The sequence below is a fragment of the Corvus moneduloides genome, chromosome 3 (genome assembly GCF_009650955.1).
Source record: "Corvus moneduloides isolate bCorMon1 chromosome 3, bCorMon1.pri, whole genome shotgun sequence".
In the NCBI taxonomy this organism is placed as follows: domain Eukaryota; kingdom Metazoa; phylum Chordata; class Aves; order Passeriformes; family Corvidae; genus Corvus; species Corvus moneduloides.
The window spans coordinates 91,346,467-91,412,854 of NC_045478.1; the positions used below are offsets into that span (position 1 = coordinate 91,346,467).

Here is a 66,388-nt window from a genome sequence, read left to right on the forward strand (position 1 = left end):
GAAATAAACACTCAGGAAGTACAGTCGTTCATATCAACTGCATCAGCAGTAAGAGGTTTGGGGTGCATAGGTACTCAGTTGGAGTACAGAAACTAAAAGGCTAAGATAAGCCTGTGCAGACATAATTGAAATGGGAAGACGGGGAATGGAGGATAATGGGAAAGACAAAGGAAAGAAGTATGCAAGACAGGATGAAAAATCAAAAAGGAGAGCATATGGAAGGCAGAGGAACATGCCTTGGTTAGAAGGTGTATGGAGATACCTATGTAAAACTTTGAATCATGCCCAACGGATGCTTGTGTGAGATTGCCCCCAGGAAATCACATGGCCCTTAAGCAGTCCTTCTACTAATGTACATAGTGCTCAATAAAAATACATCTGCAAGAGGTTCCTGGCAGCCTAAAAGCAGGACTGGAGAAACCACAAAATCCACAAGCACATTAAGTGATCACTTTTTGCATGGGATTTCCCAGATATTTAAAGGAAACATTAAGAAGGAAAAAGGATTTTCAAACTGCAGTAGTTAAAAAAATTATATGTGCTAGAGGAAATAGCAGGAAAAAAGCATCATAATAAACATTTTTTAAATGAGTGTCATAAAGAAACTCCACTAATCTTTTTTATTAAGTTAAAAATGGGGGATGCTTCATGAAGTTGAAAGGCTGTAATTTTTTTAATTAAAAGGAAAAGAAGAATTTCATGATGCACAATTACCACATGAAAATTATTCCCAGGTGTTATCACTTGGCCCAAGACCTTTGCAAAACTTGAAAAGCCATTGGCCACATAAATTAATTTGAGCATCTGTCACTGTCTCACTCACTGATTTAAAAGTAAAGCTAAAAATTGTAAGGTATATAAATACTTACGGCAAGTGACTGAAAGTATTAAAGAACTTTCAGTAGGCAAATCATGATACAATTTTCTTTTCGGTGCTCTTGCACCTTCTTCTGAGTCACCTGCAAGTGGTTAGGTTATTCTGACAGCAGCACCAGTAGCCTGACACGTTACAGCAATGCTGCACTTGTGTGTTCCTGACCCTGAACATCTGTGCTTTGTAACTGGAAGGTATTTGATTAAATTTTGAAACTGTACTCTGCTCCATCTGTCTTTAAGTCTCTAAAGGCCCATTTATACATTGAAACAGTATCTTAAAGGCATGAGGAATGACACGAATGACCCTGAACCCACTGCAGTTACAGAGCACAGAGGAGCAAAAACACTTCCAGGCATTTTACAGAAAGTTTGTGATTTTGATTCAACATTTCTGCTTTCCACTCTAAACTCCCAGTCACAGATTGCATAATTAGTACTCTCAGTAACTGAGTCAGTCGGTGTTTAAAAACAAACAAACCTGTGTATCACATACCATTTTTCCCTGTGTTGAAATGCTATTGCGCTTGTTAGACTGTCTCCTTGTGTTTCTCTGAGTTTAAAAGAGGTGAGCCTGGTAAGGAGCAACATCCAGAAGAATAGTTTATTCCCCAAGGAACCATAACCAGCTACTCCTACAAGAAGAGGTGATCCACTGAGTATCAACAAACTTCGAGCACTTAGATATTTCACTTTGATTCCATTGTCTTTTGCAGAACAAATTGCAAGGTATACTTTCATGCTGCTGGCCAAGTGAGTGCAGCAAGAAGGAATGTTTTGTGTAGCTGGCCTCTCTTTGCGCCTCCAATCTAAAATGCTTCTCCTGACCTCAGAAAAGATCCCATATCCTTTTATTCATGGGCCTTTTCTCCTCTTTGTTTCCCTTGGATTAAACAGTACCCCTATTGTCAACCCACAGCACCTGCCACATAGGCCCCACAGCTTTTCTTGCTAGCTAAGTTAATGAAAAGGCTGGAGTTATTCACTCACAGGCTTTTAAATCTCATTAAAAATCAAGGGAGAAACAGCAGAAAGCACTGTGGTGAGCAATACCACAAGTATCAATCATTTGTATTATTTGCGTAGGACATTATTTCAGGCTGTCCAGTCCAAAAGGAAATCTCTTTCATCCAAACTGTATGTCTAAGACACATTTGCTGTACAGATGTTTCCTAGAGCAGCCTGAAATGAATGAATAAATGTCAGAAAATGTTTTAGATGGAGCAAGTAAAAGACATTATTTGGGCTAAAGAAACCTGTCATGTAGTGGCAAAGACGGCATGTTATACTGAGTATGAGCTATGAGCCTCTCTTCAAGCCTCTGCCATTTTTCACTTAGAAGTCTGTTTTGGGCTGGTTGATGACTGTTGTCAATGCCTGTCAGCTCTGCATGTTTCATTTTTTTTAACTTGAAATTTAGACACCTCCAACGTTATCTTCAAGTGCTTTGCATCTAGCCACGTATGGTTTGACTAAGTTGAGGGGTGCGCTGTTGTGACTATCATGAGCAGTTTGGCTTCTTTGATGCAGTCCAGTGCACACAGAGAGGGTAAGAATGGTCTGCAGATGATGCAGAATTTTATATGAGGCATTTGTGGAAAGTTCAAAAATTCTCCATGGGATTGTTCATACCTTTTGGCTTATGTATTTACACAAAGCACATTTTATGCCCTGAATGTAAAGTAACACATAGTAAATCATAATAAAAATAATAAAAACCTTTACCAAAACAACCTGCATACCACTGCAACAGACTTCTTCACCCATGGACAGATAATGAGTGAACAAACACCACATGACAGATGTTAGTCATGCTGCTTAATGAATAACTGGTGATGAGTACAATACCTGTGTGGAATGGCTGTAATATGTTCAAGGAAAAATATGCATTTGGATCATCTGTTTTTCACTGAGGTACCTGCAGTGCTCGAGAGAAATATCTTCATCAGGAAGAAGCCTAGGTATTTTAACAGTTTTTCTGCATCTATTTCCTTGACTTGTTCCTCAGCCATCCATAGCAGTCACTGGATGATGAAACACATCTTCCTTCAAAATATTTTAAAAAGAAATACTCTGGCCTTCTCTTTCTGTTCCACCATGACCTCACTGGTAGTGCCAAAAGCTTTACGGCAGTCCTTCATGCTGACATTCATGTCAGTGATCTAAGCATTTCAGAATACAGCTCTACAAAAAAAGACCAGCTCATACAATGTCAGTCCTGGACTGGCTTTTACCACCATGATACCCGGAGGACATTACTCTTCTAGATAATATGTTCAAGGATAGCTGAGCACCATGGTAACAGAGTCAGTGAATATGCAACAATCTGTTATTTTGTTATGTAAAACATCACTTTCAAGTCTTATTTTTGTGTCATTAAGAAGGAATTAAATTTTATTTGTGTACAGTAATATGGATGAATGTTTGCACATCACCCTGAAACTTGTTTCCCAAACCAGTTTAATTTAACTTGTATCAATCTGGTGTCATGCAGTGCGTGCAGTGCATACCTTCTCCAGTGTTACTGCCTGAACGTGACAGTGCTGGATTACAGGGGAGAATTCAAGGAGCTGTTAGCCTCCCCTGTCTCCCAGCTGGGTTGCACAGCTGTGTGTTTGTGTGCCAGGTTGTGCAATGAAGGGCCTTGTATGTGACTGGGCAGCTCCCGAATCCACACTGGGCTCCCTTCCATGCACGGTGTGTAGCACTCACGTTTTGTTAGTCAACATGCCGGAAGAGCTGTTCTGTTCCCACCTATCTCTTCCCTTTATAGAGAAAAAGTCAGCACATAATTTTGGCAGAGGAAAAGCAGAGGGAAGGTTGATAGTTTTTTTTCCCCCCTCTTGGGTGAGTAGAGCCTCGTAGATAACAAATGAAGACAGCTATACACCAAAAAAAACATTGAAAAGGATCATATTTTTATCATCTGTTCTCCTGTTCCAAACCCTGCAGCAACAGCTTGTGAGGCTAGATTGGGTTCCTTATCTAGGGAAAGAAAAGATGGAGTAAGTAAGTGAGAGAGTTGGCTACATGCAGTTAAAGGAGTATGGATTTTTAAGATTTTTGTTTCCTATGGACACTAGTTGCTTTTGTGCTTGATGTCCTGGAATGAAAGAAGGGTCATAGCCCATGCGGTCTCTATGCATGTGCCTCTCTCTTATGTGTTTAAAGGAGTTTTGAAAGAAGACAAGAGTTCCTGGCATAGTCAACCTCCACAGCCCCTTAGCCTGGCACCTGGTTCTTTGTGATCCCTCCACGTCACGTGTGGTATTGGGAAATACCAGCAGCAAAGGCTGAGCACTAACACCCACAGCTGTCCTGCAAGTGAAGGGCCTGCAAAGCTGTTAGTGGCTTTTAACTTATGCCTTGAACCCTCCTAGACCATCACCAGGAGAGGTGTTATAAGAGAGTTTGGAGGAACTTAGATGTCAGTGTTACTGACTTCCAGTGGTTCCTCCCACATGCCAAAACTCAGCAAGCAAATCCAGGTGACTTGCAGATATGACTGTTGGGAGTTAACTTGGCACAAAAGTGACTGGGTTAGAGCATCAGAAAAAAATCCACCTGGTCTAGTGCTTCAGTCAACAGCAGGACTGTTGTCATTGCTCTAAGCATAGAAGCTGCCTGCAGGTTCTAACTTCCAGGTCTCATGGTGAGCACCATGCTCTTGGCTCTCAGTGACTTTGTAGGGATGTGTGTGTGCATGGTCACAGTCAATTGCAGGATAACCCATGACTGAGGTGGAAAAGCAAGTCAGATGCTGGATATTTTCCTCCTGTTGTGTAGCACCTCAGCAGTGCTCTGTTCATCATTCTGTCTCACAACTGGAACAAAGTCCAGGGAAAGTGAAGAAGCAGTGAGTGAATGGAAGCAAACTCAAACTGCCCATGTTGCTGCTCTCCTTTGGGAGCTCTGGGGAAGTCCTGGTAACTCAGGTCAGACTCACAACGGTGCCAACAATGAGGTGTGGGGGAGGTCTGTCAGGAAGCAGAGTTGAGGGAAGGCAGAGAGCATAAGAATAGACAATTCCTAACTGTACCTGTACATCTGCAAAAATCTCTGAAGCCGCTGAGAGAGAGAGAGAGAAGAATATGTGGGTCTCTCTAAGGGCATCCAAACAGAGGTGAACATCCCAAGCTTCTTTGTTCATTCAAGAGGACCATCTGAGGCTGAACATCCCCAGGGAATACTGCATTGCCAGCATGGGTTATAGAAACTAATGGTTAGCAGCCTGTTAGAGGTTTCACAATTCATTTCCTTTGAATATTAGTTATTTCTTTTGCCAAAGAGAGGCGAAAAAGGGAGGAGGAGGAGGAAATAAAAACTAAATGGGCTATTTCATTTATTTTATAAGATAAAGTCAATAAGCAGATGGGCGAACTCTGCAGATGGCATTGCTTCAGTCAAGACAGAAAATTCAGTGCTTTCCCTGCATGTGTTTTTTGCAAGATTTCTTTGGAACAAGGAAGTGTATGCAAATAATGGAACCAATCTGCAAAAGCTCATTCAGCTCAGCAGCCATGAACTCTCACTGACTGTGGATACTTGTAACAATAAAGATTCTCCGGCTGGGGAGCCTGGCTCTTAGGTCTGCTTCATATTCTACCCTTGCTTCACTACTCCCTACTCTCACCCCCAAGCTTTTGCAATTCAGTGACAATCAGAGTTAATAAAGGTGTGTCTGTGATCCTATAAAGCAATTTGCATCATCTTCTTTTGTCATGAAATTTTCACAGGGGAAGGAGGAGCAGCAGCATTTTGTCCAAGTAGAGGTTGCCCTGGCAGTGTACCAAGAAGGCTGAAGCCCTTAATTTTCGTAAGAGAGATTTGATTACCGCAGCCCATATCTGAGTGCAGAAATGTGTCCTGCAGAAACTACACTCCCCCACCCCCTCACTCCCCCTCTTCCAAGATAAATCTAAAAGTAGTCTGGAGCTTACAGTCTTGCATTACTGCCGCTGTGTCACAAGCTTGGACTACCTTGCTGAAATTATTGTACTAGGTATACAACAGATTACACGACATCTGCCTCTGCCCTACCAAAATCATAATTTTCCATAGCCAGGTTGAAGAAACTGCGCTACTTTCACTAGCCAGAAGTGTCCAGAACATGCCAGTTGACATTAACTGTGTTGTATGTTATTTCAGTGTGTGTCTATTATAAACAGATGACAATGCAACTTCCATTTTGAGTAAAGGAACTGATAATCGACACAGAGCTATTAAAACATGACAAATAAGTAATGCCTAAGCCAGATAAATAAATGAGCTGTTGGAGAAGTCTTTCTTCTGCTGTACTGTCTAGTGCAAATACAGCAGCCTTGCTCAATAAAGAAGACCTTGTTTAGTTCTGGGCTTGTCTCAACACTAGTCTTTTACAAGCACTTTGGACAAGATCATTAAACCATGCATGTATCAACTGAAGACATGCCTCCCAAATTTCCTGCTAGTGCTGGGAAAAGCTCTAGTTGCACAATTATATCTTGACTAACAAATATCTATTCTCAGCAGTGGGAAGTGAGTTATTTTGCAGCTCTCTATCAGAGTCTACAGATGCCTTGTATGACATTTAGAGAGATTAAATTCCTTTGCCTCTCTTTATACCTGGACTGCTTGTGGGGCATGCTGCTTGGAAAACGTGGAAATATTACAATTGGAATATCTATTATCATGATAATGTGTGGAAATCTGACAGAGCAGTTTGGTCAGGACGTTACTGGGGTTCGTAGGTAAAGCAGAGAGGGGATTTTGATATCTGTCATTAGTACAGAACAGTGGGAAAAGCTGCTGTGGTTCCTCACTGGCAAGACACAGTGGGGAGACTGCTACTGCCATAAGCTGGGCACTGGACAAAAGGGTGGGATGGAGCCCTACAGGAAGAGTTGTGCAGGCTGGCTGCCATGAGGGGGGGGCCTTTGCTGGCCATGTTGTGGGCAACAGAGCCACACAATGAACAGATACTCCAGCTATCATTTTTATTTTCCAGAAAAAAGTTGGCTTTCCTATCTGGGGTGACTAAACTAAAATGTCTTTTCTCCATTCACCTTGATGCAAACTCATCTGTTTTTGAACAGAGATCCCAAGTTTTAAGATCCAATTCAAATCTGAAGCTTTCCTTATGGTCTCCACTCTGTGGAGAATTCCTCTGAGTCTGGCAGTTTTCCATATTAGAAATCTAATATTATTTACATTGATTGTGGTTTAGACATAAAGCTTGAATTCGGTCCTATGTGGATAGAAGGACTGAATATCTTCAAACAGTGGTGCAGAGAGAGAAAGAAAGGAAAAGCAAAAAGGCCTTGAATAATATAAAAGATGGGATCTAGCACTACTAAGGAAGCAGACCAAATAACATTGTGGTCTTTTCATTTGTGACTTGTGCAGCACAGGCTTTTCAGGATGGTTGAGTACCCACTTCAGGACCAGGGGGCAGGGGTAAGGAAGAGCTAGCTCACAGCAGCACCTTGACAGCTTGCCAATGCACACACAAGCAATATGCACCTTTTGGTTAGTCCCTGCAGTGAATTATGTTTTCAGTTGTACCTTGCAGAGTGAATAGCAAATAACTTCAGACTGTAACACTGTCCTATCTGTTCCCCCATATGCACTCCTTTTCCAAAGAATACACTGTACCATGTAGTAATGAGGGCATTCAAATAACAATGGAAAGACTGACTCTGATATTCTCCTGTGCTAATTTCAAAGCTGCCTATCCAGTTCTCTGCCTTTTTTGGCAAGTCTCTTTACACCATTTATGCTTGGTTTTAAACAGACTTGGTAGGAGAAAGATTCCAGTACACCTGATTCAACTTTTAAACTCAGCTCCACAGAAAGGCAGATATTACATAGGCATAGAGTTAGAAAGTCAGTAGAACTTTCCCTGCTTCCTAGCACATTTTTATTTCTTAAAATTATGTAAATTCTGTGTTGGTAAGGTAGGTAAAACTGACTGTGGGACATTACACATGAACTGGAATGCATGGCACAAGAAGTCACATCTTTCTGTAACACTAAATATTGTCTCACATATGGGAGGCAATATATCAGAACTCACAAATCCTCTTTTAAGCACCTGTAAAAAACCACTGAAACCAACACAGGCCACCTGCGACGTGCAAAGCCCTCAGCCGAAACAGTCACATTCACGAAGCTGAGTTATGAAGTCCTCTATAATAGAAAGTCCTCCAAACTTGAAAGATTTATTGTTCTTCTGGGGGCAGTTTTAGGCATATAACTTATTCCCACTGAGCTCTGGCAGTTTCTCATATCCTGGTTGTTCTCACAGTATCTTCTCTATGGCTAGTCCTGCAGCCAGCTTGTTTTCCAGCTGGATAAGCTGCCTCTGCTGTAATATCAACACTTGTCGGGCCAACAGGGAAGACAGTGGAATCAGATACATATATAGGATAGCAATAGTAATACTGTATATTCTTTATTCCTCGTATTGACTTTCTCCCTGAAGGACTGCGCACAGCACAATACTGAGGGAATTTCAGCCCTTTTACAGGGCCAAGACATGGTTTCTACAAAACCTGTGTTCTAGTTAATGCTCAGGTTGGCTATAAGTGGAAAATAACTTGTTACACTTCTGCACATAGGCAAATTTTGATTAAAGACAACAAAAGATTATTTGGGAGGAGTGAGGGTATTTTTTTCTTCTTCTCATTCTGGAAAAGACTACCAAAGCCCTTCTACCTACTGAACTATAAAGACAAAGAATAAAGGTTGCAACTAATGTGGGGGAAAGGGAAAGGTTTTACACCACCACTCTGTCCTGTTTGAGTGGTCCATCTCCATACATTCTTCATGCTTGGACAGTGCAGTTTCTATTAAGAAATGTTCCTTCTTGAGTGTCTGCTTCATGCAGTGATAGCTAATAGAGTGTTGTGTCATAGGTCGTGCCTGGCACAGGGCACTGCTCTGCTGTGAATGGGCTCAGCTGAGCACAGTGGCTGTGAGGACATGGGTGAAGGCTCCCAAGTGCACTTGTTGGACCAAATACACTTCTGAAAAAATAGCGTCTTGGAATAAGACGACAAGTAAAAAGCAGCAAGCCTCTGACTGGAAAACAGACAGCCCATTTATTCTTTCAGAAATTCCATTTATGTAGGAGATGGATACAAGCCCACCATACTGCTAAAATCCTCCGACTCTTGCAGACAGACAGGTCTCCTTTTAACCATTGTCCCAGGTGTATTTCATCTGCAATATAAAACAAGTCTGGCTCACCCCTTTGCAGACCTCTGAACTGTCAGAAGCCTGGGACAGCAAGATTCTCAAGTGATTGCATCACGTGAGAGGGGAGGAGGTCAGAGGGAATCATCGCTTGAGAATGCATGCCCACATCTCAGCTCCTAATCCTGGGCATGTTGGATCATGCATGGAGGAGATGCACAGGGCATGCCACTGCTGGCAGGTGCGTGCTGCTTAACAAGGTTGCTCTGAATGCTGGCCCCTGCAGGTTCTCCTCCACCTGCTCCAGCCCCAGGCTGGAGTGCTTCCTCTCCGCAGCCGCAGTGCTGGCAGCAGCTCCTACCTTGGGGGATGCTACTGCAAGGATGGGCGCAGGAGGATGGTGCAACTGCAGGGATGGGTGCAGGAGGATGGTACTACTGCAGGGATGGGTGCAGGAGGATGGTGCAACTGCAGGGATGGGTGCAGGAGGATGGTGCTACTGCAAGAATGGGCACAGGAAGATACTACTGGCAGTGGAGGAGTGGCAGCAGAGGGAATACCACTCAAACTGCCTCAGGCTCAGCAGGACTTCTATTGGCATCACCAAAGGATCATGCCACTGCCTTCGTAACTGCAGAAATACTTCCCAAGGCTGACTTTTCCTTTTAGAAATAGAGAAATTTCATCCAGTGAACTATGCATTTCTTGGATGTTATTTGGCTTGCCAAATGGCTGTAACCTGTCAGCTGTACCAGATCAGCCCAAGGCCTAAAAATGCTGTGTCTTGTATCTTATGGCTGAAAGATTAGTTTGTGCATGCTTGGCTAGAGAGGTTCTGTTAAGAGAATCTGTTACATAGAGGTTACTGTGCTCCTTGTGTCTTCCTCATAAGGCACATGTGTCCTTTCCCCTAGAAAAACATTGAAATTGTCAAGGGCTTTGCATATGTTAAGGAACTAAAAAAAAAAAAAAAAAAAAGCAAGAAGGTCAGAGACTACACAAGTTCTTTGGGTTCCTGTGTTTTGCAGCCAAAGTTCTGATAAGCACTTCTGTTCAAGCACAGAAACTGTGGCTCTCTGTACTGTTGGAAGGGTGTCAGCAATTGCAGAAGTGTGGAAGAGGAGAGGAAGTCTCATGGTGCCAGCTGAAGGAAGGAGAAGTAGTGACATGAACAGTGCCCCTTCAACCAGCAAGGAAAAGAGGAATCACCTGCTCTGTCTCTAAACCACCAAGTCTCTTTTCTGTGCTAGCAGGATGCTCCTCCCAGCTCCTACTTCAATTTAAAATTGTCTTTCAGAGAAGTAAATGCAAATGCCCCAGGTGAGAACTCATCAGTATCACAGAAAATAAATGGAACCCATGGAGTCAGGAAAAAAAAACATTTTAAAAATGGCTGAGTTTCATTGCACTTACTTCTCTTTGAACTTGCTGAAGTTCAGATACGTTCAGAACTGGAGTTTTGGAGCAGATCCACCTCTGTTGTCAACTCACCTATCCTCTGTTGTTGTGGATTGTTTATTTAAAAATAGTGTGCACAAGATATCACTCTAGGTGAAAATGTAGAAAAATTAGTTCTGAGTGCAGTGGCTGTATTTTTTAAAATGCTTTAAATAATATGCTTAAGAAAGCTGAGGACAAGTACGTGTGAAGATATACTGCTTAAAAAAACCTGAACTTTAACCTTGTAGGTCTGCACATTTGTGCAGATATCCACATCATAAACTCAAGCACTCTTAGATTCAAACTGCTGGATTCATCAGGAACTCTTCAGCTGTGGACAGAATATATTTCAGGAAATTGGAAGTAGTACAGAATAATCATGGACTGAAAAGGCTTTTGCCCTGTTCTGAGTTGCAGAGCAGGATTTGGCCCAAAAATACACTATCAGAAGCTCTTTGAATTAATGTAATAATAGAATATGGTGTTTTTATTTCTTTTACGTAATGGTCTCCAATTCATTCATAAGTATTGTTTAGCACTAGCTACAGCTCCGTTGTGGAAATGTGTTTTCACAGGCAGCTATGATATGGTTGTATGATTTACCCTGGTTCACAAAATTTAAAAACAACAAAAAACAAAGAGTAAACAAAATGAGGCAGGGAAAGGGAAGCAAGAAAAGGGCCAGGGAATCAATCAAGATTGGAATGAAAGTTTTGCCTCCTATTCCTGCTGGACAATATTCTCTGTCACCATCACTCTCACTAATTTACCTGACCAAAAGGATGTTAAGTTATACACTGTCATGATTCTACACAAGGTTATTTTTGACATTTTTTATTTACTTCCTTTTTGACTGCTTCCTAGGTTTCCTCAGGGAGGGATAATAATGTCTACCCTCAGAGAATCCCAAACTGTATTATTGTACTCCCGGAACACTTCCTAAACCCAGTTGCTTCTCAGACATTAAAATACACTGTATCTGTCAACCCATCCCTTTTAACTTTCCCAAGCATTGGATGTTTGTGCAGTGCTTTATGTGCATATAGTTGCAATGACACAATTGAAATATGCTTAAAAAGATAGTTTTATAATAAGTCTCTGTGTTGTTACTCAAGTGAGGTTACTTCAGTTTCTGGCTTGTCACAAGAACCAGCCATAGAGGAAATATATGGGCCTTTTCACATGAGAGAAAATTAATACTGGGAACTTTGTAACTAAGAAGATGTTGAGAGATGTGCACCCATTAAAGTCTCTGACTAACAAACCAGGGAAATGATGGCAGACCACTGGTTACTGTGAGAAAGATGCTCTTGCAGTTTCCCCACCCGGTAAAGGCTGGGTCCAAATGTTTGTTGTCAGTTGCTAGAGAGCCTGTAACTTGACATAACCAGGCGCTGATGTCAGGGCTTCTGGACTAATACTGAGCTAAGCTCTTGTCAGCATTTATAGTTAACCTTTTTATTATGGATTGATGGCACAAAGCAAACTTAAGTCAATGTTTACCTCTACTGTTAAAAGCAAGGAGAAGGGACGAGAACAGTTAGTGGCTTCAGGATGGCTTGATAGTCAAAGACTAGTGTCCTTGTAAATCTGATAAATAACAGACAGTCCAAATTTTTGTAAGAGCTCCAAGGTTTCCTGTGGGATTCCTTTAGATAAGGATTTGAAGGGCGCTGGTTACTTCCGAAGGTACGTTCCTCTCTCAAGGTCCAGCATATGGGGAGAAACAACTTCAAAACACAGAGAAGGAACATATGGGGAGAAACAGCTTTAAAAAAAAACCCCAAACCCAACAAACTGACTAGTACTTCTTTGCATATAGACTGTCTACACTCTCTTAGAAGAAGCAGGAAGTCAGTGGATGTGTAAAGCAAGAGGAACAATTAGATAAGACAATGGTGAGCAGAAACACAAAATGCAATGGAACCAAAAAACACATTGTCATATGTAACCTCCTGAGTCAGGGTCATGCCCTAAATACACAGGACTGTCTGAAAGTAGTGCATGTTGTATTTAAGTACCTAAATACAGACTTAATGCATACCTGTAAAATATTTTTCAGATCCAGCATAATATCTTTTTATGTACAATATGTTCCTTTAATAAGGAAGAGACAGCAATCCTGAACCTGTAGTCAGAGGTGCTTGTCTTAAAGAAGGTTCCTGGAACCATCTTGGCTCAGGTTCAAAGGCTGCTCAAATGTTTAAGCTCAAACTAATCAAATTAAGTGTGTTCTTGACAGATTATGTTCCCCCTTTCGTAGGTCTCCCGTGGGGGATATTAGTCACAAACTCAGAAGAACGCCTACACTGCATCCACACAATTTGAGGTAAATGTTAAAATCATCCCCCACCTGAGCACACAAATCTGGTAACTGTTCAACCATTTATGCAATTTGCATGTGTAAATGAATTTAGCATTCACAGATGGATTCCTATGCGTATTATGGATAGTTAAGAGTAGAATCTGAAAGCTTCTCTGTAGTTATTTCCCACGAGGGGATTTTATCACATCAAATTATAAATCTATATGTTGAGATATGTCTATATATAAAGATGCACAGAACATACCTGCCTGTGTTCACTTCTGGAGCTGTACCAGTGCTTAGCCAATTGAGAATGTGATGGTGGAGCTCCGTACAAGGTTGTCTTTGCTTGTCACATTTTGGGAAGTGAGCAGGACAGCAAGACTGGCAATTTTTTCAAACTGTAGTGGCCTCTGAGAATAGCTGATTTCATGCCCTCTGAGTGTTTGGATTTCAGTTTTTAGATCGTTTCAACTATTGCTCTATTTTTTGGAATGCAAATCTTCAGGTTATGCAATGTACTATTCAAATTCTTTATTGTCAGTACTCAGAAAGGAAGTGTGTCACCAGTCCCACTGGCCACTTATTGGCACCAAGTTGTTAGCAAAGTGTTGTATGAGTGCTGAGTTTCTGGCACTGCCCTTTTTTAATATTTTTTTCCTTTAGAGAACAGATAAACACAGTTCTGATCTACGCAGATGAATGTAGAAAAATAAGGTGGTTTAAGGTTTGAGTCTGCCAGCTCTGTCAGTATTATCAGGTTCTGTAGTGTAATACAAAATGAAAGTATTTTTGCATGATCAGTCCAGGGAAGAATTGGGTGGTTTAAATGATCAATACTTCACCTAGCCTTAGAGAATTCAATTTTCATCAACTTCTCATGAAAACAGAAACATCTTCCAGATATTCACATGTTAAAAATACAACATCTCTCACTCACAGGTTTGCAAAACTGTTTCCCGATATGATTTTTAGTTTCTAAACGGGTGAGAATTCCAGGAAAGGTAATTTTAAGAGTTATCCTATACTTCATGTTTAGGGATCAGATTAAAGTTTGGGTAACAGTAATGGCACATTTAGACTTTTGAAATTCCTCATGGGAACCACAGAGCTACTAGTAAGAGCCATGAATGTGACTTTGCCTGTATGCCTGTAGGCATAGATTTATATTACAGTATTATAGGTTTATATATTTGAATATTCCCTGTCAGATAAAAGAACATTAATCAGTGTAAGATGTTAGGAATTGATGAATCTCTTGACTAATTCTCTGGGGCATCTCCCTCATACTGATGTGCTTTTGGATTAAATGAACTATATTTACCTTAAATTCTATTCCATAACACCTTGAAAGTCTTAATCTCAAAGACTGCCAGGAAATTTTGGGAAAACAAGAAAAAAAAAAAAAAAAAAAGCAAACAAATCAAAACCTGCAATACTCTTCTTAAGTCATAACACAAAAAAGATTTCAGCACTTCTTCCTCTTAGAAAAAAAAAGAGCAAAAGGATACCTCTGAATACCCGGATTCTCTACCTTGTTGGTTTATTTTTTAGGAATAAAATACTAATAGAAATTTAAGAATGATAAGAAATTTAGAAAAAGTATCATACCAGTAAGCAGACAGTGGTATAGGACGTTAACAAACTAGAAAAATGAAGCTGATCATCTGAAGTGATGGGGACTCTTTTCTGCCTACTTAAAACTCAGTTTCTGGTTTGCAAATTTACAATGCTAATGCCCCATAAAGACTTCTTAGGTGAAAAAAGTCTTTGCTAAAGACTTCATGTTTCCTTCTTTCCTATTCTCTCATATTATTTCATCAGACATTGATGACAGTAATTCGAACAGAAATAAAAAGGTTTCTATAAAACATCCAGAGAGTCCTTTAGGTAAACCGGTGTTAAAAAAATAGCACTGACAATTCCTCTCAGTTTCAGAACCTCACAAGAATTAGAAAAACTGTTATTTTCTCTTTGTAAACCACTTTAACATCAGGGTATGTTACTTGAAAATTTCAACCCTAAAAAAGAAATGGTCAAAAATAATACTAATCCTGTGCACTAATTTTTGCAGCAGATGTGCTGTTACAGGCATTCTCTGCCCTTTGCTGGGTTTTAGCTGCTGCTCTTGTTTTTACCTGCTGCTGGAATATAGCTTTATCAGACGAGGCTGCTGTGTTACACTGCTGCTTCCTACCAGTGTGTTCCTGTTTCATTTCTTTAATTACATCTCTACTGTTTATGCCATTTGCAATATGTGAATGAAAACAGAAACCAAGGCATGAAAGAAATTGACAATATAGATTAAGTTATAAATCTGTAATCTCTCTTAGTCTGCTACTTCAGACTTTACTATCCTCATATGCATTTTATCTTGTTACAGTGATATACTGGATTTGTGTGTACCCTCTAAAAAGCCTAATCATTTGGGAACCCTTTGTTTAACTATGTAGTAGGATCACTTTTTCAGGCACAGCAAGTATTTTTCCATCCAGCTCTATCTTCACAAACTCAAGATGTCTTTGATAGATAAGGTTATTCATTTCTTTGTCATTTTCAGCATGGACTTTTTAGCATTTTGGTCTGAGGTATGACTGTTGCCAGTATAGCTGTATAGCTAAAACCTGTAGGAAAAATGCAGCTGAAAAGAGCAGATACAGTGTTCTGCTTCTCATAAGGTAGTGAACTGCTCTCCTATAAACACTTCACTGTCAATATATCTTCATCCTCAATTTAGAATATAGTTGGAACAGTACAGTTTCTGGGTAGAAACATGGCCCGAATGACTTTCATGGTTCATTTTAAACCCAGTTGGCTGTCCTGGTTAATGTGGAGTTCTAATGCAGTTTGATAACAGATAGATTTAGTTTAAATGTTTTCTTGAAAAAAAAAGTATTTAAAACATTAATTAATCTAAGATTAAATGCTTTACTTCACAGGAATTTAGAGTTCTGATGAATCAGAACCCAGTGAGTAAATGAATAGCTACATGGTTTTTAGAAGTTCTCCTTTTAGATTATACACTCTCAAGCTCAAAAACTACTGATATTTCAGCACAATGATTATTATACTAATTACTTTTTGCCGGAAAATACGTTAAATGTTAGCACATGAATATAAAATAGAAACTGTTTTAAAATGTTTATTATATTGAAAATATACTATGCTATTATTATGGTATCCCATATATGGGATATGCTAGATGAACAGAATCCATAAAAAGAGTATGCTTGTTCTGGGAAAGCAATTGTCTAAAGACAGAAAGAAAACAAGAATTATGAGGAGAGAAATAGTATATTTTAATCATAAAATCACTGTGAGGTGATGTGATACTGAAGCAAAGAGTGTCATTAACATACATAATTTCATCTACTCAGACCTCAGAAGAAGAATATTTGTGAAGGTTACTTCTAAGTTTTTCTGGTCATTTTTCCTTGCAAATGAATTTTTAGACAGTCTCCAAACACTATCAGTCAAATGAATCAAGTATGTTGGGACAAACTGTATGAATACAACAAAAGGTGATTGTGGAAATTTAACAGTTGAGACTAGTGAGAAAATTGCAATGTAAAATGGTTTTATTAGAAAATATATACTCATAAACCCCGAAATGTTCCACCAGAACATTTTCAGTGCACTTCTGACAAAACGCAGACTGGATCCACTGGGGATCTGCAGCTTGTTCTGAGTCCTGCCGTTAGATCCAGAACGTAACCAAGACCTTGAGCTTCCAAGTCCATAGCTCTGTGTCAGTGCCACACTGCTGGCTTGGTGGCTCACATTTATCCCCCAAGGCACCCAGGTCCTCTGCTATCAGCCCTGCCTTGCCATATGGGTTATTTCAAAACCAGTGGTCCAAATGTTTCCTTGCTTCCTATCTCTGAGTGCCGGGAATGTGGGAATCTGCGTGAAATGAGGTCTCTCTCTGCTGGGAACAACTTCAGGATACCTGAAGTGATGGATGACTACCTTGTACCACATCAGTATTTTTATCTAAATGAATGACACCAAATCATTTATTTAATTTAGGGCATAGTATGGCATTATAGCAATGATGTCACTGAAAGACATGTTCATGCTTTTCAGAGCAGCTCCTTGTGTAAAGTTGCACTCACACAGCTATAAAGGTATTAGGCAAGTAAGACTTATATTTGTATAGAAACTGATGTTAGCCTGATATAATCTGAGTGGACATAGCATTCTCTATGTTGATTTAGCTTTAGTTAATTGCCTACTGACTTAAGCTAAATCCTTAAACCTACTCATAACTTCCCATATATCAGGGTGTGCTCTAATCATTATAGTTTTCTTTTCTGTAAAGTGACTTAGAAGTTCAAGACTCCTTTTAGAAATTACTTCAATCTCCAAGAACCTCAGACTTTTTGTAAGACATTAAAACTTAAGCTTATCTTGAAAATTATATCAGTGGTCTTGAAATGGCAAGAGTCTCCACCTGCGTCGTGCAGCATAAAGCCCTAGACTGGAAAACAAGTCCAAAGTAAATATTTAATTGAGGATAAACAACAGTTCAGAGAGATCAAAGAGAGAACTTACACTTCTGACCACGACTGTTTAAACTTGCCCAGCTGCAGGTTAGGAGCAGTGATCACTTTGAGGTCACCTTCACACTCAGAAATGACCGGAACTTCATTATTTAAGCCATCTCAGATCTGCAGGCATAAGTTCTCTGGAGAGCTCTGAACTCTAAGCTAGCTACACTTTTTCCATGCCTGAGGATTTCTCATGTCTCATTAAATAATGATCTCCAATCATGAAAGCCAGTGGTGATCACAAGCTCTTAAACTGTCAGTTATCTGGTATTTGCATCTCTTACTGAGGAGAAAGAGCAGGGCGTGGAAGGGAGAAAGATGGCATGCAAAGTGAAACTGAAGTCAGAGAGAACTGCAAACATGCAGGCTGAAAAACCCTGCTGTTAAACTATCCTATAATATATAGACTCATAAAAAGTTAGGAATGAGGATGTAGCTTCTGGCAGTGTCAATACACTAAGTAAGCAAAATGTTAGCATGGCTTAAGACAGCTTCATGATCTTAATTTTCCTTCCCTGCCTCAATCATCAATCTGATTATTTAATATAACCAAGGAGATTTAATACTTTAATCTTCTACCTTTGTTGGACATGGTGGCATTGGTTCCAAATATGAGACTCAAACATACATCATCATCATCATCATCATCATATATTCTGGCTAAACTTGAAGACCTTGCCTTGTAATGTAACAACAGTTTTAGCATTAATCCTAGCTTTCAAGAGGCAAGTATTTTCCATGAGGAGGGAAGATGATTTGAACAGAAAAACATCTAAATATCTACATAAGAAACTCATAGAATAGCCCCTTTCTCTGTCTTGCTCAGGGAATCTAGCCAAATGTTTCAGGGCTTGCAGATGGAGCTAGTGGCCTGACCACACCAGCCCTTTATATCTGCCCATGAAGTTTTGGGATTCTGTTCCAGGCTCTGGGACAGCTGGACAACACTTCTCCAGTCAATGTTCCTCTCCAGTGCACTGCCTTGAAAATATTAACAACAACAAGCTACTTCCCTGTCAATAAAAAAGGGCTATCATGCAATAAAATGACCAAGATGAAGGTACAGGAGGACCTTAATGTAGTTGAAAACAAAGAATAACTGGTGTGTGAAACTGTGAAAAGTAGAGAACTGAATTTTTTGATAGATCAAAGAGGAAGAGTCAGGCCTCCAAAATCATAATTAAAAAAAAAATGTCTGTGTTTCTTGTGCACATTGCACAGTCTTATCCCCAAACTCAGTTGCCCAGCAGGTGTGCCAGCAGGAATGAGATGACAGGGTAGAGAGCTCCCAGGTGTCCCTAAGATTAAAGTACTAAGGTTCCAACCCACAGCCAGCATCTCTCTCCTGTCCCAGTGCAACTGTTCTTGTGGCTGCAGGTAATCTTTACCTGTCCTTTTATCTTCAGAAAGCTGATGTACATCAGCTACCCCAAGGTTAAAAAAAAACAAAGATAGAAAAAGCAGAGTTCAGCACTGAAGACAAGCCCTAAGGAGATACTGACAAGCAGTCTGTCTTGAGGGGGTAATTTCCAGATGGGTCTGGTACAGAAACCACATTCCTGAAACTAATAGATGAAAGCATGGCAGCTGATACAGCTTAAATTTGTGACTCGGGCAAATCTGTGCTTACAAGATAGGATTAATGCCGATGCCAGCTAGAACTGCAGTCCCTTAGTGCCAGCAGTAAGGGTTTGGGGATTGTCCATCTACAATAACTGCTTGCTCTACTGACTGCCATGAATACACCATTGATTTCTTCATGTATTTGAAAAATGGCAAAACAAACATTCCCAATACAATCTGGGCTTTCATTTGCAGGAGGGCTGAGCTGGCTCAGGCAGGTTATAGCAATTTGTCTGTTGACATTCTTCTGATGGACAAAATGCTTATTATAAATAGGTTTGTTGCTTCTCCCGCTCTGGTGGCCTCTAGCCAAAAATATGGTCGGATCCTGGCTATAAGAGTTGGCTCTGCAGATACAGTGCCCCATATTCAGTGCAGCTCCAAACTTTAAGGGAAAATTAATTAGATATACCATTAAGGGAATTTTAGAAGGTTAAATCTTCCCACAGCTGAGTGGAAGAGATGAGAGGCACGTGTCTGTCTGTGGCTGGTGAATTCAAAGCCTATGAAGCTTTTACATTCAGTTTACATGGGGAAAGGGTATAAATGGTCCACAGGCTTGCAAGTGGCCCTGGCAATATAAAAAAAACCTTCATAAAGTGATCCTCTGTAAACCAAATCAGCTTGAAGGGAGCTTCTGAGAGAGATGGGAACAAATGTTCTACCAGGGCCTGTTGTAACAGGACAAGGGGTCCTGGTTTTAAACTGAAGGAGGATCAATTTAGATTAGATATGTGGAAGAAGTTATTTACAATGATGGTGGTGAAACATTGGAACGGGTTGCCTGGGGATGTGGTAGATGCCCCATTCCTGGAAACATTTAAGAGCTGGAGCTCTGAGCAACCTGACCTCACTGAAGATGTCCGTGCTTGTTGCAGGGGGTTTGGACTAGATGACTTTTAAAGGTCTCTTCCAACCCAAACCATTCTATGATCTAACAAACCAGATCATATTGCAGACATCCAAATATTAGATTTAGCACAAGGAAGAAGGAAGGAATATGAGGCTGGGAAGGAGAAAAAGGAAGTTAAGATTAAGGCTGCCCAATTTAAATCAGCTGAAGGTGCCTGGAACCCTACCTAGAATTTCAGCATATGCCTTTCAAGACATGTAATTGCTTTGAGACCAATGCAAAATGAACTGCAATTGTACATGCTTGTTGAGCTGATCTGTCTGCAATTCTAGTAACTGTATTAGTCAAACCTCATTCATTTCCCAGGGTCCCAGCACCCTTCAGTGAGCACTCAAATTAGTGATCCATCAGTAATGCACACCTTACTCAAAAACCCATTACCTGTTTAACTACAAACAGTTTTCAGGTTCAAAGCTTGCAGCAACAAGATGACACATGGTGACAAAAAGGGGCTGAGAAATTCCATATCTCTCCCTGACCCCTCTGCTTACCAGCGGGAATCAAGAATGGAGACTTCCATTTTTGATGGACAGATGAATTTCCATCTGTCTGGCCACAGTCTCAGGTGGGCTTGGACTAGCTGGATATTCAGCTAGTGATTTCTCATGGAAGTTCCTGTATTCTTCTAATTGAACAAGGTTCTTAATTCAAGGTTCAAGTCTGATTGCTGTGATGATATTTAAACAGGTTTAAATGCTTTGCTAAATCAGAGTTTATGCCGGTACCTTTTCTGGGCACTGCAGGAGTTGCACCACTCAGAAGAACCGACTTCTGATCACTCTGAATGGGTAAAGATGCAGGCACATGACTGGTTGCTCTGCTGGGGTGATAAGCACACGTTAACCGCTTGGGTGCATGTTTACTTAAAACCATCTGCTCAGCTAATCTGTGTAACTATCTGAAACAATTCCTGAGGTCAGTCTTTTAAACAAGGACATTGCACAGATGGTCTCCTTTACAATGCGGGTGGAGCAACCACAGGTTTGAGGAAGCAGATATCATTCCAATAGAAGCTTGAACTACCCACTTTTCTTGCAGTTGTCGATTGATAAAGCTGTTGCATCAGTTCCCAGCCAGTGCCCCTGGTAACGTGACCATATTAACTCCTGCTGCTAGTACAGTGTAGAATCTGAGACCAAACATTAGGGTACATGCATTTGTACAACAGTTTCACTGCCCAGCTTCCAACTACCACCCCACAAATAGCAGCTGCTGCCCATTCAGGTGAAAACGTACAACTATTTGAATGTGGGCAGCTTTAGACACCTTCTAGAGAACATCTAGACTTTTCTCCTTAGTTTGCAGTGCTGCGACCATGATCAGTTACTGTACCTTATCTGTTAGCTCCTTCAATTCACTAAAGATAAGAGAACCTATGACCCCAAATCCTTCTGGGTGCTTTGCCTGGGTAAAGTCAAGCTAACAATCTACCTACCCGTGTCTCGTTTTCTGTACTTACAAAAGAAAAGGATAGCACATATCTGGCTCCTCAGTGGTATGTGCAACACAATGAGAAAATACATACATTTTTGAAAACATCCATAAAAACAGATTGTTCTCCTCTCAAGTCTTGCAAGGGTACCACTTATTGAGCATGGAAATCCTCACAGAAAAGAACAAGCTTTGTTTGGACATTTTGGTTGTCCTTGAAAACTTTACCAAAACAGGGGAGCCAAGGGGAAGGTAAATGGTTAAAATATTTGCTTGGCAATGAGGTTATCATAAACACAGAAAACTAAGTTTACATAAACAGAAGATTTTCAGTAAAATTAGTTCTGAGCAATTTTATCAGACACATCTACCAAATGGCTGTAAAATAATTGATTTTGTGGCTTGGCAGACAAAAGAAAACTGGAGTGGGGGGGGATTCAGAATTTTAATCTTCTTGCCAAAAAAATTATTAGAAATTGATTTAATTTCATATGTCATGGTCTGACTAATACAAAATATTTCATTTGAAGAATTTCACAGAAACTAAATATAAACATGTAGAGTTGCAGTAATTCTCAGGACTGCTCCTGGGAGACAGTTGCCCCTTTATTCATTACCTCAAGAGCTCTGGCCCTTGCAAAGGACATGAACTATCCAGGTTTGACTCCATCCTCTCTCTCCATTGCTCACCTTTCAGAAAACTGACATAATCATCATGTGTGGTCAAAGAGCCACTCTCCAGTTATCTGCTGATGCACTTTCACTTTGGACAAACATTTGTAGCCCTAGCCTTCCAGGGAGTTTCTCACACAACAGGTGGAGGCTCATTCCTGGACGCTTTTCTGTGGTCTTTCTTTTGTAATACTGTACTGTGGAGTTGTGGTGCTAACCCAGGCTTTCTCACAGCCCAGGAAAGCACTCGACTCCCAGACTGTCAGATAAATCCAGTATCTGTCACATCCTCCTTTATCTTTGTGGTAAAAGAAGAGAAAGACCAGGGTCTAGACAAAGGTATCTACTGAATTCAAACTGGATTTATAAATAACACTGGGATAAATAATTCAAACACACTTTGCTCAAAGTTTGTCTAGCTCCAGTAATTTCTTTGCAAACTCTTGAGAAAGGAGTGCCTGTTTTATATACTTTGTGTGACATGGGAAAACTCAGAGGATCTGAGAAGATGGATTGTGGTCCAAAGGTTTAACTGTAATTGCACTGAATGTGTGCAGTATGCAATAGTCTGCATGAATTTATGAGAGTTACATTAATGAGATATAAAAGACATTCCTGGGCTGGGCTGGACAAGACAAATTGAATGTAAAATTTGTGTTAAACTGACTGCCATTAAACATTTTTACACTTTAGATATACAAAGTTATACCTCCTGAAAAAAATATTCATACAAATTCATTGGAAACATAGTGATCTCAGTCTCTAAAAACATGATGTCTGTATTTTTTGTCAGATTGGTTGTCTGTTAGTTACACTCAAATTCAAAAAAACGTGTACAGAAGTCAAATTAAAAAGAACTTTGATGAGGTCCCTTGAAAATTATATAAGAAGGTATTCTGTCTCATGTGTTGATGCTGATGCACAAAAAGACTGCCTGGAGAAAGGTAAGACAGTGCCAAGAATGATGGCATCAGTAGATGAATGACCAGTGCCTTTGGGGCACTGATGCTTCATTACATAAACAAAAATCACATGTACATCACATGCACTCACATGTAGCAGGAATGAGGAAAAAATGCCAATTCTTTCTTAATGTCAAGGATCTAAGACAGGAGACTTTTTGATATATGTTGATAGATCACAAGATGAGTAGGAAAGAGGAGGGCATGCAATGCCTTTTATCTTCTTTTCTACTCTTGGAAAAAATGAATCAACTAATGAAAACAAGTCATAGTTTAGACCACACCAGAAATCACTGCAGTCTTCTGCCACCAACATTAGACAGGGGTTGAAATACAAACTCTGATCAAAAGTGATATCAAGACCTTTCTACTTGGATGCAACAACTTATAAAAGGGCATCACTTAGTGCTGTATATTCCTGATGACTAGTGGTGGCAGGAAGGAAAAGCCTGACCATACCAGCTTCTGCTTTCTGTAAAATTCCCAGCTGCTAACATTGTACTTAGGACAAAACACCAGCGGCCAAATTTCCAGTAAATGGGAACAACCCACTCCACCGGCTAGCCAAAATACCTGCTCAGCTATAAGTGGGGAAGCCAAGGAAGTTGGCTGATTACCCAAGAAGCTTAGCCAGATTCTGAGTCCATCAGAGTCACACCTTTAGCCAGGCAGCCAACTTGACAGACTTCTGCCAAAAGCTTTCAAAGTACCAGCATGTCTCCAGAGGGAAAATACTAAAAAATAGTTATAGAGGTGCCAGTGAAAAAGTGTTATTTTCTGGAAAATGTGTTTTGGTGGAAAAAGTTGTAACCAAGTTAAGAAGCAATTCTGTTTGTGGTGCTTAAAGAGTCTCCATTGCCTGAGGTCTGGAATCATTACAAAATATTGCTGATGCCAAAAAGGAGGTCCACACTGGAAATACGGTGTGTGATGATGAAGGACTGAATGGTGAGGTAGACAGTAGAAGGCCTCAAAAGGCTGGCCAAGACCATGCTCAGAATCCTTACCCTGCCCCTGCTAACAGCACTTCACTGAATAAGGAACTACTGTTCTTCATATTCTTGTTACTAGTTATTTTACCCATGGGACCAGACCATTTGAGAAATTTTGCCTCTAAATTTGCATTCTTGCAATCAAGAAGAGCATTTGCTTATATTTACAAATTTATACAGGGTATGTTTAGTAGGTTAGTTTAGTATGCCAAGAATCATGTATGTCTGAGGTATAGCTGACTCCAGGCACTGTCCAGAAGTTGGATGTTCTATTTCTGTAAAACAGTCCCTTTATTATTACTTACATTTGGCTTGTGCACTTGTGTGTCCTACTTGTGTTGACCCTCATTTGAGGTGAATACTGAATAGAAATCTCCTCATTTGCTTCACTCAGTCTCTTCCTAAATGTTCCTTTTATGTTGCTTCCATAACATATCATAAAGACTTAATGGCTGTCACTAGAACCTTATGGGACTTGATAGTAAGAAATAAAAGGGGCCATTGAACTGTGATGGACCACTTACAGGTTCTTGAGTACCTTGATGTACCCGGCTGACAGAAGCCAGCAGGAATATAGAGCAGAGATGAGGCACATTCTTTGCAACACAAATCACACAGCCATGACAAGCTGGACAGTGAAGGGCTCTGTGTTACCAAGAAACAGCTACTTTACCTTTAAAGAAAATCTTTGCTAGTGCTAAATATTATTCCTGCCCTCAGCAGAATTCACATATCCTGCCACATATCCAAAGACCAGACAATTTCAGCTCTCAGAGGGACTGCACTTGGTATTGGAACCTTTCATTTAGACAAGGCAAACCTTGACAGTATCCCCATTTTCATATTTATATTATAGACATACTTTGCATTCCTCTAGCACCTTTTATCAGAGGATTGATCTCCTTTACAGACAGCAATGAATTAATGCTTGCAGTGCCAATGTAAATTGGGATTTGTTTTCCTTGTTCTGTAGATAGGAAAGAATGAATCTCAAAAATGATGCAACTTATTTAAAGAAGGCTTGGCAGAGCCAGGCACAGAATCCAGATATCCAGATATCCAGATATCCTGATACCTGAGGCAGTGCCTTCACCTCACTATCATTGCCCTTTCACCTGCTCGCTGTGCAATAGACATTCAAACTGGACACAAATATAAAGAAAAATTTCACCTGCTTTTTAAAATGGATGCCTAAACTCATGGGTTCACAGGTAGAAACCAAGTGTGATAAATGTCCAGGACATCTTCAGGCATGAGATTTTACTAGTTCCAAAAACTTAGTAACTAAATAAGGATTAAGAACCCTAGTATCCATGCATTAAAAAAATCCCTTTTCTAAATAAGAACTTCTAAGTGGCTGAGTGTGAAAGTATCATAGAAAAGAAAAAGATATTGTGAAAAGAAAAAGAAACTGCTTTTTCTTCACTGGTGTCTATATGTTTATTTGACATATCATTATAAGGAAGGCTGGTTTTATTACTAAATATTTGGCAAAGTTTCCAGAAAATACATGCATGTATTAGACCTGACAATATGTGGTTTTGAACATAGTAGCCCAAGCTTTTTCGTAGTTGTAGGCTGGGATTTAGATTACGTGTCTCAAAGCCCGTCCTTTGGTCTTCTAATTTCCTAATCTGCCACTGATCCCTGTTTTCCTCCTATTTACACTGCCACAAGATCTCAAGCAAACCTAAACCAAGACAAAGCCTGGAGTAAAAACAAGTCCAATTCACTGTCTTTAGTTTACTCAAAGCCAAGGATGCCTCAATTACCCTTTGCCTTGGGGAGCTTTCTGAAGGGCAATTCTCCCTCTCTCTACAGACAGCACCTGTGTATGTAGCAGACCTCAGGCAGCTAAAACAGCCCATCTTTGGAACAGTGGGGTCAGGAAGACTGGTCAGCATCAACTTGATTAACAGGCACAGAGGCATCTCTTTTTGCCTTGCAGAGCATCACACACACTACTCGACACAGTTCCTGGGCAGAGGAAAGCAACAGGGAACAGTAAGAATATCTTTTTCTTCTGATGCTTCACTTTATGGAGTACTTTATGATTTTCCATCTTTCCTTATCTCTGTTCTTTCCTTCAGTTATCACTGTTTATCTTTCAGGAAAATGTTTCCTAAATAGTCACTATGTGGCTCATTCTTATTAATGAGTACTATCAGGTGCTTTTGATTTTAAATTGTGAAGTATCGCCCCTAAAAGTATGTTTGAAGTTCATAGTCATAACACGGAAATATATCCAGACACTGACAAAGATGATATATATGTCTGATTTTAACCCTGTTACACGTGCAGCTGTAGTCCTGCTCTGCTATCAGTCTGAAATGGGCTTAAAAGCCCAGAGAAGTATAAATGCATTTTGGAAGATGAACTCCAGGAGAGGATACTCAATGCAGCTGGGCAATGAGGGTGGGTATTTAGTTAATGCTACTCCAGCCTCACCATTCTTAATGTCCAAAGGGGCTAACAGTAGTTAGTTAACTGTGTTAGTTAATCATGATTCTGGGTTGTGCATATGGCAAAGGTATTTTGTTACCTCATAGAAAGGGCTTGAGGCTTGATGTTTGAGTTCTTTTTGTGGAAGGCCATTGATGCACTAATTCAATGTGCTGGCTGAAGGTCCCTAGCTGTGCAGTGGGTGGTGGAGACAAAATAGATTGTTTCTATCTTGCAAGGTAAGGCTGCAATGGACTTAAGCAGTATCGACAGTACTGGTCAGGACCCTGCCATTTCTAACATGCAATCAGAAGCTACAACTGTAAATAATCTTTACACAAATCTGGAACTGTGCAGAATACCTCCAGATTTTCCACTCCCTATTTTTTCATTTCTTGGTGCTTTGCACTTCATAAAGATTGGATTTCTTCTAGCCAAAATATACAGCAAAACTGAGCAAAGACACTCTCAGATAGATACCTATAAATATCTTTGTCTCCTCAGGATGACTATGTTTGGGCTTTTGGTTCTGCAACATGTATTTTAATTTCACTTATCCTAGGGCATGTGTACAGTAAATAATGGAGCAGTGCAGAGATTCCTCATTTAGCATCTCCAGATGGCTCTGTGTGGAGAATAAATGTTCAAGACACTTGCTGAGGTCCACATGCAATATAGGTGAATAACATATAGAGTGGTAAACCCTGCAACACCACATGCTAATTGCAACCATTTGGAATTTAGTCTCCTGGTCTAGAGTGCATCCGAGATTCCTTGTGAACAATTATATGTTTGCAAATAACATCCCTGGGATCACCTGGGCCCTGACCTGGATGAAGCAAGATGCCACAAATCAGCTGTCCCACACTGCTAAGCACTGTGTAGAGTCAGGCAGCCACTCCCAGCTTTTCTGGTCCCCATGCTGCAGATGCAGGAGCAAGGCAGGACAGAACTGGGCTGGCAGGCCAGGGGTCTGGGCTGGGGGACGAAGGTGGGAATGTGGAGGAGATGGAGCCTGACTGTGGAAGTGGAGAAACCATGGGAGTGTCAGAGACGTCCGGTGACATGGTGGAAGAGGTTGCTGGGGGCTCAGACTGAGTTCTGGGGAAAACACAGCCTAAGCAGGAATAATTCCCCCTACATCTGTGTGTGTGTCCAGATGTTCAGCACAGCAAGTGCCTGTCTTGGCTGAAAGCCCTCCAGCAGCAGCCCCAAGCAACAAGAGCTCCCACAGCTCCCTGCCCTGTGACACAGACACCAACCCAGGGTAACAGCACTGAAAACAGTGGTCTTAAATGCAGACGCCTGAGGCAAAATGTAATCCCTTCTGCTCAGTTCCCAGCATATGTTTTTTATTTGTCTGCAGCCCTTCTGCACTCGGATGGGTATGTCCTGGGTACACGCTGTTTACCTACAAGGAATCTGAAGCATTTAGTGGCATGCCAGCACTGGGGCAGTTACTGCTGTGCTGGAGCTGCCCTTGGCTCTGGGCTCTGATGTGATATCCTGTCTCAACAGTTGCCAGTACGCTGGTCTTCCCATCCTCTTGAGCCATCTGAATTTGCAATATTCATTCAAGGGTGAGCTGAGGCCACATCAATTTGGGTCTGTTTGAAAAGACCTGGGTGAATCATATGCACTATGAGATTCCCCTAGTTTCATCCACTAAACAGTAATGGGTTTTATGTGACAGCATAATTATGGCCTGAAAAACTCATTTTAACTTGAGAAGTGAATTTATGTCAGTATGATTCAACTGATGTGGACACTGCCATTGCAGCTTTGATGGATGAGCACCAGCAAAAGTCACTGCTGTAGTTCAAGACTACAACTCCAATTATTCCCTTTGCTCTCAATTGACTTGTCCAATAAGAAGAAAACCATGATGGGGATTTACTTAATCCCTCTCCTTCCCCATGAAGAGGAACATAATCACCATTCATATACTTCATGTATAATTTTTTCTCTCTGGTTAACTTTGTGTGCCTTGAATAATTCAACACTGTAAACTGAAGAGACACTTTCCTACTATTAAAAAAGTTGCATGGGCAGTATATATTCTAGTTTTCTATATAGTTTAGGGAGGGCTCCCTTTCTTCTTTATGTAAATTCCCTAACAGAAGTGTATTTGTGCCATGAAGCGCATGAACATCCAATACAGTGAGGCTCATGGGACAAACTGCACAAACTCTGTAATTTTGATCTGCACAAAACGGCCGGAAATTTCTTTGGGCGTTCTTGTCAGTCCAGGCAGGGCTGTACTACTGTAGTATCTGGGCTACTGGACACCTGGACACAATCTCTGAGTGGAAAGAGAGAGCACATCTGGAAAGACATGGAAGTATGGAACTCCTAAAATGTGGGTATCTGAGTTAGGTGCGTACACTGCGTTAGGAAGTCTCCAGAGAATAAATGAGTGTGCCAATATTACTTCCCTGCACCAACTGCATAATTGCCAACCTCTGTATTCCCTCTGGAATTCCGCCTACATGAGGAAATGGCACCTCTTTTTTCATTAGCTAATTACATTATGATAATGAGAAAAATATATACCATGTAGACAAGCACTTAGGCAAATCTTTATCTACACTTAAATTCACCACTAATATTCTGAAATAGGAGCATCTACATAACCTCTTACATTGTTTAAAATCTTTTCAAGTTACATTAGAGTAGCTTTCCCTTGCAGAGAAACCATGAGTTCCCTGTTACAGTGTAGGTGAGTTGCTTTGCACAGCCTTTTATTGTCACTGGTTTGATATTTTTCCTTTTTCCAGAGCCTGAAAAAGGCTTTTTCCCCCCGCCTTATTTAGTTTTTAAGCTCTTTGGGGCAGAAATCATGTTTGTGTGTATTTGTACAGCAGACTTGGGTCTTGATGACTATGGTTTGTAAACATTACCACAATATAAATAGTACATTAATCATTAATTATATTGTTGATACATTACTATGTCTTAAGTGGTGTCACTGTCTATGACTCTGTCTCATCACAGAGATGAGATCAAGACATGTCCATAATCAAAACGTTTGTCTGAAGTCATGGTTGCCCCAGATCCTCCTGGAACAGATTCAGAAACAGAGATTGACACTGTATTGCAAACTTCTTGCCTAAGGTAGCATCCATACCAAAGATTGACATATTTTGTGAAACTTCAGAAGATTAAAAATTATTAACTAAGGTAAGTGCATTAAGTATAGGCACCTGTACACAATTGGATGCACATGAGAGTCTCAGACTGCTTTGCAAACATTATTTCACTACCTATAATGTACAAAAACATTATAATCTCAATTTAACTCCAGGATAAACTCCAGGCCAGCACATTCACAAAATGTAAGAAAATAAGTAAACTGGTGTGATTGATGTGTATAAGAAATGGATAAATGTTGGACTCCACAAATTAGGTGCAGATACATTCCAATATCTTGTATTAGCCAATGCCTTAAACACTGAATTCACTGTTACTTGACCTGAATTGATTTGATTGCCAAGGTCACGCTGGAAATCTGTGACAAAACAAAAAATAGAAACCAGATCTTCTAACTCTCACTAAATTAGTTTCTTAATTACAGCAGCTGACAGTGTGATCCATAACAGCATTTAACCACATGAAGCGCAATTTAAGACAATTTTCCAACTACTTGAGGCAAATAACTTAAATCTTATCTAAATGCCTAGGGACACGTAGCTTGGACTGAGTTTCACTCATGCATCCATAGAACAGATCAGCAACACAAAGTATCTACCCAACCATGGCATGGGAGACGCAGGTCCTCCCCTCCTTCCTGAGTCCCCAGACACTGTGGTGACATTCTGTGTCTCTTGTCCTGTCATGTGAGTTGTGTAGTCCTTATCGTTCAAAGAAGAGTAGGAGGTGTCCACCAGGAAGGGCCAATATCTGGTGCCCGGCTGAGCTGCAGAGAGGGAGCCCTGGGTTCAATGCCCCTGGGGCTGAGGAGGGCCACTGGAATGGGCTGTTCTTCCACCTCATTTGCCTGCGTTCAAGTGAGATGTCGATGCTCATGAGGTGGTTTCGGTTTCTGCCTCACCAAAGCACCTAACTCCATTATTGAGTTAAACTACTAAATGGAGGCAAGAGAGAGAACTTCAAACACAAACCTTTCTTCAGCGTGTCCTGTTGCCTGGCTCAGTGCCCTGAATATTGAGATGCCAGTTGTCAGCATCAACTTTAAACATCTGCCCCTGCCTGCTTGTTGTGTGGGGTGCCTCATCTAGCACTAGGGACCTCTCTGGAGGTGGGCACACACAATTTAGGAACTGAATATCACAGTTCTGAGAGGGTCTTCTGAGACAGCTCAGAAACCAGACATAATCACCATATTTCAGGTGCCCCCAATCCTGCTTTGATATAGGCCATTTAGGAAGGACTTTAAAACCTAGGGAAGATACAGCACTTAACCAACAGGGGAAGTGGAAGTCACTGTGGAAGAAACAGCTGGACTAGCGATCATGGATTTAGAAAACCCTAATTCATGTTATTATTGCTCGCACATTAAAGCTATGTGCAAGTGACGTCTCAATACCTTATCTCCTCCTCTGCAAAGGAAGAAGAGTGTTGGTGTGTTCTACAGCAGTGCTGTGAGCTTAAACTGAAGTGTGGAGATAGGACGGGAACAAAGGTCTAATACAGAAGTGATAGTTAAGTTACAAGTTGTTAAGTCAAGTTACAAGAACTACTCACATGCATAGCGAGAAACGACTGTGAACAACTTCCACCTTGGGTGAGGCTTTGTCATTTGTCCAGGCATTGTCATGTTGCAGCTGTTTATCTACTGCTGGGAACACACTTAGAAAATCAGAAGTAAATTCTTTGAGCTTTACTGGCAATAAGAATCCTCATTCTTGAGTTGTGCCTGCCTGAGCTTTTCCTTTCTGACCATCCTGATTATCTGCTAGAATTTGAGTCCCAGTAATCTCATGTCTTCACATGTAAACTACCGATCTGACCCACAACACCCTCAGGTTGGTCCAGGCTTTGTCAGGAGCAGCCATTTCACAGGTGACTGTCAAAACCTCAGCAGAACATTAGGATCTGTATGAGTGCTTGTTTTCTTTTGCACCCTTATCAGGCACAGTTTCCAAGTTCACTATTACAAATAACACCTATCATTCAGTCAATGTGTTTATGTCCTCAGAAGAGATCAGGTGCAGCTGTGTGTCTGCAAGGGATATACCTAAAATATTAGACATCAGACAACTGGTGAAAGAAACAAAGAAAACGGACGGAGGTGAACAGTAGAACAAGAGCTGGACAGTTAAGAGAAAGAGAATATTCAAGTACTTTTCTACCACTTTACAAGCTTGTATTTGGTAGCTCATGTTACAGAAACAAGCTTCTGGGAGAGGTGTGGTAGGAGAGACACCAGTATTATAAACAGAGAGAAGGGGAGGTGTTTCGTGAGGGAAAAGAAAACAGAAAGGTGAGAGAGAGAGACTTAGTTCATGGCAGAGAGGCCATTGGCTTGCCCTTACTGCTCATTTAGAGGAAGTCACTGAACTTTTCTTTAGTAGCAGTCATCCATTTTATAGGGGTGTCTTAAATTCACATGCTTATCATATTCTACAAAAGTACTAGAAGATAATTAACCAACTCTAATAAACTTCTGCACAGTCAAGTATTCTTTTTCAAAATCCAGCTGGGTAAACATCATCATTTCTGAAAAATTAACTGTTTGATCTAATAAGGCCATGCATCACCCCTAATTTTGAAGTTGAACTTAAGAGACCCTCAGATACTGTTATCTATCATTTATGTAAGATCAATTTTATCCTGTTGTTTCTAGTACCCTACTTCAATTAAGCTCTTTTGTAGCATCATTTTCTGGTATTCACTTTATTCCTCCAGATAAATCTTTAAAATATTTTCTCTTTCTGCCACCATAAAATTGGAACATTTAGCCTTCAAGTTCTGGAAAAATAAAGTTATCGTTCTTGTTATTATTGGAAATCACAGTGACATTACAGTAGAAGTAGAGCAGCAGCAGTGTGCTGGGTGCCCAAGACAAAATTCCTACTTCTGGGGAGGCTGGAATACACTAAAAATCAGTGTGCTATGCTGTGCAATCTTACTTCATATGGTCTAATTCTCCAGCCACTACAGAGAGATTGTATCAAATGGAAAAGCCCATGATTTTAGGGCTTGAAGGAAAGAGAGGATTTAAGTGTAGCTGGAATGAAGGGGATGAAGCATGTGACTAAGGACATAAATGGGAAGACATTGGAAGACCAGAATAGCACAGGCAGAAAAGAAGCGCATGGAGAGAGAGAGAAGACTAGGATTAGGTGTATGGGAATAACATTTTAAAGCTGTTCCATCTGTATTCTTCATCTGAGCTACTGGTGGACAGTACAGACCTCTTTGATACATACCTGGATGGAAACTCTTATCAGTTCTGCCTGTCCCTGACAGGAGCCCTGAAACCCAGACAAACAGAGAAGATCTGGGGGGGGAGCACAATCTTACTTGAACTAGGGATGCACTTGCATGGGCTGTTTTTGCAGGGTGCAGCTCCAGGTTTTCAAGTCATACAATAGTTATCCCATCTAGCGCATGTCACTGTTTCTTTAAGAGCATCGTATCAGCACAATCGTATCACCCCAAATATTTCAGCCCCCATTTCTATAAATAACAGAAGAATCGCTCGGAGATTATGTAGCCTCCTTTATATTTAACTAGTTGCCATAGCGTCTCTCCTGCAAAACTGTGATAGCTGCGGCTTCCTAAAGGATGTATAACTCTTGTCAATCGTGTTTCTCTCTTCCCTGAGAGAAAAGGAGTAAGGCTAGAAAATTAAGCTTCAGATAGTTTTCTTGAAGCATAGCTAAGATTATCTGGTGAAGTCCCGTGCCTTTTTAGAAAGAATCAAGTCAGAAAAATACAAGTTTCTGAACACTAGAAAGGAAGAATTAAAGTACATGTTCAGGCAACCTTTACCCTGCCTGGCTTGTGCACCCCGGCTCCGGGAATCGCTCCCATACTGAAGGGTGGCTTTGAACTCTGCAGGGGGGTGGCTACACCTGCCCTGCAGCCAAATTCCTGACGCACCTCACCCCCAGAACGCCAGATCTCTCACATTTGATAAGGTCTTTGCCCCTCTTTTGTAGTCTCTCTGCCTTCATGTATTTGACACATCCAACCCTACACTCGCCTGCCATTAAGCCTATGCACAGAGAGCTGCTGGCATCCTTACTTACGGGACCGATTCAATGCAGTGCTTAAGTGAGGTGTGTAGGAGCTCTCGAAGCTACAGGAAGCCCTCTTTTGATCAAATGAGGGGCCTGGCAAGGAATTTTTTCCTCCATTTACAGGTGGTAATGGTCCATCCAGATCATGAATTTTAACATGAATCACGGCTTTGCTGAACTGCTGTGACTAATCCTTCTGGCTAATCACGCCTTACACAGGCAAGGTAGCTGGATGATTTGCACATCATTCCAGTGCTATTGACAGGGAAGGGCAAGTGTCAAGGTTTCACAGATATGTCCTTTAATCCTTTATTTCCCATATTTTCAGATGTAGATGCTAGACCTGAAGCTGACTTGAAGTGCATGAAATACCAGGGGACAGTTTTAACTCTGCATTAATGATGCTTTTTCTCAGTGACTGTAAGATCTGTCAATGAATTTAGGAACATCCCCAATGTGGGAGCCGTCTCCCACTCTAGAAGTACTAAAATGAGGCAGAAAGCTGAGATGGGAGATGTTAAATCATCAAAGGTTCATCCTTGTGATTGCAAGGATTAAAAGGAGGAACTCAGAACACCCTTTGAACTAGATGTACACAATTCGAATTAACAAGGTTTGAGGCTAAGAGATATTCTTTTTCTGCTATTATCTTTTAAATGAAAATACCTAATCCCCAATACATCTATGGCAAACCATTTCTCAGCACTATTGCCTAGAAAAGAGTGTTGAATCATTTGTCTCATGAAAGGATGCATCAGTTTTACATTAAAATGATTTTTTCATGTGTTTAATGATTCAAAGGAGGATGAAATACAAAAGAGGAATAAATGTACCTCATTTATGACAGACCACTATTTTAGAGTTCACCCTGCTTTAGCAAAAATTGCTTTTAAATCACAGGAATGGTAGTTTTGGTTTCCTCAGTAGTGTATCAGTGAGCAATTTGGAAGTTCTGTGAGCTACAGAAATAAGTGAAGTCAACTGCTCATAAAAATAAAAATAGCCTCACATTCTGCTGTGTATCCATCACCTGGCTGCTCCTGTAGGCCTCCTTCTTATGAGTCACTGTGAGCAGGACAGTTTGCTCAGATCTACCACAGTCAGGCTGTTGTGAGCAATGTGTGTCATAAATGAAGTTATAGGCAACGTGATGCAACCAGATATTTGCATACCACTGGGGTATAAATGCGCTCTATAAATACATAAAAGCAAACAGACACGGTATTTTCCCTGTGGTCACATTGGTTATTTACTACAGCAGGTGTCAGCCTCTTGAACAATGAAGATACCAAATAAGTTTAGAAACGGCTTGTATTTATTTATTTACGTCTGCCAGAGATGCAGGCAGTATTGAGAAGTACCTACCATTAAAGGCACTAACCAGCATTGTCATTTCCGAGCTGAGTCTGCTATGTGACAGTAATACCCCTCCTGAGCTGTGCTCCTGGCATTTCAGTTTATCACTAGCACTTAACATTTAAGTCTGCATTTGTCTTCTAGCTCTTGTGAGCCCGTAACAAACGGGGAGCAAAACGAATATTATCATGTGGAAATTGCTAAGGAAGTAATAGAAATATGTTCTCAGTAAATATATAAGTTTGAGGTGATGCCTTAGGATTTGGCTTTTGTATTTTCAGACCCTATACTGGTTCAGTGTGTAACTCTAAAACTTCACATAGCTTGTTAGCTAGTGTTAAACATAACAAACCCTCTCTGGGCCTGGACTCAAGGCCTTTTTGTCCCAGGCCCCAAAATATATAAACTGAGCCTCTGGGGAGGTGGAACACACTTGGAGTAATTACATCATTACCTGAAATTTTAATTGGAGAATTAACCCTGATATGCAAATGGACCAAACTTATAAAAGTGTGAAAAACCTGTGACCCAGCGTCCATCGTGGATGTAGCCCCTTGGAGGCTTTTTGACTCCCAAGGTGTTCCTATTGAAGGCCCTCAATAAATACCCACTTTTATTCTCTTAATCTTGTCTGGCCTCTGTTTTCAGGTAGCCACTTCAAGGCAGCAGAGGTTAGAGCAAAAGACCAGGACCTAGGTCTCCAGGGCTCTGCTCTCTGGTCTGTTACTAATTCTGAGCATCCTTGGATGAACCTGTTGCCAAGCTCCTCAGGTGAACTCCTGAAAGCACTGCCCTACATTTACATTCTCCTCTCTTCTGCCACGGAGGGTCGATCTCAGTCAGAGACATGGAATGGATGAGTCCTGGTACAGTACTATGAGATCCACTGAAGGAAAGGACTAAACAAATTCAGCATATGGTTAGAAAAGAAATACGTGCATGTCCACACGACTTTGCCCACTCTCTCTCCAATACAGTAAAGAAGCAACAACCACAACAGACCCCTTCAGACACTGAAACCATTCAAGGCAACTCTGGGCACACTACAGGGTTATTAGAACTACAGTTTCTTTCCTATTTATCATGTTTCAAAGGAGAATTACATTTTAAAGCATTGCATAGAGTTGTTCAGCAAATGAAATGCTTCAAATGATTAAGTTCTAATTCCGTGTTAACTATCTAAAATATATCTTAATATCATAAAGGCTTACTAAGGGCTTCATTTTAAGGACCCTTCTGCTAGTATCAAAACAGAAAGTATAGATGTTTTCCCAACTTTCTCCATGGTAAGTGGAGGACATTAAGAGCCTGCTTGACTGCTGTAAGCTTTTCACCTGAGACCTGGGGTGTATCTGGACGCCAGGCAATACAAAACTTTTTTCAAAGATGGATTGGTCCAGATTTTGTTCAGTCAAACTGGAAAAAAAAAAAAAAAAGGAAGAAGGTGGAAAAAAAATTGTCTATTTGGCTGTTTTGGATTATACTACCTGTCTTCCTCTTTGCTCCCCAGCTAAGCTAAAGAGCTATTGTCCTGCAGAAATAATTCACTACCAGGTTGGATCTGCACTGGGGAAAATTGAAACTTCTCTTTTCTAAATACATTTTTATAATTATCATTACATTCTAGAAAGAGCTTCATAGGCTTAAGTAGGAGATAAATTGATTGTGCTAAGATGAAATTTTTCAGCTGGATTTTACAGAAGTTGAACAAGGGAATTGTTACAATCTCTTCTGTGATAAATATCTACTAATTTGTAAGCATGGATTCCTCAAAACATTTTATCTAACACTTTCCAGCACCAAACATTTAAATCCAAAGAAAGATTCAATCTTTCACGAATGAAGTGGACAAAGAGAGCTTCAAGCATCAAAAGGTCCACAGTAACAACTTTCCAACCCATTAGCTGGAGCACAAAGCTGTCATGAAAGAGTCAAAAGGGAATAAATGTGGGCATCCTAACACCTCATGGTGGCATCCCTTCACAAACTGTGGCTGACATCTGTCCCTCTTCCTTCAAGTTTCCTCCTATGCTATTTTGTTAGACCATGAACTGGTTCCCAAGTTATGACCTACCTCTCATGGCACCATGATCAACACATGGATTGTGAGTTGTAACTTCAATGATATATAAAGGTACCTATTTTGTGTGTGCAATGCAGGCACACCTAAACTGAGCAGGACCGTCAGTGCACTTTCCACTAATAGCACATGTTTGATCACAGAGCACAAAGCCTACATGAATTTGGACTCTATTCCTTCCCACTGAGCTGAAGTTGAAAGCAGTCCACTGAGAGCAATAAAATTTGCAGGCTTGCTTTGGGTTCTGTAGTCAGTGGCTTCATCTCTGTGGCTTCACTTGCAACCAAATTTTAATTTATCTTACAAAGCACAGTGATTTGTGAGATAAATTAAAAACTGCAGTGTAAATTCCATGTGGCAGTCGTAGAATGCTTTACAGAGTAGCTTTCACTTTTAGATCTCTCTCAGATCCTTCTTCACTCCCAAAACAGAGAAAAGAGGACAATTAGCTTCTTTGACTAGAAGCAAGACAGAGCCTGTGATTATACTAGGCATGCTCTGGTAGATGGTAAGAGTTAAAACAAAGCAGGTCTTTGTTTCCTACCATGGCTAACTTGATTCCTGAAGTGATGGTGGTGTGTGGGAAAGGGAACTGCTAAGAACACCACAGTGGCAGAGGCAGAGTTAGGAATGCAGGAATCTGGGGACACGGCAGAAACTTTGGATTTTTTACAACAAATGTGCAGTTTCCAGATGTGAATGCCATCCATATCCGAATAAGGTATATATTGCCTGTATTTCTGTTGCAAAATACTTAAAATGCTTTTTTCCTTTTGTTTCAAAATGCCTACAAACCCTCCTTCTGCCCCTCTCTGTCTATGCTGGGCTGGGTTGATATGCTCCTGTCCCCACAGCTCTGGGCTGTGGCAGTGACCGAGATGGGGCTGGAACTGCCAGACCTCTTTTAGAGCTCCAGGATCAGGAGCCAGCAGAGAAGTGTCTGGCAGTGACAACACAGCATTCAGCTGTGCAACACTCCTATCCTCCTAATGCATTTCACACTCAGCAGATTGAATTGCTTTGGTCTTGTCATTTCTTTTTCTTCCAGCAAACAAAACTTTTTTCCTCCTTTTTCCTTGACAAAGAGTTTTGCCATATGCTCCAAATCAATTGCAACTTTTCTGATGCTTTGTTACAGCCCACATCTTGGGCTGCATTCAAAAAAAAAAAACCAGCTTAAGCATTTCTGTTTCTGCTCCAACCGAACTAAAATTGAAACATTCTGCTCATTAATTCAAGGGTTAATATCTTATCACTCCTTTCTTACTCTGAATTAACTAGGACTGTACCAATTCCTTGCTGTAACTGACATACCTGTCTGACACATTTTTGTCTTTCTGCATGGATAGTTGTCATGAATAGAAAAGAATTTGCTCATATTCATTCACCGATTAACATTATTTGTTAACTTAAGTTTTACTTCTCCAATTATCTTAATTTGATTTGATGCTGCACTTCATGCAGTTCTGTCCCTTCCTATGTGCTGCCACTACACACTGTGTGCCGTACCCACATGGACAGCCAGGCCAGTCAGTTGAAGAAGAAGAAACAAAAGCTTTTTATTGATAAAACTCATTTTAAGCAGGAGCAGTTCGCATGTGAGCATCCCCTTGTCAGCATCACTGTGGCCCATAGAATGGGCAGAGGTGGGGCTGCCCTCTGCTTTCAGCAGCAATGGGATCTTAGATCAAATTCAGCTTCCTGAATCTAGCAAATAGTTTCCAGACTACACTACTGTAGGTGTTACTTAGGGCACAAGGCATCCATATCCCATACTAACGCCTAGTGAGGACGCATTTATAGCAGTAGAACAGTCATACATTCACATATTATGAACCACCTATTGCCTGCACTGACACAGGCACTTTGTTTGGGAAATAATTGAGTCACCCCCATGGATATCTGCTGGCACAGCACATAGTGGTGAGGAATCATGCCCCTTTCCTTCCCCCAGACCATAAAAGCAAACCCACAGAAATCTGCAGGGTACTTCAGGATGTGATTTACTCAGAGAGATGGGAATAAGAAGGCAAATATTCAGAGCATGAAAATGTCATCGTTTAGGTTTGACCCAAGATTTCTACTACCCCGCTTTGTTCCCTCCCCCTCTTCCTCCAAGGGTACAGGCCACTGGAGAGGTCACTCTGTACCAGGGGATGGGAAGAAGCGATGTCAATGCAGTCCCTCATGCTCTGTGTCCAGCCCTGATGTACCGTGAGTATTGCTTTGTATTCCCCAGCCAAAATGTGTTTTACAGGTACCTGGCTGCTACTTTTGAGATGGGTTTCATGAAACCTTCCAGTTATTTGATATGGTTGGGTTTTTTCATTCCATTTTTTCAATGCAGTTGTTCTGGGAATATAAAATTGCATTTTCAAGATCTATATTATCTGGTATTTGCTGGAAATTTACTTTGTTTCCATTAAACTACTTGAATCTGCTTGTGAGAATTTTCATGGAAAGCAAAAGAGAAGGTATGCAAGCCCAGAAGAAAGAATGGAAGATGAAATCACACCTCTGCTCATATAGATGCAATTAAAAAAGAATTAGAAAAATCAGGGGAAGAAATTAAAAAAAAAAGAAAATTAATCCTTTGGGTTTTCTAGTTTATTTAAATCAGCTAATTAGTTTATACACATTAGGTATGTCTGCATTAGGAAGATTGTCAGTATAACTATCCTGGTATAATTATATTCATGGGTAAAATCAATTTAAACGTTGAAAGGAAAGGCTAAAGCATATTTTTCCTCTACTACTGCAGGTTTGCATTTGCACTGTAAGAGCATATGCAGCCAAAGTAACCTAACTTAGTTCAATTTACATCATGTGATAGAAAGCTGTTACTGTCACCTTTTAAATCATAGTAGCTTGTTTAATAGCCTTAGTACTTGCCTTAGGTAAAATAGATTAAATACCTTCCTTATGTTAGTCCTTGAAGACAGCATAGGAATATTATATGACTGCAAACAGAAGAAAACAACTCTTCTGAGAGGAGGGAAAATGTAAGCCATTCACTGGAAAATTTGAGGGCAGATGAATATGGCAGACAAAACTCAGGAGGAGATGGGTATTTTCCCCACCTCTTTGATTCAACACCCGTCTTAACCCAATTGTTCTCATGGAGCTAAAGCCTACAGAACAGACTCTACAGATTATCTTAACTCTCTCTATCTGGAGTGCCAGGAGTTAAGTTCTTGAATTTGGTATAGTACCTTTGCTTCTGGAGACACAGGACCCATAGAAATATTATCACTTCAAAGAGATCAGCAGCTCAAAAAAAGGATGAGCTGAAATGACAATGAGGCTGTGGGGTGAATCTGCACCCAACTGAGTGAGCAAAGGCAGATGTTATTCAGGCTCAACTCAGATTATTCCATTTATAAGGCACAAAGCCCTGAGTAGCCAGGCTCTTCATTTCAGTTCAGTATTTGTTTCCAATGGCTGTTTCCATAAATTTGCAACTTGCAGAGGGTAAAGCAGGTATTCAGCCCAATTGCATAGCTTGAGGTTTAACTCTTTCCAACTCCTTCCAGTCTCGAAGGGCTTTGTTCCACAAATGTCTCTATGTTCTTAATGTCACTACACTCTTAAGGCAATTTACACATTGTAATTGCAGATGCACTGCACAAGTGTAAAGAGGGAGCTACACCAGTACAAATTCCCAATTTTCTAGATGAACATTTAGAAATTTTAGTCTACCCTAGGCAGGTTATGAATACTTTAACCAGACATGCAATATACTGTTTTTTACCAGACAAATGCTTATGCCCTAAATAAAGCTGCCTGACACCAACATAAACTTTATTGCTTCTCAAGCCAAAATTAACTGTGCAGCACTTTCAGTTGATATCTTTGTATTTGTGATAAAGGGTGGGGAAAGGTCGCTCGCCTTGACTATACAAATACAGTAAATTCCTATTACTAAGAAGCCCTTGCTCATTGAACTGCTTTTTCTTCAATGCAATGCTTGTTATCCTGGTGAGATTTTTTTTGCTTCAGTGTAGATAAGGTTTTATCATCCTTCTCTTGAGTGCCAAATGTCGGGGCAATTGCAATTAACCCTTTGTTGGCTAAAGGCAGCTGTGGGATGTGTCCCTACGATTTCCAATTTTTCATAAGCATCAAAGCTGGAGAAGGAAATGGGTCTCTGCCTGTAAGCAATAACAAACACGGAAGAGGAATGCTGTTTATTTGGTGCAGCTGGAAAGAATGAAGATGATCATCTTTCTTTATCCCTTTCAGGAATTCAGACTGCTGTTAGGTAACAAGAAAACTATGCTAATAATTTTCCACGTAAGTAAGCAAGCATTTCACCACTGATGCTGCAATGGGCTTCTCTACTGCTGCCAAATTGCACAGGTAATGAATAAAGCTTGTACAGTGATTCCAGATCCACAGAGAAACTTTTTTTGCCTAACTATACTGTAGCAATTAAAGCATTTGAAGATGCTTAGCAGAGGACTCTTCAGTTATGGCAATTTTTTTTTTTAACAGAAATAACATAACTTATATGTTTTAGCTTTAAGACAAAATCCATCACTAGGCTATATTCCTTCTCTTGCTTAGACTACATTCCTTTTTACACCATTAGATGTAAACCTTGAGTTTCTCCTCTTAGGATGTGATTCCCAAAAGTAATGTTTTCAGTTTTTTTACTCCACTCTCTAGTTGCACTGGACTTGGGGCTGGGAGTGGCTCCCAGTGTCAGGGCATCTGGACATTGGAAGCAGCATTGTGCTTCAAGGATTCAGCCCTTGCCCACTTGCAGTGACGAGGGTGTCTCTAGACAGGCCACTGCAGGTGATCCCAGGGCTGCTCCGCCTGCTTCCCAAGCTGCCAGGACACGAGCCAGTTCTGGCACAGAGGGGACAGCCTCAGTGTGGTACTCACATCTGAGCTCAGATGCTCTGCTCTCAGCAAGGCTTGTGTGCTCAGGGGCAGGACTGTGCTAACATGCCTGCTCGGCTTCTGGCTTAGGTCTGGCAGCCAGAAGAGGCCATGGGGATAGCAGATGTGTGGGTGTCTGCACTGGAATGGAGCTGTGCTTCAGTTTATGGCTAATTCTAAAGGATTCATTTTCAGAAGGACCTGGGAAGACTGACAGACTTATTTAGGTTGAGGCAGACAGAGATTTTACTCCTATCCACAATATAAACACCATGAGTATAGAAAAGCAATGTGGTGTGGGGCAATGTAGTCAGTAGACCAACCCATGAGCAAGTCATGTGGGCACCACTGCTAGGACACTGAGGCATGGAAGGGAGAGTCTAACAGTGAGTTATGGGAGAGCCAGTAGAATCTCCAAAGGGATTTTGATGGAGGTCCTGAAGAAAAGGATCATTGTAGGCAGGAAAAAGTGCTAATCATGAAATGTTTTTTGTCATTCCAGAAGGTAAAACAGCAATCAAGTTTCAGGAACCCAAGATATCCCTTATATATTGTGAAGGGCTAAGGATGTAAGAGAAAAACTGCAAGGGGAAAAGTTGATGGACTCTGTTATTCCATTTAACATGCAAAAAAAGCCTCATTTGTGGATAACAACCTTGGTTGGGTACTTCTGTAGCCTCAAACAATGCTGCTCCAAAAAACTCCACATGCCATCTGCTCTACACTCCACCTGGGACCACAGATCTTTCTACCATACTCCACAACAAACTTCTGTGGGGAAGACCACAACACAAACTGTGCCATAGGGAGACATCACAGTATCAAAGAGAGTTACTAGTAACCTGGATATATTAGATAAACAATATGTAGAAGATTTAGGAGTGTGGCCCTACATTACAGGAGAAGACAAGGTAGATAGATAGATAGATAGATAGATAGTTAGTTTTTGGCATGTTGATCCAAGGGAAAGTTCTTTCCAAACTCCATGTTTGGTAATTCGTAGATCTTAGTCAGATGCTGGGGGCATTTGGCTTTTCCAGTGCCAATACCACTGGGAGTAATAGGGCATGCCAGTAGAAGCAGAGACTTCCCACAGCCAAGTGATGGGAATGGGGAAAATTCTGAAATGGGAAAACAGAACTGTTATGCACCTCTCTGACATACAAGGAGAACTAAGGGCAAATGCAGTATTTTCCATCATTTCCTGCAGACGTTTGAAGCACTTGAAACAGGATCCACCTCATTCTCTGCCTATAGCTGTTCGGCAAAATGGGACACTGTTGCAAGCACTACTGTAACACAACTCTGTATCATGGTACAGCCCTTAAAACAAGGCATGTTTTTCCCTCAGGACCTTTGTCTGACAGACAGTCTCACTATCACAGGAACAGCCCACATCTTTTCCTTATCTCTCCTGAGTCAGCATGGCCAGCCAGTAACTCAGCACTGACCCCACCTTCAGCTGGGACTGGGTGTTGTTTCAGTGGCACCATCTGCCCAGCCACAGTACAGGCGCTGCAGCAATGAACCCGTCAGCCTGGGGTGCTCCTGCCCTGATCCCTTCCATTTCCAGATGCTCCTTCATACCAGCCCCTCCATAGCCGTTCATGGGGTTGTGCCGGGAACCACAGCATTGAAGGACATCTCTGTAAAAAGAGCTCTCTGTGGGAAGGGAGGGATGCACCCATTTACAACTCATTTCCATTCAGTGGCCTAGCTCATGGCTTGGCCATGAGTGTCAGCATGAGAGAGGGACCAGTCTGCAGAGGTGTGCGGATGGTGATCCCCAGACTGTAACAGGGCAGGGCCATTTCTACCTGGTACAGGTAAAGATGACCCAGAACTCTGTCACCAGAGTGCTTATCCTGCTCTATGATGGTCTCTCTGCTCCTGTTTCTTCCAACTACAACAGGAAAAGGCGGAAGGAAATTGCTAATGTTCATGTTGTCAGCAGGTGCAAATTTGTAAGAAAGAGGCAAAGACTTGTCAAGGATCTCTTACATACTGTTAATTACTTATTTTTGAATGACTATAAATAAATAGCCTAAACTCCCACTACCAGGTTGAGAATAATCTTGCATTTTCTTATAGGAGGAATGACTTTGCTCACGGTTTTATGTGGAGGGTTTCGAGGGTTTCATTACACATGGGCTGAGGTAGAATGCAAGAAAAATTAACTAATCTTATCTGGGTGTGAGAGTGGGAAGGGAACAGCAAGCTCTAAACAAAAAGTATTTTGACAAATACTGTGATGCTGCAGAGATTTAGTTAAACACTGCAATTCTGCATAAGGACATTCTGACATTGCCTTATGTCTTGTTTTCTCTGGATGTATGCCACAGAAGACAGATATAAAATAAAACTACACTTGCCAGTACTGGAGGTTGGAATGAAGTAAGACACAACATCATCCTAACTTCAGTTCAAAACTGCAAAATCTTTGAAAGATACATGCTTTAATTCTCATGTATATCAGGAAACTGTGTCTTCATGTGGAATCTGATTAGTTCTTGATACGGTTAAGACATAGCTTGATCTTTCATGAAATACTTCTATGTAGTATATTTTAACCAGGTATCTTAGTACAGCTATTGCATAATCTACATCTATAGAATAACCTAACTAAAATAAATCCACAATCTTATTTGTGCTATAACCATGTTTAGTGCAGTGTGTGTGAAGTGACTTACAGGTCTGTCAGCTGAAAAACTGAAAAATAGACCTACAGTATGGTAGATTTTTTGGTCTGTAATTCACAGGGAGAATGAGCAGAACAAGGAACGACAAAGTCCCAGCATGCTATTCCATGGTCAATTAACATGCAATATTGTTTTGCTTGGGTGATGGCTGCTGACAACTGTGTGGCTGCAATAGCTGGGTGGTCTTTTTTCAGCTTATATAAATAAACACTGCAAATTCTGATATGGCTGGACCAGAGTCAGTATAAATGCCATCCTCATAAGAGAAAATACAGGATGCTTGCATTGTTGGCAGGCACTTCTCAGGCTGGGCTTTCCTGTTATGGTAATTCCACTTTCAGGGTACATAGTCATGGACCTAAAACCACTGTAGGCTTGGAATGTGAGGCACTGAACTAATCTTACTCTCTTTGCTGGCTCAAGGATGTTCAAAATGTTTTGAAGGAGTAGCTTAGCAGGTAAAATCTGCTCTTCTACAACTAATCTGCCCAAAATAGTATCCTGAACTCATGATTTATCCATATCAAATGTGCACTGCCATATGATCCTGCAGAGCACAGAAACTGGTATTGATGGACAGTCAACTGCAGCTTCCTTGTTCCAGCTCAACTAGAAGATGGACAGTGCAGTTTACCCCCCTTTCAGCCCAGATTCCATTTGAATTAATGAAGGAGCATTTTGGAGAGTGGAGTGGGACCTGGGTAAACAACCTCAAAGGTGAAATGTGGCTCACTGACTAAGAAAGGCATACTCAGAGGAAGGAAAAAAGAAGTCAAGGCAGACTTGAAAAGGTTATCTCTATTAGGTAGGGATGCAGATAGACACCTATCTTAAGCACTGTATAACATCTGAAAATAAAAAAAACCTGGAGATGAGAACTGTCAGGACTGGTAGGTGAAATTAGGATTCAGATTCCTGTTCATTGGCTGATCAGATTTCAAAGTGACTTTACACTCAGGAACATAGTTCTGCTATTTTGGCAGACTCCTGGCACAAGAATGAAAGTTGTTTCCTTAATATGAAGACAGCAAGAGGAAAATTGCTTGAGATGCTGGAAGCTTGGCTTCACTGCTTGTTTTCGGGGTATTTGTAACATTAAGCACTTCACTGTCTGGGGTCCCTCTACAATCAGTGGAGATAAGGACTTCTGCTCTCCATCACTCTGAAAGAGCTTATCTTTCCCTAGTGACCACAAAGAAAGCCCAAGAAGATGAACTAACTGACTTCAGCTGTAGTTCACATTACAAAGAGTTTCACAGCTATTCTGGTTTTAAGTATCATCTCCTTCCTCTCCTTGCAGACTCCTCCCCAGAGATGCCTCCTCTCATTTACACCCTGTCCAGTGGCACGCTATCCCTCAGTAGTGCAGCTGTGCTGTAAACAGCTTTGCGCAACCTCTCCAGTCAGAAAATAACAAAAAGGAAATTATTTTTCAGATGGAAAATTCCCAATCTGGTTAACACAGTGACCACACAAGCAGCTCTATCAGCACAACTGGTGCACCCTTTTCAGGGGCAGAATAAAGCAGCAGAGGGAAGAAGGAACAGCACTGGCTTAGCATAGTCATAACATCCCACAGCGCCTCAATCTGCCTCTGTGCTTCTGGAAAACACATCCATATTCCTATGGCTGGGATAGGTCCTAGCTAGGTCCAAGGCCTAACTCTTTTAGCAGAGTGAAGCTTGAGCATGCACCAGGCTCGCTCCTCTATCTTTCTCTTCCTGTTGTCCCTGTGTTCATGGGAAAGAAACCCAGTTGGGATGTGCTCCTGTGCAATGGTGCGGGAGCAAAATCCTCTGGCATCTGTTGTTGAATCTACAGGTACCTACTGTGAGCCAAGTCAACTCCCTAAAAACATCGTTCAGTAATCTCAGTCCTTATATTGATGTGACATCTTGGGTAGGCATTTGCTTGAGAAATTCCTTTTCCCATATCAAATTGGAACAGTAACTCTTTCCAACTTTCCAGCTCATAGCAAGGCTGCTACGAGGGCAGAGGTCACCAGATCAGTGGGGTTCAGGCAAACTCAGAAAATTTAGAAGACTGATTCCTTTGATGCCAAACGTGTTGATAAGAGAATTAGTGTGAGCCAAATTCTTCTGGCGGCCTATTAAAGGCAGCCTCATGACAGATCCTCCTTGTGATGTGGCTCTACTCTGTAACTGCTGATTGTCAGCCTCTGTTGTAATATCTTCTGCAATAAGGCATCCGTTCCTCGGGGGCAAAACAAAATGGATGCTCCATACCAGCAATGAAAGTGCCATTGATTTTGTTGAGAATTGTTATTACAATTATAAAAAGGTCCCTTCAGGCTTGCACACTGACACATGAGGCAGTGAAAAGCAAAATCACACTCTCAACTCCAAACAAGCAGTGTGCTGGAAAGGGACAAAAGAGTAGTGGGAGTCAACAGAAACAACTATGCAGTCATATTTTGAGATATTGCCAGAAGCAAAGGTTTCAGGGGCTTTCAGAAAAAGAAGGGGACTGACAGTCAGTGTTTGATGGTGGGCCCAAAATGCATCAGAACAAGAGCACCAGATTTTTTAACTCCCTCAATGGAAAGAAGTACAAGCAGTATTCAGAGCCAAAGTTTTAAACAAAAAGAACGAAGTCCCTTGCCTTCAAATGAGTCTGCAATTCAACAGCCAGAAAATACATGTCCTATAATGGGAGGAAAACTGGCAACAGATCTTCAGCAAGGATGTGATAATGTGCACTTTCTCTGCTGCTCACATCAGTAAAGCATCTACAGCTATGCAGTAGGTACCAGTTCCCATCTCATGGCAGGTTATGAGGATGTTGGTAAAATGCAACAGGAGAGCAGGGGGAAAGGGTGAGTGGTCTGCAGTTGCATTTGGGGGCCTGTGTCACTTAACCAGGAGTTTGCCCACCACAATGGACTGAGCTTATGAGGAGAGCACACACCTGCACCCTGCTACAGCTGAACAACAGCTCTCCATCAGTGAACATAAAAGAAAAGCAAACCTCTCTAAGTGGCCTCTATTCAATAGCTATTTCTCAGGATGAATGGTGAGCTATCACAAATGCACCAGGCACAACTAGCACTGCAAACAAATTGACAAAGAGTCAGTGGCTTAGACTCAGAAGAAGACATTCATAATTTTTAGGAATCCTTGATGCAGCAAAACCAATTGTCCCTCAGTATTGGCTGGCGTTTTCCTACTTTTGTTTTGTTCTGTTTTGTTTATGAGTGAGTGGAAAGCAAAAGGCAGATCTAGTGACAGAAGCAACAACATTTAAAGAATCATCACTGATGGCCTCTTTTTATTTAGTTGTGAAACACGCTCAGGGAGACAAGTCACTGCCACAGTGCTTTGCAGTTTCTGCAGACATGCGTCACCCCCCTGGAAGTGACCACTTGAGTGTAGAGGACTGAAAAAGTTATTGCATCTCTGCTGATTTATCTTGTTTTGGTGGTTTTTTTTTAACAGAACTTCTGCTTGTGATCCCTAGCTGTCATTTTAACTTAACTTAGTCTTAACTAAAATATTGGATCTTTTGTCTAAATTTCTTATACCATTTTATCATATATACCTGTACTCTGGACATGATACTCAATGTGATTGTTTATCTTCTTAGGCTGGTTAAATCCATCTCTTGCAGCCTCTCACACGTATCTTCACTTATACAGCTGAACTTCTTTACTGGTCTATTGTCATCTCACACCTTGATGATTACCATTTCCTCTTTTCCTTCCTCCTTTACTCTAAAAGCAATTTTTATTGAGCCCTACTTAATTCCACACATGGCTTTACATCCTCATTAAAAGCTATAAGGGTTTCCTGCCTTCAAACAGCACAATGCCTCATAAGGAATATATCTTAGGGTGAAAGTACTCAGACGATCCATCTCTTACTACCACTCCAATCCTGAGATTACTTTTGCACAGTATGCTTGCACCCATCCATCTGCCTGATCAGGGGGCTTGCTGTCAGTGGTAGAGTGCAGATTCAGTGTTTGAGAAGAGACTGTTGCAAAGAGTAACCACAGGAGGTATCAGTCAAAATAATGTAAGAAATCTGGGGAGAGTTTAGAAGGATGATGCACGAGATCTGATGCTTTTGCTTGTTTCAAGATACAAAAGCTCACTGGGAGCTCAGGTTCTCACAGGTTTATGCAAGGAATATTGGGTGTACTGTCATGTACAGCTCCCTTTGCCCTGTTACAGCACAAGAAGGTCCACACAGAACAGCAGCAGAGTTCCCGCAGTTGTGTAAGTATGTTGATAAGCAAATTGCATAGGCAACTCATGCAGTAGCCAAAGAACAAATATTCAGTCTGGAAAGAACCCCAAAGTATGACTGCCACTGAACACAAGAAATTGCTTCTGCTTCTTGAAACATAGAATGTTTGGCTTTAATACTGCTTTCTACATCTGTATGCTCAACTTTGTAAGCTCATGTCTTACCTTTTTTCATTAAATGGTGTACAGTAGCGTAGAAGACAGAATCAGTTGTTTCTTTGATTGAGAAAAAAGTGCAAGGCTGGAGAGACTGTCCACGTGCAATGCACAGGAGGCTGTCAGCTGAAACACCAAGGCACAAGTACAGTGTAGGACTTGTGCTCACACTCATGAGTAATGATTATGTTACCTAGTTATGCACAAGTTCATAAAGGTTTGGTATTGATAAATGCTAAGAAATAATGTGAAGGTATGTGGGAGAGAAGGAAGACATGATATTTTCTATAAATCGGGGTCAAGGAAAAGAAAATATTACAAAGAATGAGAACTTTAAAGCTATGGTACATTTAATATCAAGGCAACCATCAGAGATAGTGAGGATCTTGCAAGTCAACTCTTAGCTCTTGTTTGTAGCATAAAGTTAATTACAGAAGGGAGCATCTGCCCTAAAATTCATGAAACTGTCCTGTTGGCAGATGCACCCATGTGCAAGTATCCACCCTTGAACAGCTTTCTTTTAGGGCCTGCAGAGCATCCCCAGATTAGGTACATGGCAATGGTGTCACTAAAACTTTGATGATCCAATTGAAACCAAAGCAGAGATCTTGCTGCCATGTGGGAACTTGCAGGTTCAAGGGTCTGTGTAATCTAAGCTGAGCTGCAGCCAGGAGGGGAGGAAACTGGGCTCTGCTCTAGCATTGCACTGCCAGCCAGCTAGGGACAAAGTTCTAAGCATCTGCTCTTGCGTAAGATGTCTGGGTTTTGGCAGCTTTAGATGCAAAAAATGTTTGTAGCTTGTTTCTGGGCCAAGAGATAAGAGGAATAACAAAAAAAATTGAATTAACCTTTTATTAGAGAGCTTAACTATTATTAGTCCATGAGGCTGCTAAAGGGGCTTTTCTGGACTCAGAGCCTGAGTATTAATGTAAGGTGGAGCACACAGCATCATAACATCAGGCACACAGCTAGGCCGGATGAATCGCAGCATGACTTAGGGCGTATGTAAGGCTCTCAAGGGAGGTGCATGGGAGCAGCTCTTTCCATGACAGAAATGAATGACAACATTTTGAGAGCATATTTTTTATGGGAAGACATGGGAGCTGAGGGCGCTCAGTGAGGACTGGATTTGGATCTGGCCAACAGGAGGAAATGTGGAGTTGGGAAACATCAGCCTTGCAAGCAGGGTGGTGTTCAGACATCACCGAGGCACTGAGGTGAGCTGGCTGCTGCAAGGATTCTGTGTATGGCAGTACCCCACAGAAATGCAGAAAACAGACCTGCCTGGGCCATCACATAGATCTGTCCTGTCATAAGAGACTGTCCTAATCCATTACCGTGCTTTGCCGAGTGCTAGCTGAGAGTGACACTGCACATTCAAAACCCTTGGGAATATGCCTGTTGCATGCGCAGTTCACCATTTACCCCAGCTCTGGAAGATGAGCCCGAACACAGGAAGGAGTTTGGTCCCATTTCACATTCAGAAGAGAACGGATAGTTAACTTCATTTTCAGGTGCTCAGGCTGTTTCTAGAGAGATCACTTCTCACTTTTGCACTAGCACTGGTGCAAGTGTCAGCTGAGGGAATACCTGTGTGCTGCCACTGTGTTAACTAGGCTGGTAATCTCAGCTGGAAAACCTGTGGCTGTGGCTATCCAACAAACAGCATATGAATAAGAACCATTGACTGTTTCACACTGTGCCTGTGTACGCATGTGTTTGTGTGGGTGGTGAATGCATACAAGATGTTCCTACAGATTCCTGCAGAACGGAAATTTGAAAGTGGAATTGAAGGTGGTGAAATTTACTGTGTGCTGCATAACAGTAAGAGAAATGCTGTGCAGCCAGATGGTTTTTCCAGAAGTCTTTGCTATAGACTGGTATTGGCCTCACTATATTAGTAAAATTATGCTTGCTGATAAATGTCCATACCAAACTGATGATGCATTAAGGAACAGCGTTTTTAATCAATAAGTGTTTGTCTGTCCATCCTGTTGATTTTATTCTCCCCAGCATATTTACTTTCATTCTGGAAAGATCTTACGAGGAATGAGCTCCAGCATCAAAGGAAGATGTCAGAAAAATCTTTAGAGGTTAGCACCTTTTATGTGGATTTGGAGGTTTCAGACACTTGTTAAATTTAGGAGTTAAATGAGAACAGCTTTGACTGATGATGCAATGCAATGTTGGGATTGCAAGAAAAGATCCCAGCAGAAGGCCAGCACACAGATGTGTCAGATGAGACTGCATTCCACGCACCAAAAGTCACGATCTCCTGACTGAGCCATCAGCAGCATTGATTTGGACTTCCTTATACTTGAAAGCATTCAGACAGACTGGAAGAAATTCCAGTCATTGCAAGTAAATTTAGGCTACCATTAAAAAGCCATGAGGTACTTTGCAAAACTTCCTTACTTTTCTAGAAAGCAATTGTTCTTCACCTGGAATCATTAACTCCAGACAACAGTAAGCTAAGGACTAAATACATAGTTTGGTCCACTTCCGTATGTATTTACTCTTGTTGTTTGTTCTAATGGGGTAAGGGAATCATTTTTGTGATTTAACAGTTATGTATACTTTCCTGACTGTCTTCTTCTCTTTTTGGGAATACATATAGGAAAGAAAACCCATGAAAGACTCTCAAGCTCCAACACAAGGGTCACAGACCCACAGACTAATTCAGGCTGGAAGGCATCCCTGAGGCCACCCAACAGGCTACCTGCTCACAGCTGGGCTAACTTCAAAGCAGGGTGGGGTTGTTCAAGGCACTGACCAGCTGAACTTTGAAAATGTCCAGGACTGGAACTCCACAGCCTCTCTGCCCTGTTCCAGGGAAGTGTCACTTTCAGGATGACATTTTCTTTTCTTATGGTTGATTAGAGTTTGCCATACTGCAAACTGCAAATGTTGTCAGTTGTACCTTCCTGGTAAATGTCTGAGAAGAATCTGGCTCTGTTTGCTCTGTAGTCTCCCTATCAGTGGAAAATGGCAATAAGCCTTCTTATTCTCCTCCTCTTTTAGAGGCAAAATAAATCTTGTTGTCTCAGTGTCTTCTCCCATGCCCGGTGACTTGTGGTCCTCTGCTGGATGCCCTCCTGTAAGCTGGACACAGTTCTTCAAAAGCAGCCTCATTAGTACCAAATCGTGCTCCTAGCAAGGTTCTCGCTAAGAAACACACTCCTTCTTGCCTTTCTTGGAGGTAGGTGTGATATTTGGTGGGTGTGATATTTGCCTTTCTTCTTGACCTTGGGGACCTCATCAAATTACCATAATTTTTCAAATATGATAGAGTATGGCCTTGCAATGACACCAGCCAGCTCCCTCCTAACTCTTGGATCCATGCCATCACATCGCAAGGACTCAGACACGTCCCCATGCTTACGCTGAAGCATTCATTTACGCAAGCTCTGACTTAATCTTCCCTTACCATTACCAACATTTGTCTCCTTCAAACTCTGCCACAAGGCACGCAGCTCTGTGAGGCTGAAGGCAGACTTAGACAGTGAAGACTGAGGAAAAGAAAAAAATAAGATCTTCAGCCTTTTCCATATCCCCCCATTACCAAGTCTCCTGCCCTATCAGGGACTGTTCTGAGCTGGAAATACTTTCTCCAGGGGAAGTTTGGGTGTCCAAGTTCTGCAGATTTTTACTTTTGAAAATCTGGACTGTTTCTGTCATAATTTTCACTAAAAAGTTTTGTGAGAGAAAATAAAATAGGAGGTTATGGATGTGAATGTTTGCAGAAAAGGAGAATTACGGACACAAACAGACTGTCTTTTGCTAGGCTGTTACCGGACAGATTATTCCTCACATAATGGCAAATATTTCCCATTTTTTAAATTTAGTTCATTAAAAAAAAAAAAAAAAAATCATTATACAGGGAAAAAGAACCCCACAAACCCAACAACTCTTAATTTATTCCCCAGACTGTAGCTCAACACAAAAAGAAAACACAGATGTTTCATAACACAGCTGTAGAGTGAGTTTTTTCAGGTTTGTGGATTTGGCACCCTTCTGCGTTTTTGGGACCCAAGTTAATGGCTCAGGGCAGACAGCCCTACTCTGGATGTAGCCCTGAATGTGCTGCCTGAACAGGGATAAGGAAACAAGCACAAGGTCCCTCAGCACAAACTCTTAGGATTCAGTGAAAACTGAACCTGAGATAATTTGTGCCATGGTTTCCATGTTTATGTTATCCCACAAAATCAAAAGTAATTTGTATAGTACATAAATAATAGACACTGACTTCACAGCCCTATGCAGGCTACCAAAGATTAGAAACATGTCACAGGGAATCTGTAGGGTTTGTCACCAGTTTAAGCCATTGTAGAGTCTATATGACAGTGAAAGGGTGCAGCTTTTGCTCAATCCTGTGTGCATTAGCTGCAGTTGTAATTCAGTTGCCTGAGGGCTGCAGTGACTATTGTTGATGTAGCTGTAAATTATTACTTGCTTCAAGTGAAGAGAGGGCAGGAAGGCTACTATTGTCCAAAAGGGTGTTCCTGAGGCAAACCCTTGATCGTTCCTGTGAACAGTGATGATAACAGGGCGGTTAACATATAATCCTTGCTGGAGGCAAGGCAGGTACAACTGTTTGCAGTGTGGCTGCCCAAGGTAGGGCTGCCTCCTACTCCCGTTCAGCAATGACACTGAGAATCTCACTGCTTTACGAGGCACTGCTTTCCAAATCTCTGCCATTCCTTAACTACATCATGTAACCTTCTTCATTTCCTTTTTCCTGCAGCCAATTCCTTCTGGACGCAAAGCTTGCACTCCCCCTTCCCACCTCTCCCTATGAGTGTCTCAAACACCTGACTTCAAATTCACCTGCGTTTAAACATAATTTTTCATAGCTAAAAATACCAGAATTCTATGCCTAATATCAGGGGAAAAAAATCTGATTTGATGATGAGGGGACAAATTATCATCGTTAGAATGAATTCTCTGCAGTCTAATCCTGCAAATGAATCAGGATTATCAGTTTCCAGTGAGAGGGAAGCATCATCAGTGGTTCAGCTATACTACAGCCATACTACAGAACCAAAGGACTAAGGGATTACTTGTTGGACTACTGAACAAAGATTTTCTCTGTGAAGAATTAGGATTAATACTTTGTAAAAAGGGAAAAACTCTGGGTACAAGGCAGATCCCTGTCCTGTAGTCACTTCAGTTTACGCAAGGAAGCACAGCAATGCACTAAGCTTTCTCCCTTTGGGACCATAGAAGTGGATCAGTCTTATCTTTTTGATGTGCTTTATCCAGATTTGTTTGGCACACCAGCAAGCAGACACTTACTGATTTCTTCTGAGCTTAGAGTTCCATCCTAATAGGGTCAGATTTTTCACAAGGGATTACTTAGCCTCAATGGCACAGAAGCACACAGGAAACCAACATGATATTTTTAAGAATTAGACATTGCTTTGCTGCTAATGAAGTGCACAATGAAAACATGCTTGATCTGCTTCTAGAAAATAGCTGAAGTAAAAAAATACTGGATCAAGTGGAGAAGAATGGGATTTGCTGGTAGCAAATAAAGAGCATTTTTCACCTGAAATGCCTAGCATGCTATTTGAAGTAGTTGTAATAATGAGCACTATGTCAGCGCTCAGAGAGATAGAAGAGAGGAGTCACACTGTCTCTCACTGGATAATTAAGCTCCCATTTCTATCCAAGAGGGTGGGATGAGATAAACTGTGTATGTTGCAGGTGGGAGGAACAGGGCAGAGTGAAGAGGGTCAGAGGTGGGTGAAGGCAAGAAGTTAAGCAGTATGAAAAAAAGAGAAATAAGAATCCAGTAAAAAGAAGTGCTTCAGCTCACTGCCTCCTCATTTCCCTATGACAGGAGACACAACATCAGAAACAAGAATGTTCTCACCACCTTCAGATCTACTTAATATTCTCTAGCAGCACTGGTGCTCCAGAGCTCTTTATTTCCTAGCAAGATCTTGTCATTATCCCCAAGGAAATGAGCAATTATGATAGCTTTTATGTCACTGATGGGGTAACAGTGGCCAGAGATGTAAATGCATTCAGAAAATTTTTCTAGGAATTTTCAAAGCATTAAGTCATTTGACAGTTGCTTGATAGAAGTTAGATATGAAATTACTCTGAAATATTCATTAACTACTTACCTACCTTTTAAGGCACATATATATCTTTTAAAATGAGATGCAAGTGGCTTGTTTCTGAAAGTGATATAGAAGTTTAAAGTTATGCCTTATGGTAGGTCTCCAAGGACAAAAAGTTGTAGGAGTTAGGCTTTAAGCACCCTCAGGCATCAGGTCTTTGCAAGCCCTCTGTGGGTCCCAGCTCTCAGTTTGCCTCTTAGGTCGAGCTTGTTGCTCAGCCAGAAAATTGAACTTTACTGTTCATAGATGTAAAGAAAAAAAAATATCTGACTGGTATAAGATGTACATAACATCCTCAACTCGGGGCCCCTGTTTTCTCTAGAGAATGGCTATGCCACCCCTGACATGGAGTGTGCTTTCTTCTCAAAACCCTTTAATCTTTTTCTAAGTTCAGGAGCAAATGTCAGTACAAGGCCCAGTTTATAAATAGGAGATGCTACACTTGGGAGGGCTGATTCATTTTGCTTGGCTTACTCTGTGGACCAAGGAGGGAGGCTTTTCACAAGGACTCGCTTGGCTTGACCTCGTGTCTTCAGTTTCCTGGGTCTGCTTCATAACAACAAATTCAGGGTCTATAAAATAACTCTGGTGCATTCAATATATTAATCCTGTTGAAAGTACAGATGTCCATTTCTTCAATGGAACAATAATAATAATAGCTTGTCTTCCTTAGAGACTGGAGTGGTGTGAATAAAAGAGCTCTGCTAGACAGCAAAGTATGCCAAATGGACATATTTTACTAGATGAGAAAAACAGCTTGTCACTTCTAATTGTTCAAATTACGTGTGATTCAGTTCCTCCTGCAGTTATTTTTAAGTTGTTGTTAAGAGGGTATATAATGTGCAGCTAAGAATAAAAAGGGTGTGAAATTGTTAGCTCCCCTGGTAGGTAGGTGGTGATAATGAAGATTTTATAAAGTTCTTGTTAATAGAAAAAATCTCTGTAGTGCTCAGGAAATCTCTTACAGCATTACCAGTCTCTCACTAAAGTAATGGTTCTTAAGGAATACGCATGGGTTTTGATCTGCTGATTTCCTTTTTTTCTTAATTATAGAAATGAGCTGAAATCAGAGTGATGGGTCAGAACTCCAGGATAACAAGTGTTGTGCTGGTGTCCCAAAATGTCATCCAAAGCTGCTGATTGGGACCCCAGGGCATGGTCTGCGGCTTGGGCTGGCTCACAAGTCATGTCCTGTGCTCAGCACCATGCCAGCCGCTCTCCATTAGGAGAGCTGCAGCAGACACTCCTCAATGTGACAAACCTCCTAACAGAGATTGCTTTCACAGTATGGGTCACAAGTCTGGCATCTGGGGACTAATGGCTTAGACCCTTTCTGGCCTGTTGAGTACTCTTGTCCCAAGGTGGGTATATGAAAGGCCTGCTGTGGTAGCTAGATTTCTCTGGGACACCAGAGGATCTCAGCTCACACTGATAATGAAGACATCGGTCAATAATATTGAGGTTACTGAACCACTACAGCAAACAGCCAGATCTCACACCTACCCCTCTGCCTGGTGTGGCAGGGCTGGGGCAGAAGTGTAGGACAGGGTACACTTGAAGAGGCACTTAATAGAGCATACAGGAAAAAAGGATAAACGTGTAACACTCCAAGGTAAACATCCCAGTCCTCATGCCAAGGCATTAAAGCACTCAGCAGGACACCACAAACAGGTTGAGTATGAAGTCCTGTCGGTGTCAAATGTTCCTCTCAACACAGCTCATTCAGCAGTCAAAGTCATAACAGTGTTTGTGGAGTAGGGCCAGGAGGCAGCTCATCAGCAACTGGACTGGTGAAGTTCCCAGGTGGAGTGCACACCTGAGCTGTAGTCACTGATATTCATGCAGCAGGGCCTGAATTAACTTCATTCATGCTAACACGGGTGCAGGTAGATACTGGCTTGGATGGAGGCGATGGAGTTGTGGCATGAAAGAGCTCAGCAGGAGCCAGCTGCACCAGCACCTCTCCAGACTCACAAATGCTATAGCCATTGCTGCTTCCAGGGCTATGGTGACTACAAATGGGGACTTCCTGTTCTCCGAGCAGAAAGTCCAGGAGCTTACTTTTAGTCTTTTTGGAACACACAAATCACTGTATGGAGCAGAGATTGAAACCTGGGATGCAGAGGAGATGGAGAGAGGGAAATGGCAGTGTGGAGTGCAACAACCAATGGGAATATATAATCCCATTCAGGCTGCCCCAGTGCCCTTGGAATATGACTAATTCATAGTGTGGGCAGGGAGGAAAAACTGTCACTACTTTGGGGAACACCACATCCTCACACATGCAAGTGCTCACATGGCTTTCCTGCCTGCATCTCTGGCTTGGAGGCATTTACAGGCTGGGTGTATCAGTCTCATAAACATGCCCTAGTCTGACTAAAGCACTTTTTTCTTGCAAGGTTCCTGCACGGCCTTACTCTGCTGACCTTTGTTCTTGTTCAATTAACCAACTTGGTAGATAACCAAAGACCCTTCAGCCTATACAATAGATCACTTTTCTAGCAGGTATCTTGCAAATCTTGTTATCGGCATTTTAAGTGCCAGTTTCCCGTAGGCAGTGGAGCTTCTGACTATGGGCCTTGGAGGTGGTAACATCTCCAGAGTAATCATTTCTTTCCTGACTCTGGCACTACAGAGTTCACTTTGCAGGGTGACCTTCACATTTGTATTCACATTTGTATTTGAAGGATCTCATTTTCTGAGGGATCTCATCAACTTTGGACGTTTGTCACATGAGTCTCTATCTGAGGTAGTCATACTAAGTTCATTTTATAATTAATGGAAATAGGTACTTTTATAGTCAGATTTATCTGCTGTCTTTTCATCAACAACTTGGGAATGAAATTCATCATGTCCTAGCCGTATCTTTTTTCTCTCCATTAACTATCACAAGCACTTAGTATCTCGTTCAGATGTGTCTGCACCGGGTGAATCTCACCTCCCTCTGCCAGGCACTTGTAACATCATCTGATTGTAATTTAGCATTCACTAACATAATCGTAACTAAAAATCTCATCAGTTGGGTCTAATTTGAGGTTATGAGGGTTTTTAGTCCCATGAACAACTTGTTTGGGTATTAGAATTGATCTGGCCTACAGAGCAGAATGAAAAGTGTTTTCACGGCATGGGAGTGGGCTAACGCTTTTTTAAAAAAATTGTCACGATATTTGTCTTCAAAGAAATCTGGATAACATATGTTAGCAAAAAGCATTGCTGAGTAAGAAATAGCTTAAGACTGGAAGAACTGTCATAGAGACAGGATTTCTGAGTCTTACTCCTATCTGTAATACTGACTTTGCAGCCTTTGGGTCACTTACAGCCTGCCAGGCTCCCAGGAAACAATGTGTACTTGCAGCACAGATGATAAAAAAATAAAATCCATTCTCAGCATCTTGAAAATTAGTTTAACAAAAGTCTCAGACTGCACATAAATGTAATGAAAAACAATTCAGAGAACTGACCTGAGGCTTTTCACAGCCATGAAAGTCCCCGTGACCTGGAAAAAGACAAGAAATAGGAACCCAGGTCTAACCTCACTGATGTCAAGTTACAAATAACATGATCTGATTTTCTGAATGTTGTTTTGAACCATTAGTTCTTCCAAGCACCCACAAAATGAAGGGCACCTGATGGACAGGTTGAGAGGTGTCTTTAGGCAGGTTTCTTTCTTGCAACTTGCCATGCCCTAAGAATGCACCATTTAGGAACCAGTTAACTCTGAGGTAAAGGATTTTGGCTGTCCACCCTTTTCTGGAGAAGCAGTCCTTTTGGATGATCTCGTTTTTTAATGTTTTTGGTAGTACCACACAAACTGTAGTTCAGAGCAAGAAAGGGAGAAGGGCTTATGAGTACACAAGCTAAACAAAAGCTACAATACCAATTTTCTGCACAACCACTTGGAAGGAATGAGGAAACACCATTTACTTTCCTTAACCATCCCGTCATCGTTCAGGTTCCTGGTTCACACTCCCAGATAAAGGTTAAATTATAATCCAGTGGGCAAATGACTTTAAAAAGAGTGATTCATTTACTCAGGTGAATAACAGATGTTTGTCTCATGGATAGAACACATCACTGATCAGATCTGTATCTTGGAGTTTTGGGGCCCTTATTTAACAGTGTCAGGAAACAGTAACATTTGTGGACAAATAAGGGTGTTCAGGTGGATCTTCCTACATCTCAACTCATCAGCAAAATTGTCATCAAAAATCACAGTTTTGGCACAGGCAAAGTGAGTATCTTCATATACTAGCTGAGAAAATGGGGGCAGCAAAAATATTAGTTTTCAGACATGAAACACTTGATGTTTTCCAGCAATAGTTATTGACTATTGACAAAAACTCCCTAGTAATGAGAGCAATGAATCATATTCTCTTAAAATATTATTAAACTGTTAAGAAATTCATGGAAGAACAACTCCTGCACTACCTTGCCAAGAAAAGAGACTCAAACCAGAATCAGTCATGGATTAGACAGGATGTGAAACACTTAACTTTTGCAACACTCAGCTATTCCAAAGTTTGAGAGATAAACAATCTTTATATCAAACCAGTACATTTCTTTGCTAAAGGCTGAAGTAATTTATATTAGTTAGCACACATAGGCTAAAAATGAGGGAAAGGCTCACTGTGGGGTGGGTTCCAGTCTGAAGGGAGCATTTTGGAAGGACTTTGCAGGACTCCTGACCTGGTACAGCACCTCTACTACACCTGTGAGTGGGAGGGCAGGAGAAAGGGGGACAGCTCAGTAATTCCTGCAGTCACTCACACCAGGACGCTTCACTTTGCTACATGAGTGAGGTACACTGGCCCATAACTGGATGACAAAAACTGTCCTGCTTGTAGAGAAATGTATGTGTGTATCTCACAAATGATGTTGGTGCCTGCTGTGCTTACTTGGCTCTTGCTTGCATGAACCAGCAGCTCCTGTGGCCCTGGGCACAGGATGGGTGCCTTGGGAGACAAGTAATTTTAGCCAACAGTTCTTGTCAAGCCAAGAATACATAACAAAAGCCACTCTCAGGAATTCACTGATTAGCAGCTGGGAATAGCTTGAGCTTTATCACTTAATCCAAGCCACATAAGCAAGATTTTTGTGCAGACACAGTAGTGGGTTTAGGCAAATGCACAGGCAGGAACACAGCTTAAAACTGCAATACAGATTTACCCTGAAACCCTGATTCCCTTGACTTGAGTACTTATGTCCAGCACAGACTTGAGTGAAACCCATCAATCTGAATAGACAAGATGAACAAAGAGAGATCCAAGGGTCAAGCACCAGGTCAAAATGTAAACAGAGAACAGAATCCAGACCTCTAAACTACCAGCCAACCACACAGTTCACTGGTTTGCACTCATCTTTCTACAACGCATTGCTGAGATTAACACAAGATGTTCTGCCTCAAGTAAAGCAAGCAAAAAGAAAGCTGAGATTTACCGTATGAATGCAGCTTTTTTAGTGTAGATTTACATGTAGGCATGCATGATTTTATAACAGAAAATAGGATCCAAATGGATACTTGGCTTGCCTGCATGAGTGTGCATGAGTGACATGGAATAATAAAGTAATCCATGATAACCCAGCGTTCATGAACAACAGTACAATACAAAATACCACACAGGCCAGTGCTTGCAGGCAGCTCTGTGATAATGGAAGGGCAGGCATAGCCAGCATTCACAAATCACCTCAAGTGATTCACACCTAGTACATATGACTTCCCCAACAGCAAGACAGCTTGTGCATCTCTTGACTCTTATAAGCACCCCCTCTTCCCGGAGTATCAAGAAATTCCCACCAGAGGTGGGGAAAAGCCTGGATCAGGTAACCTTTATGCTGCACGGCTATGTACAAAGAGAGGGAAAAGACAGTGATACTGAAGGTAATGGAAAATGTCTTCTGTGATGCCTGCTCCAATAAACAGGGTGTTTTGTCCTTTTTTCAGAGCCATTGAGACCTGTACCAATAAGCAGTGGGATAACAGCAGGCCTGAGCGTGGCATCAGTAAATGGAGCAGGAGGAAAAGAGAGACATGTTTGTAGCTGTCTATAGAAACCATTCAAAGGAAACCAAAGCATTTTACAGCCTGGACAACCTACATAATTTAAAGCTGGGAAATATTGCCATGCATCTTCACTTCATAGTACTTGTAAACTCTGCAAGAAGACAGGGTGAGCTAGATTTCATCACTGCCTCACCAACCTCAGTGCACTTTGCCACTGGTGTTACTTTGCCTCACGTCTGAGTAGCTGCTCTGCAGATCTCATTACCAGTTTCTCATTACACAAAACATCCTTGAACAGCCTTCAGGACCCAGCTGCTGTATGGCTCTGAAATGCCTGGGCAGAGCTGAGGGAAAGGCCTTTCCCCCCAAAACAGCTCTATGTCAGGTGAGGGAGCTCTCAGCAATTCCATAGCTGAAACCTCAGGAGAGGGATAGGGACCTATCTCAGGCCCCAGGGACAGCTCTGTATTTTGGTGGACTGATCAAGAGAAGGGGGATGGATCTAAACCCACCATTGCCCATAGTGGCTTAATTGGCATCCCTGCATCCAGCAGCTACCTCCATTTGTGCTCTCCCATTTAGGCAACCATGACTTCTGAGCTATGCTCGTGTTTCACCCACTAACCAGTTCCTACATCTGTCTGCTTCCCAATCTATACACCTTCAAAATCACTTAGAAACTGACATAGGAATATCCACTCAGACACTGATGATAATTTAAATTAATAAATCTGGATAATCCCCTTGGGTCTGACTCTCATTTATATCTAAAATCACATTTCGCAGATCCAGAAAATGGAAAATTAGATCTTGCCAATTAAATTGGCACTTTCCGTAATGCCAGAGGTCTGCTGTTTAGTGGGACATCAGCATCAAACAAACCAAACATGTTGATTTCTGTATTCTCCAACATGATGAAGAAAATGATCTCTAAAGATTGAAAACATTTTAGCTAGAAAAAAATAGAAGAGACTAAACCATCTAATGCATCTATTACAAAAAACCCCCCAAACAACAGAACCAAACAAAAACCCAAAACAACTTAGTCTGTGCAGATGACATTATTTGCTTTTGGTGTCTAATGGTGTTGTCTTTGAACTGATTCCTTCTCACCTGCTTTCTTCATCTCTGATAGTGCTAGCATTGCTGTTTTCCTATCCATTGGGAGTCATCCAGCAGGCCTTAGTCTACTCATTCTTTATTATTCTATGCAGAAGTCTATGCTCAAAAGATACGGAGTAGTATAAGCCTTTCAACAGTCTCTATATGGAACACAGAAAACTAAGAAAGAAAAAAACAGATATTCTCTGTCTTGTATTTCTGCCCTCAGAAAGACTGGAGAAACCAAATAAAAGACAGGTTTGTCCAGCTTCTGAACAGCAGGGTATTGAATTATATGGTCAGATAAATACTTAATTTAAAACCATTTGATTAAAAAAGAGAAAATGCTCAGGGTACAGATGGACCTATCAATGAGCTGGCAGCAGCTCTTGGGCTGCCTTACAAGCACCTCTATATTTGGGTTAACTGTGCAAATGAGAATGTGAACATTCCAGATGAAACACTTCTTGAACAACAGCATAGACTGACCAAACTACTTCAAACAGGTAAGTGGTCTTGTCCAGATTCAGTGCCTGCTTTGCATCACAGGGAGTCTCTCTTGCTTCAGTGGATGTAGCAGCTGCTGTGTGCGCAGAAGAAGTAGAAGGGGAAATCAAAGGGGTCCCTCCTGCACCAGGAATGTGTAAGATACCACTGTGAGATTTGGGGCTTAAGTGGAAGAAGCCCAGAACTCCTACCTGGCCTCCAGCATGAGAAAGACTGGACAAGCCTGACTGACCTGCTACCGAAATCTCTCCCATTTGTTAGTTAACTTTCAATTCCAGTTGAAAATATGACCGTGGGCATACATTCTTGGCTGAAGTAAGTTTGTACAAATTTACATTGTTTGAAGATATGATTCACTTCCTTTAATCACAATATACTCATTTCTCCCATCAAGTATCTGGCATATATTTAGTATTCTTCCATTATCTTGGAAGTAGATTATCTTGATCTCTAGACTTTCATGAGTGGGAGGAAGCATGAAGACTGGATCAGCAGTTTAATGGAGAACTTCTCAATGAGGCTGAAGTGAGACCTGGCTTTTATAAACAGAGACAGTGCTGGCTTTAAACACTCCCTGTGATTCCTCCTTGGAGGCTCCTAAGAACAGCACTCTCCACTGCATGGCAACAAAGCAGCGGCGACAGCAGTGCTACATGGTGGCTGCTGGCGTGTCTACATCATCCAGCAAAGCACAGGTACAGAGATACCAAGCCCAGCAGCAGAGCAGCCAAAGTGTGAGGGTCCCAGTGCAGCACAGCACCTGGGAGGTTGCACCATTCCTAGGAAATCTGCTGCTTTTAAACCAAAGCCAGCTTCTCCAGAGAGCTGCTGGGCATCACTCAGACGTACCAGCTTAGGTAGCAATAGGTCAGCCTTAGTCCATGTGTGGGTGATGCACAGGCTAGTTGTGTCCATGCCTTTTCCAGCTTCAAAAATGTCTGGGCTGCTAAAGAAGAGTTTGAAAAATACTTCTACATCCATCGAAATCGAACACAGAGCCACATAATAATCCTGGCTAAAGTGTGGAAAGAGGAGATCTTTAAACATATGAAGGGTATACGAACTGAGCCTGGGCCTTTTTGGGGTGTAAAAACAAAAAAATGTTTCACAAAATGTGAGAGTAAAGAAAAATGTTTGAGTTTTTATCTCTTTGTAAAGAAAATAATTGGCTTGGATTGAGCCCTTCCCTGGGAGTGTTTGCAAACCAAACATTACACAGCTGCCAAGTGCCTGAATACCAAAATGTGAAACTGACCTAAAATAAAAGCAAAAGTGATTGCTTTATTACCATCCACACAGAAGACTACTGAGAGGCCTAGATGCAGGGTGGGTACAGACCTCTAGGATGTGATTCATCTGACATCTTAATGTGCACATTTAGATGTTGCAGGGCACATCTAAACCTGAATGACATACATGCTATTAGATGAAATCCATCTTATTCTAAAAGTAGGTCAGACAAATCATGAAGTCCTTTGGTTAATTTGTGTATAGATGTCTAATACTGGCTGAGATTAATTATTTGACTGATCTTTAACAAATCAGCCTGCTACATTACAGTGCCCTTTTCAGGCAAACTAGGCACTTCAAAGAACAGCAGAAGTAGGAGAAAGACTGGAACTGTTCTCTGGTATCTGTGCAGTGACAGTGATTCCCTGGGTTTCTTGACACCAAAAGATTTTACCAAAGTTGCCTCTGGCTTGTCACACAGGACCACATGCCTACAGCCATATGCACTAGCTAGAGCTTAGTGTGATGAGCCTGATTAGGGTTCAGCTGTGATTAAACTTTTTTTCCCTGTAGAAATTCAATAGTTGGGAACTAGATTATCTCCGAGTAACTGGCAGCCAAGCGGACCACATCTAATTTTCCTCAACTGCTGTCACCAGCTAGAGACAAGAGGCAGTCTAAGAGGTTGTGTGAGTGCTCCCAGCATGCTAACAGTACACCTCTGCATCAGTAGAGTGCATCAGAGATCTTCTTTTGGAAAGTTTTGTACAGAGCTTAAGTAGTGACTTCTCTCCGTATTCCTGGGAGCTATAGAATAAGAAACATTAATTCCATTTCGTGACTGAAGTTGACTTACAGAGAGGTGAAAGGATAAAGAGAAGTCTTACTTCTCCTTCCAAGACTGCCAGCCTGTGTTGGGCCAGAATACAACAGTTATTCCAACAAGATAAGCCTTTATTTCCTTGTGGAAAGTAATACAAGCTTTATACTTGCTAGGAGGGTTTCCTGGTATAGCGATACCAATTGAAGTTACACTGGCAAATACTTCCTTGTGCTGATAAGCTTTGAATTACTCCAGAAACACATGTTCTTACAACACGATCTTATGTTCCCCCATTCTACTTCACTGTTCTTCACAGACATACCCTACTGCATTCCAAATCCTGCTCCTACCATATGGTGCACCCCTGTGTGTGTCTGTGTGCAGGCAGAATTTCATCATCCCTCATTTCTCAGGCTAAAATTGCCCTGAGCCACAGCAACTTGCTGAACTGTACAGCAAGTTAACAGACATCTAAACCAAGCCCTAAAGTAACCCTCCCATGCCCATCTGAGTGAGGGCATCAAGGGCTGCAAACTTGAAAGTTACTGCCTGTGTTTGTTAGAGTGAATCAACAGGTTGCTCTGCAGGTCTCTGACTGACCTCAGATACAAGGTCAGTCACAGCAGACACTGCTTAATCAGCTGGCTTTGCTCAGAAATATGATAAGGGAGGGCAAGGCTGGGAGACACAGCTCCCATTGGCAGTCTCTGACAGCTCCCTTTTATTGCAAAGCAAATGGTAAGGAAGATTATAGGTGAGAAACGTGCTCAGCCACCGACAGCTGGACTTTATTTCTGCACGTCATTTATTTGTGTAATGGCATTGCACAGTTGTTCCAGATGTATGTACAGCTACATCCTTTAAAACAGATCATTCAGGTCTGATGGAACTTCACTGAGCTTAGCAGCACGAACTATGTTCTGCAGTTCTGCATTGTAGCTGGCATCCTCAGGGCTCTCCAGTGGCAATCACTTTGTAGGTGCCTCCATACTCTATTTAGCAGCTAGTGACCTCAAAATTGCTACTAGCTACTCAGCAGGTGAGCACTTGGGATTTGGGGCCAGGATTTCAAGGCTCTGTCCCACCTGAAATGTAGCTGCTATGTACCTTGAGTTGAATCTTTTTCAGTCTCTGCGAGTAGACTTGTCCCACTCGGTGCAACTATTTAACATTCACAGGAATGGATCCTAAACGACAGGTTTTCACAACCCCCACACCTTCAAAAGTGAGCTATAGATAGAACCACTGGCTCTCTAATTCTGCAACAAATATTTAGCAAAGGAGACTGAGAAAGACCAACTTCCATTTAGCCTGCGGCCTTTACTATCACATAGACTCAAATCCTTTGATTTTAATCACACAGAAATACGAACACACATTGCTTTAACCTAAGTGACTTCCCTAACCATTTAGCTGCTGGCTGTTTTAAGGTGTCTCTGTTGGGTTTCTACAAACAGAAAAGTGGCAGGTAGATGTTTGTCTCTGCCAAAGAAATTGTGGCTGAATTCTATGTGGAAATGCCAGTCAGCTACTTCTGTATTTATCCTTTGCTGTTTTCACTTCTGCT

The 66,388-nt window shown here is 41.4% G+C and overlaps 2 long non-coding RNA genes across 2 annotated transcripts; one reads left to right on the forward strand and one right to left on the reverse strand.

Annotated features, from left to right (window-relative positions):
- Positions 1–8,246: 8,246 nt before the first annotated feature.
- Positions 8,247–13,873, reverse strand: LOC116441140. Its single transcript, XR_004238910.1, has 4 exons — positions 13,059–13,873; positions 11,992–12,218; positions 10,462–10,595; positions 8,247–9,075 (listed from the first exon to the last, which is right to left on the reverse strand). It is a non-coding gene; the product is annotated as an uncharacterized LOC116441140 (long non-coding RNA).
- Positions 13,874–37,482: 23,609 nt separating this feature from the next.
- On the forward strand, positions 37,483–44,831 carry LOC116441141. The gene is made up of 4 exons (XR_004238911.1): positions 37,483–37,743; positions 39,142–39,236; positions 41,265–41,381; positions 42,412–44,831. It is a non-coding gene; the product is annotated as an uncharacterized LOC116441141 (long non-coding RNA).
- Positions 44,832–66,388: the final 21,557 nt, after the last annotated feature.